We start from the raw sequence: 72,089 nt of genomic DNA, 5'->3' as shown, positions 1-72,089 counted from the left end.
CAGAAAGCCCCAAACAAGATGCACTCAAAGAGGCCCACACCAATATACATCATAATTAAAATGCAAAAGGTTAAAGAAAAAGAGTGAATTTTAAAAGGAGAAAGAGAATAGCAGTTAGTTTACCTACTGCTGATTTCTCAACATAAACCTTGCAGGCCAGAAAGGATTGTCAAGAAATATTCAAAGTGATAAAAAGCAAGGACCTATAACCAAGATTACTCTATCCAGCAATGCTATCATTTAGAATTGAAGGAAAGATAAAGAGCTTCCCAGACAAGAAAAAGCTAAAGGAGTTCATCACTACCAAACCAGTATTATATGAAATGTTAAAGGGTCTTCTTTAAGAAGAAGAAGAAAAAATAGATTAAAAGTATGAATAAAATGGCAATAAATACATATGTATCAATAGCTGAATCTAGAAAACAAAATAAATAAGCAGAACAGAAACAGACTCAAAAATACAGAGAACATTTTGATAGTTGCCAGATGGGAGAGGAGTTGGTGGGGGGGGCAGGGTGTCAGTGAAAGAAGTGAAGATTATGAAGTATAAATGGGTTGTTATAGAATAGTCATGGAGATGTAAAGTAGAACATAGGGAATATCCTTTCCCATATAATAAAAGCCTAGCCACCGAAACAGTGGAACGACCAGAAAGAACAGAGACCAGAACGACCACAGCCCTTCCCCCAACTGGCCTGGGCCCCCAGGGAGAGGTTATGGGCAATCAGGCAGGCAGGCAAGCAGTTAGGGGTGATCAGGCAGGCAGGCAGAGGAGGTTAGGGGTGATCAGGCACGCAGGTGAGTGGTTAGGGGAAATCAGGCAGGCAGGTGAGTGGTTAGGGGCAATCAGGCAGGCAAGAGAGCAGTTAGAGGCCAGTGTTCCTGGATTGCAAGAGGGATCTCCAACTGCCGGTTTAGGCCCGATCTGCCCAGCAGTCAGACATCCTCCAAAAGGTCCTAGATTGAGAGAGGGTGCAGGCCGGGCTGAGGGATGCCCCCCACCCCCCCACCCCACCCCCCCCCCCCCCCGCTCCACACCCATGCACAAAAAGTGCACCAGGCCTCTAGTAGTCAATAATATTCTAAGAACTACAAATGGTATCAGATGGGTGTGAGATTTATTGGGATGATCACTTAGTAAGTTATATAATGTCTTTTGGGATGTACACCTGAAACTAATTGCTGGGATGTACACCTGAAACTAATATAATAATGTATGTCAACTCTAATTGAAAAATAAAAAATAAAGATCATGGCATTAAGCATATAGTGTATGCCCAATGATGTAGCACATTGAACGAAATGGTTGTCTAAAGGAATTGAGTTTTAAGCCCCTTTGACCACTCAAGGAACAGATTATGAGAGAGAATGAGGAAAAGTGTTCTAGGGTTTAAACCATTTGTTCATGCATCAGAAACTCTTTATTGAAGAGCTACTATAAACCAATTGCTTTTCATAGTACTGAGAGTGTTGGAGTCTACTCAGAGGCTATTAGTGGTAAAATAATTAGATGTATTGAATTTATAGAAAAGTGGAAATGAAAAGAGATAGGAAACATAAATGGAGATAGAAAACATAAAAAAGAACCAGTCATAAATGAAGAATACATGAACTAAAATGAATAATAGAAGCCCTTGAATTCTGAAGTGAGAAGTTCAAATGTTAAGTACGTTAAGTCCTGGAGAGTCACTATAGATTTCTTAAGCCTTTAGTGACCAAGCTGTCCCTTGGCTATTCCTGTCCTATTACTGATTGTGGAAGGAGATAAAGATGCAAATGTTCTAAAGTGGCATTAATATGAGTGTGGCCTGCCATTGAAGAGTAAAATAATAGTAATGATTGTGGAAATGCAAAAGATGGCCTTTCCGATTTTTCACAGGGTTAAAAAAATAAAAATCCTACTCAGACTGACTTTGAGCAAGGCTTATGCATTCGGCTATTACACTGTGATAAGAAATAATATAAAACACCTGTGTTAGGTAATAAACGCCAACAACATCTCCTTTATATCAGGACTCAATCTATATTCATCAATATTTAGTAGGACTTCTGCCAAAGCCTGGTAAATAGATACAAATAGGTCCACCTCTTTGCAGAGCTGGAGATAAGTACTTCCACAGAATGTTACTATTATGATGCTACTTAGACCACATTTACAATCCTATAATAAAACCAGTAATAACACTTTGTACTTAGGAACTACCTCACACTGACAATCTCAAGTGTTTTATTGGCCATAAATTCTCCCAACACCCTCCATAAGATAAAGAATAATTACTCTCCCCAATTAACAGGTAAACTAGGAACTAGCTTAGCTGAATGACTTACCCAAGGCCACTGAGACAAGACAGAAGTCCACTTGTTTTGGAGACTTAAGTAGAACTGATCCTGGACCAAATGTAAGGTAGGCACTGCTTTATCCCCGAAACTTTCTACTTCTCCTTTCTTTTCTCTATCAACTTCTGGCAACTCTCGCGTTTCCCTTAAGGTGTTAAATGATACCAGTTGATAATGCTCAAGGTGTTAGCTTTCTCAGGGATATCTACCTTTTATTAGGGGGCTCTTGAAGGCTGGCTGAATTTCAAGAACCAAAGAAAGGAGCTCTTTGACTCCCTAATGGAGAGTTTGCCCCCTTCTTACAGCTCACAGGTGTACTAACTAGGGGCCATTCACCCCTGTACTTTGCGACCCTGGAGTCCATCTCCAGGGAGAAACCTCCTCTCCTACTGCATTGACCAATACATTGAGATTTCACTTTGTCTTCAGGACAGAAGTGGAGACCAAAGAGTCATTTTTGTGCCCAGAACCAGCTCACATCGGGATCTGTCTGGTTCTGTCTGAGCCATCTCTGTATTAGGCAGCAGGATCCCTAAAAATATGTTGTAACTCCATTCTTTGTACCCAGGTATTGATAGAGAGTGGCTTGCTTCTTGACATTTGCTGGGAATACATTCCAAACACTGCCACCAGGTGGGATTTCTCTCACCTAGCAGGTCAGACATTTTTATTTTTAAATATATTTTTATTGATTTCAGAGAGAGAAAGGGAGGGGAAGAGAGAGATAGAAACATCAATGATGAAACAGAATCATTGATGGGCTGCCTCCTGCACCGTCCCCCCACCCCCACTGGGGATCAAGCCCACAACCCAGGCACATGCCCTTGACCGGAATCGAACCTGGGATCCTTCAGTCCGCAGGCTGATGCTCTACCCACTTAGCCAGACCAGCTAGGGCTCACCTAGCAGGTGACACTGTTTTTATAGCATGTCCAAGATGAGCAACATTTAAGATCTCTTGCTACCTGGAGGGGGATGGAGAATAAACAACTTGAAACCACAGGAAAAATATCTGGTTGCCCTTTGTGAGAACTTATACCTGATTTCCTGAACTAATTCTGTATAGCCAGTCTATTACACATGATTCAAGAGGAGAGTGGGAACTAGGAACTTAGGGGCTGAGGTGTGCTGCACAATTCCTTGCATATCTTGATAACGTGTGTAATTTAAAAGATTTGGAGAAGACAGTCACACTTACATTCTGTACAAGTGCTGAATGCACAGAGAAAAATATTGAAAATGTTTGTTTTTAATCCAAATCTTTTCATCACTGGAAGAAAAATAGTACTACCTTTACCTGAAAAGGAAACACATTTCTGCTATCAACATGAAGTTCCTCTGCACAGCTGCATGGAGGTTCAGGTTTAAAAAAAAAAAAATTAAGCATCTCTTCTATTTCTCTGCTATCTAGGTGACATATTTAGGATATTGCTGATTCTGCCTCAGTGTTCTTTTAGCTTCCTTCTAAAGGGTTCTTATGAATACCGATTGTCGGCAAACCGAGCTCCCAGGCACTATGCATGATCCCTGTCTTACAAAGCTGCATTCTAAATAGAGGCAAATGTAACCAAATGCCCATTTTATATGGTCAGTTAACTTCTCATATGTTTATGCATCAAATAAAAATGGCCTTGAGTCATCCAGGAAGGCTTTCTGAAAAGAACAAAATCTGGAATTTGCTGATCTGGGGAGGATTAACATTTTGGTCTGGGTCCCATGTCATTAGGAGGAAACTTGCACCAAAGTGTTTTAAAGCAGGAATTGCCACAGAACAGCACCAGATTCCTTGAGGCTATGCCTTATCAATTACTTAGCGTTCAAAACTACGTAAGTGAACTAGCTACAAAGATAATCACAAATCTCTTTTAAATTATTTATACTTCCTGCAAACAAAGTATGTCCTTTAATAAAAGTGTGTTGCACACTTAGTATAGATATGGGGATTATGAAAATGAAAAAGCAGCAACTTCTGGTCTGGGGGAGATTAGGGTCTGTCAGCTTCCATTCCGTTTTAATTCCCATCCAGCCAAATTTCATGCAGCTCACCCAGCACTATCCAGACACTCCTGCTCTGTTTATAGCTCAGCAGTAGTTACTAGGATTGACAACATGGATACTTGAAATATTTACGTAGCGTTTATGCAATCGCTTTTCACTGCCCAGTTAAAAAAAAAAAATTATTTGCAGGGCCTGGCTCCTTGCCAGCATTATCTAGATCTTAATTTTATAAGGCAAGAATTTAACCCAGAGTTCAAAAATTGAAAAAGAGGGTGGAGGAGTTGTTGTTGGTGATCACTTGTGGTCAAAGAAAGCTGTTTGCTTTTCTGTGGGCAGATATCCAGGGGCAGTTTAAAATGACTTCCCTCAAGGAAGAAACAACAAGAAAGCACCTAGAAATCCTGAAGCAGAAGTAAAGAATGAAATTGGTTCCCAGTGGTGATATTTACCATTTCTCTACGCCCATCTGTCCATATTTTTGAAGCATTCATCAAATACCTAAGTAACTTTAATTGATCCTGTTAAGGTTTTACGTGGGTCATCTGAGCAGCTACACCTGGAAATTTGCAGGGTGAAAAGGCAGATGCTTGAAAACAGGCCAATGACTGAATCCCTGGGTTGCCCAGGTGACAAATGACATCACCTTCCTCCAGTGCCTTTCCGCTCCAGACACTGAAGGGTCAGTAACCTCTTCAGTCCACAATCCTATTGCCAACCATCTCCTAGACTGCATTAGGGGTAGGGTTGGTGGGCAGGAAGAGGCACAAGGTAGGATTTTAAAAATGGGAGAAGCAGAGAGTGGGTTCTGAGCCTGAGAGCAGAAGGAAGAAAGAGGGATCTACATGTATTTCAGCTTCGCTGCTAATCCTTGTTTATGGAGGCTTTGGTGGCTTGACTCCCTGGGACAATACTATGCAAATATGAATGGAAGAGCTCATGGAGTTGTGTGTGGCACAATTATTAGGGCACAACACAATTTAAGTGTTGTGCTTTTAGAAATTCAACTCAAGAAACAATTACAAAAGAGATAAGGAGCAAAAGAGAGGTGACTTCTAAGAAGGTTTTTTAAAGTAACAACTTTTCCCAAAAGATAAGAATTGGACTCAATAAACTGTCCTGTACAGAAATGGCTAGGACCCAGAGAGAGACATCTGCTGGTAAAAGGTTTTAGAAGGCCATCGGAATTGAAACACAAATTACAGAGGAAGGACACCACCTGAACTGCCTGCAGGAAGAAACTGATTAAGCTGGTGGGTAGAGTTCCACCCACAGATCCTACAGACAACACGGAAAACAATAGAAAAGCACCCAGGAGACACTCCAGTGATCAAATCACAGGTGGGCTTGCAAGCTGCTCGTGCTGTGATTCAAGCAGGACACTAAACATTCTACCCAGGAGAAAAACATCAGTTGTGAGAAGTAAAATCCTTTCATTTTTGGGTGGTGGGGTGGTGTAAGTTCTCATAGCATTATTATCAACACAAATTTACAGTAAAGTGGAATTGAATAAAACAAGGGAAAATATGACCAGGCATGTCAGTTATAAAACATTAGTGTGCATGTGGTTCTGATGTGTTAACTGTGAAGCATAATATAAAATAGCACAAAGGATCTAGTCCTCTCACAATGTAATTTCTTTATTTTTTAATTAAACAGAAAAAAAAGTCAAAATACTCTGATTATAAAGGTTTAATTAATATTTAAAAAAAATAGTCTAGGTCCTAGGCATAGGAAAAAGGAGACTTGGAAGATATATCCCAAGATGCTAATTTTAGTTTTGTTTGGGTCCTATGACTACGGGTGATGAAAAAATATGTAAAATACAGTTTCTGCCCTCAAGGAGCTGACTAATTCTTATTACTTATTATATTTTTTTAGTCATCCTTAATTTTTATATTATTCAAATTTTAAGGAATATCTTAGTTGAAATTATTTTTTAAAAAAGAAGGAACTAAGCAAAGACTAAAATAAAATTATTTTGTGCTATTGGAAGATAAACACTTTTTATTCTTTATATTTATACTAGAGGCCCAATGCATGAAATTCGTTCATGGAGTGGAGGAGTGGCGGAGGGGAGGGTGTCCCTCAGCCTAGCCTGCACCCTCTCCAATCTGGGATCCCTCTCACAATCCAGGACTGCTGGCTCCCAACTGCTCAACTCCCTACCTGCCTGATTGCCCCTAACCGCTTCTGCCTGCCACCCTGCTCACCCCCTAACCACTCCCCTGCCAGCCTGATCGATGCCTAACTGCTCCCCTGCTGGCCTGATTGCCCCTAACTGCCCTCCCTTGCCAGCCTGGTTGACCACAACTGTCCTCCTCTGCTGGCCCAGTCACCCCTAACTGCCCTCCCCTGCCAGCTTGATTGCCCCTAACTGCCCTCCTTGCAGGCCTGGTTGCACCCAACTGCCCTCCCCTGCAGGCCTGATAGCCCCCAACTGCCCTCCCTTGCAGGCCTGGTCCCTCCCAACTGCCCTCCCCTGCTGGCCATCTTGTGTTGGCCATCTTGTGTCCACATGGGGGCAGCCATCTTGTGTGTTGGAGTGGTGATCAATTTGCATATTACCCCTTTATTATATAAGATAGAAAAGAAATGTGTTTGGTGGGAGATATCTGATGTAACACCCCTTCAGCCTGTCATTATTCAATTGGATTTAGCTTGAAAATATTTGTTGAGCATGTAACCTTGTGTAAGGCAATTAGGGGAAGCCAGTGGGGGAAAAGATGAATAACTTTCTGCCTTCTAGCTCTATACATCTAAAAAGAAGTAAGATCAATGTTAACATCACTTCCTCCTCTCCCCAACCCCAACTGTATGCCTTGGATTCTTGTCTGACTTTCCTATTTAGGACAAAGAACAGCACCAAGCCTTTGGGTAAAATCCTCTTAGTGACTGATGGTTGTCAATGTAAATTCTTAAGAAAGTGGTAAATCCTCAGTCACTGGTCAGTGCTCAGCAGGCTATCCTTTCCATTTGTTTCCTATTGTCTGGTATATTTTCCTTACAGACTTTCTCTTGCTATCTTTCCCATCTCTAAGGTCTCAATTCAAATTCTGGGTCCTCAGAGAAGCCTTTCTCAACTATACATCACATCCTGGAATACTGCCCCCTCCCCCACTCAACATCCCTTCACATACAACACACTATTGTTGATCCTCTTACTTTGTTAGATGGTACTTCTGCGAAATTCCTATTTTGTGTTGTTGTTGTTTGGGTTTATTATTCATTTCTCTTAGAATATGAACTTCATGAGGGTAGGGATTTCAAAGATATTTTTTATGGCAATATTACCAACTTCTAGAATAACATATGGCTCATAATATACACTCAGTGGTTAAGAACAGCCTCTCTGGGTCTTACTGTCTTGACTCTAGATTAAAAAAAAAAAAGACAAATACTCACTTTTTTCTCAGTTGTATCTCCATGAGAATTTAAATAGTAGAAGTTCAGTAAAAAATAGTTAACAAAAATGATAACAGTACCGGAGTGAGAAAGAGAAAGCCCCAAAAGGCAGAAAATCAAAAGCAAAAATATTATGTAATTATAGAGTTGTCTGTTGATCTCTGTGTGGTTATTTCCATGAGCCTTTAGTCAAGTATTGTTTCAAAATTCCAGGCTTGCCTCAACTAGGTGACAAAAATTAGGAATGAACTGTGTTTTCGAGCCTAACCAGAATGAATGAGAAGGAGTAGTGGAATCCCTTAGTGCACTGCAGTAGTAAAAGCAGGAACCAGCCAGAGAAAGATCCAGCAGATGGCAAATCTCTGGGGAGGAAGAGTCAGACAAGAGTCCAGCCACTTCTTCCCCAGGTGGATGATTTCCCATTACTGCCAACCCCAAGGAGCTGGGTTTTATTAGAGAAGCAGCCACTTCTTTATAAAAGCAAACAAAAGCAGCATATGACAGAATCACTTAAGTGCTATGAGAAGGACTAAATGCTATGAGGATTTAGAGGATTAAGAGCTCACAAGCTGATTAGAAATCACTTCATGGAAAACATAGCACTTTTCAGATGGGTCTCGAGTAGCACAAACCAAGCAAAGGCAAATAGCAAGTGAGAGAAATAGAAAAGAACCATCTACTATGGCTACAGCAGAGGGTATATGTGGGAAAGAATAGAGATACAGTGGGAAATTCTTGGGGACAAATAATGGAAGGCTATGAATACAACACTGAGGTTTTGCTATGTTTTGTTTAAATTTAATCGGTAATGAGCAACTACTTACTGTTTTTTGAGAAAGTTTATAACATTACTGAATTAATTTTTAGGAGGACAAATCTACTGGCAGTATTTATATGATTACTATGGTAGGCAGGATTCTAAAGTGTATAATCCCCTGCATCTTCAGTGTAAGAGAGAGCTATGGATAAGATGAGATATCACTTTGGTGATTAGCTTCTGTTATATAACAAAATTGAGTTTAAAAAAGAGAGGTTATACTTGCTGGGCTTGACCTCAGGCAAGCCCCTAAAAGGGATGTGAACCCTTTCTGGAGAAAGAGATTAGAAGTACTACATTTAACATGCAAGAAGTTCTCCAATGCTACTTTGAAATGGAGGAGACCACCTGGCAGAAATATCAGGTGGCTTCTGGACGCTGATAACAAGACTTGGTAATAGCCAGAAAAGAAAGTAAGACCTCAGTACTTAAGTGTTGTGTAAGCCAACACATGAATTAGCTTAGAAGAGGATTCTTACTCAGAGTGTTCAGATAGAAACATCACCTACCAACACCTTGAGCGGAAGACCCAGATGATCCCAACTGGACTTCTGACCTACAGAACTGTGAGATAATAAATGGACACTGTTTTAAGCCTCTAAATTCATGCTAATTTTTATGCAGCAACAGAAATCAAATCAGTTGTAGTGAGTGAGAAAGAAATGGAAGCCATTTGGAAAACCATAAAACTAGTCTAGATTAGGATAAATTAGTAACTAAATGAAAGAGATTGCAATAAAAATAAAAGATGTTAAAGAGACAGACTGTACATGACTTAGAAGCACTTGATTAGATATGGTGGTCAGAGAGAGGGAGAAGGGGAATGTGAGTCTAAGACTAGGAACCTGGATGGCTGAAAGAATCATGGTGTCATTCATAGAAGAATGGGAACCAAAAATAATATAGGGGGAGATGGTCAGTTTCATTTCAGATGCACACAATTTATAATGCCAACAAGATAGCCACAAGTTTATAAAAAATGGGAATCTGAAATACTGTAGAGAAGGTTAAGTTAGGCATGTGATTTCTGGAGTTCCTGATAAATAAATAGAAGTATGTAGCTAAAGTGAGTTTGCTGAGGAAATAATTGGAAAGAAAGATTGGTATGAAATTCCAAGATCCCAGAAGAAAATGCTCTACCACCTCTGTGTTCTTGACACATCCTCTGCCTGGAATATCCTATCTGAAATAGCCCTGGAAAACCACATAGTTATGCTTCAAATCTCAGTTTAAGTCATCTCCCCCATGCAGCACTTTCTGCCTTACTTAACCACTCCAAATTATTTTAAGGTTTCTTAAGTGGCAATATTCTTATCTTCCTAGTTGACTAAGTTATCAGAGGACAGGGACCTTTTCAACTTGTAGTCTCAACACCAAATTAAGGGTCAAGAACAGAAAAGACACTGAATATTTGTTGAGTGAAATGAATTGAGGATTCATTGTCTCTTCGTGGAAGGATCCTCATATAAGACCCTATTAGTTACTTCACATTTTCTATCGCCCCTTCTTTCTTGACAACTGACCTTGGATTCTATGTGCAGTGGCAATGTTCCTGGGCCCAGACAAGATATTTGAACTCTCAGACCCCCATGCAGGTAGAGGTGACCATGTCATAAAATTTTGACCAGTGAGATATAAAAGATACTTGCCAGGGCTCTGAGAGAGCTTGTGCTTTTCCTGATGAAAAGAAGATATAGCTGGTGCCTGCCCTTTCCTCCTTCTTTCTACCTTGAGGAAAAACTTAATGGCTGGAGTTGCAGGAACCATCTGGTGACTCTGAGGCAACAAGACAGAAGGAAATGATATGTGAGTCACATAAACACCAGTAATGACATTGTCAAGCCACGGAACAAATACCAACAGCTCCTTAACTGCAGACTTCTTACAACAGGAAGACAAATAATCCCCTATATGTTTAACCTGCTATGAATCAGATACATAAAGTATATGTATGTAGTTTTTATTTGCAGCCAAGTAACTTTGCAATTAATAAGGTTTTAAATATCTTCAATCAACCTTCTTATATTTGAATCAGCTCTAAAATTCCTCTCTAGCATAAAATATACTTCCCGAGGCAGCAAATTGATTAGCTATTAAGACTTTCCAGACCATTTGGAGAGTTTAAGACCATGAGAAAGCCTTCTCTTATCAAAAACTTTCTATGATTCCCTATGTTCCCCTGATCTAGCATTCAAGATCCCCCATAAACTCACTCTACCCTATATTTCTTTTCTATTTTCCTGTGGCTTCCAAAACACATACTCTATTCAAATCAGGTTAGTCTTTTGTCTCAACAGACACTGCCTTATTAACATGGAAAGCTCATTCTTATGTCTGCAATTTATTGCTCACTGTTACTCTTTCCTAAATGACCAGTCCTTTAAGTTTGACTCATTTAAAATTCTACCCACTTTCAAGGCTACCGAAAGCCCCACCTTTTCCAATGAATTTTCCGTGGCTACTCCTTCTCTCACTGATCTCCTTTCCACTGACACAGCAAACTGTGACATAGTCTCCAAAACATGGTTGACCATCCTATTAATACTTCTCCCTTTATTTGTTAATTGTCCTGTGTGGGTTTCTTTGGTTCACCTACTAGAAGGTAAACTCCTCCAAACCTGAGGCACACTCTCCTTATATATTTTTACCACAACTGCTAATGCATACATACATATTTAATAATAATTGCTGATGGGAAGATTTTAGAAAAGAAATGCATGTAGTGCTTAAGAGAGCTAATAAAGACATGCATAACACACATCAAACATACACATGATTTTTGTAGTCAAAAGAAGCTCAACTCAACAGAATGCACTAATATCCCAAATTGATTTTATGAACCTTTTGTTTATTAACTGGCAATGACTTATACAGGGCAAATGAATAATGGGGATTTGCAGCATGAAACACCTGCTGAATAGGACACAGAAGGAGGGGGACACACTGTTAGTGGGGAAATGCAGGTGGGAGATGCTTACAGTGGCACTCGGTGCATCTGAGTGTGTGTGTGTGTGTGTGTGTGTGTGTGTGTGTGTGTGTAAATGCAGAGAAAAACATCTGGAATCAGACCCCTAGAACTACCCTCAGTAGTCACATCTGGGGAGATGGAGGGGGGAAATGTCTTCCTTTAACTCTCCTGTGTTTAGGAAAAGAAATTTTCCTCTGATTCAGTAGTTGGCTGTAACAGTAACACTCACTGTCTAGCATAAAATAAGAAATTGCTGTTATTAAAATGTAAAACAAACTTTAATTAAGCATACTAATAAGAAACCAAACACAAGGCACTTGTACTAACATCTTATTGAATTCTGAAGTTCCTTTTTCTGAATAGCTGCAAATCCTCCATACATCAAGTAGGCCAGATGTTCAGCCAGAATTATGATTCTAATAATTTATTCCTTGTGGGGGAAGGCATGTAAAGATGCCAGCATTCTGAGACAATTTAATCTATCCAGATCTGAGATTCTGTGGCCTCTGATAAAAGAAACACTGTGCAGTGGTTGGGAAGTATCCCAAGATGGTATCTCCAGGTGTTCTGATGACGGAACTATTACTTCCAATTCAATGTGCTTTCAATTCCATTCCCCAGGAGGTCACTCAGAGGGTATGGCATGGGTGCCATTTATTTGTCAGTTCTAGAAATGATGCTGCTGGCTTCATCTGTTTCAGCCCTTGCTCCATCTTCTTGGGTGTAAGTTAGTTGTAAATGAGACACTTTTTGTCCAGGATTTGCTGGCTTCTATCCACACATTCTTTTCCAGTCCTGCAATTAGAGCTGAGAGTCCCAGCTAGGGATCATGCTACCAGCTTAACATCTCCTTGTTACTCTGTTTATTCTGATTGCCATGGCATCTCACCAAAATATAAAGATGGGTATGGCTTGACCACTGCTTTAGACCAAAAACATACAAGTGTCTCTCTTAGCTTATAACTGACTCTACTTTAGCACTCGCTATGTGCTAGGCACTACACTGGTATCTTGACATGGACTATCTTTTATAACAACCCTGTGAGACAGGAACTATTTTCTACTCATGGCTCAAATAAGAAAATGGAAGTGTGAAGAAGGGGGAGTAGATATACCTAGGAAGAAATGAAAGTAGGCATTGAGGACATATGCCCACAGTCCAGTTTCTACAAATGAAGAATCATGCTGAGTACAGAGGGGCAAAGATTTGCACTAGAGCTAAAGGAAGAGAAGTCTCAGGGATGATTTCAAAGAGGAGGAAGATAAAATTTGGGCAATGCAGACTGGGGCTGGGGAAGACCCACAACTATACATTTAAAGGTCAGAGGTGACCACCAAAGCAGAATATCTTTCTTCTCCATTTGGCATCCTCCCAGGGCAGAGTATGAAGTTGTGAGGAACACGGGAGACAGGCCCAGGAAGAGGAGACGGCTCACAGAACTGACAGAGCGCAGCAAGGAGAGGGAAAGAACCAAAGATTCACAGGGGAAACACAGAGGAAGAGGTCCCCAGGGCCTATGGAACTTTGCAATTCCGTCTTCATTCTTAATCACAAAAAGCTCTTATGTTCTTTATGCCAAGCAAAGATCACACGTGACCTCATTTAACCCTCACAACCACGCTGGAAGTATGTGTTATTATCTGCAGAACCGTTCCAAGAGGGGCCGTAAAGGCAAACCAAACTGCAACGGGTTGAGAAGTGACTGAGCAGGCAGAACATAGTCTGCATTTGGGATAAATTCTGGGTAATAAGGAACTGGCCCCAACCAAAAGCTGATCAGTATGCCAGTCACTTTAGCACTGTTTTCTAATTTCATCCAAACAAAACTCTAAAAGGGATGTGGTTTTATTCACCTTCAAAGAAGAAACTGAGATTTGGACGCTCAGCGTGGTCCCGTGTCCTGTCTTCTTTTCAATAAACCCCGTTCTGCTCCCATAAAGGGACCAGGTAGCTCCAACAGACATCTACGGAGAGCTTTCGTGGGCCAGGATGGGCACTGTGAAAAGAGCACTTGCCTCACCTGTCATGTTTCTAATTAGTCACAATGTGACAATTAAGCGCCTGAGCCCAGGGTTTCGAGCTCAGCTCTGCCATCTACAAGTGTCCGTGTGTCTGTTTCCTCATCTGTAAAATGGGATTCCTTGTGAACATTATTTAAAGATAATACACATGAAACATGAACAACAAGTGCCTGGGGCATGGTAAGTGTCGGGTGAAAGGTTAGCGAGTAGCTTAATGGCCATTTTCCAGCCAAGAAAAGAGAGGAGGAGGAGGGAGCTCAGACTGGGCAGCTCTAAGAGCCTGCTCTGGATTCGGGATCTGCCAGAGCCCTTATTTCACCAGCAGACGCCATCCTGCAGAAATCCTCTTGAGGGGGCCAGGGAGTGGGGCGGGCCTTGGTGTTGGCTTGCTTGTTCACTTCTGTGTTTCTAAGTTGGGATGGACCCGCGCGCTTTTCCTCCTGGGGGGCGGTGCCAGGGGCAAGGCGCGAAGAAGGAGCTGTGATGGTCACTTCTGGGAAGATAGGAGAGGACAGAGGACGGCTACCCAGCACAGGCACAGGTGCAGGCCCGAACCCCCCACCGGCAGAGGCCGGGCAGGAGGCCAGGCTGGTGTTCACATCTTGATCTCTCATGTGGAATCCGGAGAGAGAAGCCAAGACGTTTCTTTTCCCTTTGCCCTCTTCCTGGCCAGGGCACAGCCACTGCTCTCGGAGGGCAGTGAAAAACAAACAAAGAGACAAACAAACAAAGGTCTCTCCTGCCCTCCCTTCCTAGGTCTTCTCCTTCCCCCCTCCTCTCTCCAAGCAGCACCACCCCTACTTCCTTTTCTTTCCCTCCCTCTGCCGGCTGCTGGTTACTTCCCGACCCTCCTGTCCCCGCTACAGTCGGGTCCAAGCAGCCAGGAGGGAGAGGGCGAGACTGGGTGCGGGCTGTACAGAGCAGCCAGAGAAAGAAGCCAGTCAATCTCTCTCTCTCTCTCTCTCTCTCTCTCTCTCTCTCTCTCTCTCTCTCTCTCTCTCTCACACACACACACACACACACACACACTCAAAATTCGCCTGCCGCACCGCGTCTGCTCCAATCCGTGGAACTGGCTGGCGAGAGAGCGCCCTCGGGCCGGCCGCGCGCACCCCGCTCCGTGCCCCACGCAGCGCGCTAGTCCGGGTCCCCAGCGCCGCGCTTCCGACGGGTGTGCCCGAAAATAAAGCGGGGAGTGCGGGTAGAGGCAGATCCTGAGATCACCCTGGGCCACACACGCCGCGACTTAAGCTCTCTCAGCGCCAGAGGGAAGAGGGCGCCCGCAGCGCCCAGCGCCTGGGAGAACCGCGCCGCTGCCAGGGAAGCGCCCACCTGCCGGCCCCGCGACCCGCCGGCGCACAAAGTGGGGCTCGCGGCTGTCCCGCTCCCGCGCCGTCCGGGCTCCGGGCGCTCTCGCCCCACCTCGTTTGGCATTCCAACCTTGCTCGGCCCGGCCCCTCGCGCCTCCGGGGTGTCCCCCCGCGACGCGACGCGACGCGAGGAGTGGACGCGCGGCCGGGACCTCGCTATGGCCGGGGCGCGCAGGCTGCTGTGTCTGTGGCTGGGCTGCTTCTGCGTGAGCCTGGCGCGGGGAGACAGGCTGAGGCAGCATCTGCCCGAGCTCAGCAAGACCCTGCCCAGCGACCGCTCAGCAGGTGGGGGCCCGGGCCCCGCGCTGCGGCCGCACGACAAGGTGTCGGAGCACATGCTGCGGCTCTATGACAGGTACAGCGGCGGCAGGACCCGGGCGGCGCGGACACCCGGGTCCCCGGAGCGGAGCGCGCAGCCCCTGCGCCCCCGGGCCCTGCGCGAAGGCAACACGGTCCGCAGCTTTCGAGCCGGAGCAGCAGGTGAGTGCCCCCGCTTTCTGCGGTCCCTTCCCAGGTCTCTCCCCCCGGACCCATCACAGCCCCTTCTGTGCCCCTAGAGACCTTCCCTCACCCTCCGCAACTGCCCTCCAAGCCCTCCTTCCCACCTCACCCCTCATTTCCCCAGCGAGGAAGCCCAGGTTTAGAGTCTCAGTTGGGAGGGAGAAGTGGGGAGAAGAGGGGCTGGGAGCAGCAGAGGGGGTAAGCTGCAGGAACTGCGTGGGGATAGAAAGGGGCTACCCCGTGCCCAGGGGAGCCCCCTTGCCCTAGGTGGCTGGATCACCTCTGGGGTACTTATGTTGACGTTTCTTAAGTCGGTCAGCGGAAATTCCCTTGGACTGGGCTTTAGCCATGTTTACCTAGAGGCAGAGGTCATTTTATGCCAACCGCGAGGCACCAGAGAGAAAAGTCACACTTGAACTAGATGCCTTCCTAAGTCTTTCAGACAGCCGCCTCTGCAGACCTGGCCCCCTCTTCCCTCCAGTCCTCTGTATTACTGTAGTTGACACTTCTTACTTGATAGTCCCTTGGTGGCAAACACACAAACTAAGCCAGGTGCTCGGGGGTGTTTCTATTACTTAAAACCCATCTGGGCAAATAGGGCTGTACCATCCACCCTGGGAGAAGTGGGGGTGGGAGAAGCAGCCGTGGACGTAAACACCTCTTGGAATCTGCTGATGAAAGTCTGCTCATCCCATTTTTCAGCACACAGATCGCTGTGGACTGAAATGCGTGGCTTAACAGGGTTTCGCCTGGCCCCCCGTGGTGAAGGGAATAACTTATGCTAACAGCCTGCCTCTCCCGTGCTAACAGCTTGAGGGAAAGTTTCCTGGACATTAACTCGGTGTACAGGCTTTGAGGATGCACCAGGCTTTTTTGTTCACTGCATTCGCACTCACGATAAAGGGAGACATAGCCGCAAAGCCTGTCTTCAGTGAACCTTGAAGAATAGCCAAGAATCTTCAAGTAAGGAGGCAATGCCTCATGCTGTATCAGGTCTGTCAGAATCACTAGAAAGAACTCTCCCAAAGCTTTGATATGTAGGACTCCTGGAAAAAGGGAAAACCAAAGCATCCATCAAGGGAAGCCCTCAGCTGACACTGTAAATACACTCTGGAGCTCGTAGGCATGATGACATTTACAATAAATGTGAATTATGCTTTCTAATGCAGAAGTCTTTAGCTAGAGTCTGAGCTGAACCAGATTTCACTTTCTTCTTCAAGCCATGAGCATAATCCGTGAGGAGCTGGCCTCTGCTAAGGAAACAGAAACCCGCTCTGGGTTATCCACAGTACACCCGCCACAGGACAGCTGACCACACCAGTGAAGGCTGTTTACTTTAGTGCAGGTCTGAGGGCAGAGCTCAGTGAAGGAGCTATGTGGGAGCAACAAGAATTGGAAGGGTATTAGGTGGGCAAGGCAGGTGGATTCATGAAGATACGAAGATCACTCTTACCTTGATAATCATTTTCTTTGGTAATATTCCAGTAGCTGAAGCACCCAAGAGATGAACAGCATTTTTTGTATCAAGTTTGATTTTTAGTATGAATCACAAGATTTGGAGGTGGAATGTGAGTTTGTATCATTCACACATATTGCATACTTTTTGCATGCTTGTTTCAGGCTGAGTGAACTTTGAGTGGGAGATGGATAAGGATTTGAACAACTCAGGCTCCGTATGTTTTTTGGCTTCAACTCTTTTCGTGCATTATAATTTCAAAGTGTCCCTTATCAGCCTCACTGTAGTCTTACACCATCAAATGATAAACTCTGATACGGAGGCCAGAAGTTCTCTTGAAATGATGAATTGCAGCGTGGAGCATATATACAAGGCTGTGTGCCCTGATAAGAAAAGTAATCCCTTTAGCATCCTAGAGACTGTCTTAATGACTTATTCATCAAATGTGGACACTGGTTTTTGTGGAAGCTCAAGTGTCATATTACTACATTGGAAACTCCTGGAGAGGTGGTTCATGTTGGACCCCTTCCAAGAGTGTTTAGTTACTAACACAGTAAAAGGACCTTATTATAAGGCAGTTCTGGCTCTAATAAGGCAAGACTCCAGGAAGGTGCTAAGGTTTTCATGTGTGTCCCTCTCCTTTATCCACATCAGCATTTCCATAACACCCTTCATCTTGTAACCCTTCGTCATACATTCTGATGTAAGTGAAAAATGCTGTCTGCGTTAATAAATTAGATATGTTTTCTAGTCCATGATGTTTAGATTTCACAACACATGGGCTTCTCTGTACCAACCGTGTTCCAGATTTTAATGGGAGGTCAGGTGGTATGCTGTTTATATGGAATAGCTGCTGATCCGGCAGACTTTCCAAGTGCTTATTCAGGCTGAGTTATAGCCTTAGAGCCCTATTTGCTACTTGGAACATACCTGATTACAATTATTTATTGTTCTAAACCTAGAATATCTTTGGTTGAAATTTAGCTGCTGTGGTCTCCCTCTGATTACTTTCTACTTAAACCATTACTTGATGGTGGGTGGCATTCATCCTAAATACACTTTCTGCCAACCCCTTTCTCCTGCCTCAATGCTATGCAGTTGGTGTGCCAAAACCGTTAAGTCTGACACACTCATAAGTCTTTTTGTGATGTGTAAGAGTTTACAGAAAGATAGGTTTTATCTTTCCTTTGTAAAAGGTAATTCACAAAATTATTGATGACAGAGAAGTTCAGCTTAAAAAAACACACCATCTTGAAGGAAGACAAGAGGGATCTAAAATCAGCTCTTATTTTAATCTTAGCTTAAGTTGTCCTTGGCTACTATATAATAAAAGAAGAATAGTTTACACTGGGTTTGCTCCTGGCTTGATCTTTAAAGATACATACTCCGTGACCATTAGTTTCTCATCATTCCACAGTCACTTAATCTTATTTTCTCTTCGTCATAAATTTAACCGCTTTGGGAATAGCAATTAAAGCACGAGCATTATTATTAGGAAACTGTCATTATTTTAATTTATGACATGTAAGTACAAAAAAACTTGTATTTCAGGGATATGTGTCATCTTTTTTTAAAAAAATCACACCAATTTCAATAGATAAAAGAAAATTGAGGTATTCCAGACCCAAAAATGAGTAAGGGGAGTCTTTCTTACTATGACCAAAAATATTTAAAAATAAAAAACATAATTTGATGTGTTTCTGAAGTGCCAGGCTAAAATATAAGGCTTTAGGAAAGACATAATTAAGGGCTGAACAATCACTCCAATAAGAGCCATTCCTGTAAAACACATGGGCCCATGGGAAAGCACCGTTTTTTATGGGTTTCATGGCAAGGAGACATAATAACTTTATTAAAACATAGTTACCTTGAAATTCCTGGCACCTCGAAACTAGGCTTAAAATTAAAGAGTACTTAGATTATCTGACATTTTTATTCAAAAGACAATAGTACATCTGGAGACAGGGAGGTGGATGTGCAGCTGCTTTGAATTACACATCTCTTGGAATACATGATAGCCCTTAATGAAGTTTTTACTGTAATAGGCAAGACAGCTTTACAATCTCTGACATTTAAAAATCCATAATGCCATGAATTCTTGATTATCCATGCTAATGGAAAGGAGGAGAATGGGTTACATATAAATTAATTTAAATTTAGCTTTTTAGTATAATTAGACACACTGAAAGAGACCGAGAGACCATGGGGGTCAATAAAAAAAAATCCCTAAGCAGATAATTCACTCAGGGAATATTTGTACATTAAAAATATATACATAATTAAGAATATATTAAGAGGGTTACAAACATTTTATCTAAGCAGTAAAAGTTCATAAGCACTTGATTGACCCAGTTCAGATTTTTCTAAAAATAAATTAGGGACATGAATGTCAAATATGCTCTTAAGCATTTTGAAATTATATAATTTTGTATTTGAAAGAGGCTTTGAAGAAAGCAAGTCCAACTCCTGATACGGAAGAAGAAATGGGTGTCATGATGTATTTGCCAGAGAACTTGCAAACATAACTGAGCTTGTCTCCAAACATATGATTTCTAATAATCTGATCTAATTTTCTAGGAAAAATTTTTATGAAAAGAGGATCTGTAGAAAATATTAACAGGTGATACATAAAATTAGGTTCCAGGTTCAAATAAATTTCTAAAAATATGATGTTTTCATTCATATTAGGACCTTTCTGGGCCTTTAAATGCTAAAGGGTTCCCTTAAGATTGGATCACTTTCTCTCTGAGAGAGCATTTTTGAGAATTGTGGTTCTAAAATATCTAGTTAGGAAAACACTGGGTCAGAGCCTTTCTAATTTCTCAAGAACGAACATATGCAAAATTCAAGAAAAAGCTGTCTAATTTCCCATCAGTACCTACCTCAGGATTTCCCATCAGCACCTACCTCAGGATGTGTACTTATATTGTTACTTTTGGACTTGGGTCCAACTTGCATGGTATCATCTTCCTGCTCTCATGTTTTAAACGTTGTGAATGTAATTTTTAAACGTCATTTCCCTTGCTTCTCTATAAATTCTTCTTCATTGTTCTCTATAGGATTGATATTTTATTATTTTACAACTCGTATTATTCTTTTGAAAGAAAAGCTGCTCTATTTGTGGAAAAATTTACTAGAGATCATACATGTCACTTGGTTTTATAACCATTAATTCCTTGTTTAAATACACATTTGTTAAAGACACCAATTAAATTTCTTATATAATCTCCATTGTTTGTTGTATTTATTAGGTATTATAAAATCACACCTATCCAAAAAGCCTAGTCACAATTAATGAGCAACTTTGCATATACTTTCTATTCGCTTTTCAGGATTTGGGGACTGCAACATCAGAACTTTTCTCCTCAAATTTTGATGGCTTCCCCATCTATTCAGTTTGTATATCCTAGTAATCAGTATCTTAATAACTTTATTTTGGTGCTAGTGGTGGAAAGAAGTTTGGCATCACAAAATAGTCTCAGCTTGAACTTCCCTATGCCAAGTTTCAATTCAGAGTGAATTTGTAAGATTATGTTATGAACCCATGAAAATAGAATTTTGTAATGGAAACATTGACATAATACTAATCAAGTGTCACAAGTACACCAGGATAATGTCTATTTTGGACTGTGGTAAATGATGACAATGGAGCTGAAGAGCTTTCATATGTGGAATACATTTAGAAATCCATAAAATTTCTAGGCTATGCACATGTTAGGAGTGGTTGTGTCCTAGCATACTTCCACATAAAGCAGTACTCTCGATAACAGTTTCAGTGACAATATTTTTAAAAGCGTGGATGCCTCTTTATCTAAAACATCCACACGTAGGTCATAGAATCAAGTGATCACGGTAGGTTTATTGACTCCTTCAGTGTTCTACCTCCCTTTAAGATCCATCTTTTCTTGGCAAACCACAGTAAATGCAGTGCCTTACTTTTATTTGGGCACACTCTGAAACAAAAGTGTTTGGACAAACTGATCCTACTGTATGACCAGGTTCAGGAAGTTCTTACTTTACTGAGCGAGCTTCTGTTAAGTAATTATTTTACAAAAATAATTGCACCCAATAGTTTTAGACATGCAAAGTTCTTTGTCCAGTCCTCTGATTTTATAGTTAAAACAACTGAGGGCCAACATGATCTTATTTGCTTTTCCTTCAAAGAATATTTTAATTTAATTGCATGGAATTAATCTAAAATTATTGAATTGAGTGTAATTGCTACTCTTAGGCATGGGTTAAGAAAAATGGTTTTCAATAGAGAAGAGATTCCTAGAGTTGCAATTTTTCAATTACCTTAGGCTAAGAGTTAAGAGATCTCAATGCTAATTTGGGCTGACCTGCTAATTAGTAAAGTCATCTAATATTTCTAGGGCTAAGCCATACCTACTGTGCCACTCAATTGGGATGGTGAATCTCAATTGAGAAAATGAATGTGAAAATGCACTAAAAGTTTAGAAGCCTAAGTGCGGTAGTCTTAATATTTTGAGAGATTGTTGTTTCCCACAAAACCTTAAACATGTTTAAAATATTGCTAATGTGCAATTGTTTGGAGCCCAAAAGATATACCGGAGTGGCAATGTAAATAGGAAGAGATGGCAGTACTCTTGTAATACAATTTATGCCATCCCAAACCTACATTCAAGAAGTTATTCTTTCTGCCCTGTTCTTGGTGGCTGAGTGGAGCAGGGTTGCACTTTTTTATGGTGACTTCTTGAAGTTAAGTTGCTCTAAAAGTATGGTCTCTAGATTAGCAACATCAGCATCACCTGGGAACTTGGTAGAAATTTCCCAGCCCACTCAGGACCAACTGATGAAACTTGGGAGGTGGGGCACAGAAGTCTCTGTTTGAATAAGCCATCAAAGTGATTCTGATGCATGTTTAAGATACACTGCTCTAAGCTCATGTTCCTAGAGTTTTGAGTATCCTATCATAACTAGCATCTGAACGTTAAGATTGGTGAACATGTGAGTCCTGGCCCTTTTAGTGGGTCTTCCCATGAACAAGTGGTTTATGAATTTACATGATGGTAAGCATCTTTCACTTTGGAAGGTATATTACTGTACTTATGACAGTTTGGGTCCTGGGGAGGCTTTAGAGTAAGTCAATCAACATTTCTTGCCCTGCTTTCACAGCTGTGGAGAGTTTGGAGTCTAATCCATTTGCTAGAGAGAGGGTGATGGGAACGGGGGCCTATAAAGCAAGTCTCGTTCTTGTATTCTGAGGACCTGGCATCGTTTTCTACATAACAGGTTCTCTGTAAATATTGCAGTTGAGCTGAGTTAGCTATTGAAGGGACTAGATAAGAAGAGACCGTAGAGAAGCTATCAGCCAGGCAAAGTTATTTTTTTTTAAATAAAATTTGCCATGAGAGAATTTCTCATGAGGCATTTTACCATGTATAGTTGAATGGAAATACTATTCTACTTTGTATACACAGTTCTAATAATCCTTCTTTTTTAATGAATGGAAAGGAAACTCCACTCTGTACTTATACCCAAGAAGGGCTTTTGCTGACTTTTGGAACTTGAAGCTACTTGAAAGTGTTTTCACTTTGGTGCTAAGTAGGAAACACTTTTGAACCAAGTGAGTTTACACATTTCTTCATTCAACAAGTTTAACAAATATTTTTCAGGGTATAAATGCTCCATTCTGTGCAAAAAAAAAAAAAATTAGAAGTTCAGAGATTTATAGGACATAGGTCTGCCCTCTGAGAGCTCACAGTCTAGGAATGCCCTTGGATGGAGGCTAAGAGAAGATAAACTGATTGATTAATATTTTGCCATTTTAGAAAAACATACATTATATCATCTTTGGCCATGGTTTACTTAGGACATAGAGAATGGTTGTTTTGAGGTCCCATAAAACTCAGTCATTTGACTGGGACTCTGCAGGAAAAACAGAAATCTATGACTTGGTGTTCTATTTAGAAACACTCCACCTTGCCTTTGCCCAAAAGCTGAGGGTGGCAGAAAGAAACTGTAGTCTTGACCCAGTAACCTGCAGCAAGTATTTTGCCCGTGATGGTGGTTGTATATGGCCCTGTCCTAGGTACCCCTGGCCTTTCTGGCATCTATACTTAGTTTAGAGAAAGAAGTAGGGGAAAAGTTGTTCTTCATAACATATTTTCTGAATGACTGAAATGTTTTCCCTGCTCCCTGGGGATTTAAGTAATCATCAAGATTTCATTTAGTCTATTTGTTTTAAAATCAAACTTTACATAGAAAGCTTTCCATTGTATGTCCTAATTCCTTTTGAAAACGTCCTGTGTGGGCCAGCACGAAGGTGGACTTCCACTTACCACTCCCTGGGCTCCGCCTAAGCTGCCTCCCCAACCCCACCCCACTCCCCAGAGGAGCCAAACTGTTGCAGGGTATGACTGGCTGGTCCTAAGTCAGTTTCCTCGATGAGGCCTGTGTCATTTGCTGCAGGTGTTTTGTTTTCAGATGAAAAATAAATCTTCTGTTTTTATTCAGTAATCAAACTCCTAAAAAAAATCCATATAGGTAACAGAAGACCTGGGTTCCTCTCCAAAATCCATTGCTAGCTAACTGGCTAACTTCTGTGTTCCTTTTATTTTGCCTCTCTATAATGAGAAATTGTTTATTCATGAAAGAAGCACTTACTGAGCACAGTTTAAGAGTTAAGCCCTATGCTAGGGGCTGAAGAGTCTGGTGTTAATTACTACAGGGCCTTGTCTTTAAGGAGTTTATGGTCTTGGGAAGAAGCAACACTATGATGAAAATGGTAATGAGGCAGGGTCTGAACGGAAGGCTTGGGTTGTCATGTCAAGCTTGCTTTAAGAGATTGAGCCTGCGCTTTGTCTTACAAGACAAATCTGGAATTCAAGGAGAGCAAAGGTGGATGAAGGCATGTCAGGGAGAAGCGGCAGCAGGTACAGAGTCCTAACAGGTGTGCAAAGGGGAGTAGGGCTTGTTCAGAAACTCGCCTGACTTCTAAACCCCTTTTCAATTCAAAGATATTACAACTATAGAAAATTCAAAATAAGATTGTAATGCCATGGTAAATCCTAAATAGATTGCAGTAGATGTATCCCCAACAAGGAAAATCCAAGCTTGTGTCCATGCCAGCAAACTGAGAAAACAGCACCACCTATTGGTAGTTATATTTTGGCGTCAAAAATATTTCTTTGGGAGGAACTGGAAATCAAACCTGTTGTAGTTCCTTGCAAGGGATCTGTGAGGTTCACCTCTCACACCCTCCTTACCATAAGGAGATCTTCCTGTAATAGTCCTGAATTATGACCATCTATCTCCGAGTCCCACAGAAAGGTCTCAATATCAAGCTAGACACTTAGAAAATCATGACTTGTATTGGCTTAGATTTTTCCTCCATTCAGCTATCACCATTATATCTCATTCTCATCTTTGACACTAGAAAGGGGAACCCTGATCTCTTGGCAGGAAGCCCCTCAAGTATTTGAAAACTATTCTCATGTCATTGTTAAATCTTTCTTTCCTCTAGTCCATGATTTTCTATTTTGGCAACTCAAACTTATACAGACATTTCTAGACTCTTCAGTATCTTGATAACTTGCCTAGTTAGTCTCTTCTATAATAACCTCGTTAAAATGAGAGCACCCAGAATAAAGTATGTAACTCTAGATATCATTGGATTGTGGTGGTGTACAGTTAATGTTTCCTAGTACCCAAAGACTATAAACAGCTTAAAAATGCATAAGCTATTATTTTGTAATCTGATAAAAACCACTTGTTTATAATTATTAACATGTCACTTTGTTCTTATTAATCAAAAATTATACCTCAGGTTTCAGATTCAATAATTCCAAATTGATATATATATATATATATATCAGAAGAATAGAAAAAGTGAACACTGAAGCATTTTTAATTCACTGTTTGAACATAGATATCTATGCTACAACTCATGGGGAAGAGAGGAGCCTATGGCAAAACTCTACTTACTGAGTATGGGAAGATACTCATTTGAAAAGTTAAAATGATATCATATCTAAAAAATAAAAAATAATGAGAATATTTGAATAGATATTATTGCATTTTTTTCTGGCAGGGAGGTATGATCTCACTCTTATTTATACCTCCATACTCATTTGCTCAAATCCATGCAACTCTCACAGTAATGTTTTTGTCCATTGTAAATACTAAGTATTTGTTGGGTTGTTTTGAGGGAAAGAACATTGACTTGCACAGAACTTAAGTGCTTTAAAGTTAGAGAAAGCAAAAATAAAATGTGGGTTAGAAAAAATCAAGGAATGTTTTGTGGAATGGTTGAGATTTCAAGCTTCTTGTTTTAAAAAGTGGGGAGGAGGGAATCTAGAACAGGCAGAGACAGTGAGCCCCCTATCTTGGGTGGAAATGGGGGGCGGCGAGCAAAGGCATCAAGTGCTGGGCATAGGACACCTTCTTTTAGGAGCTAAATGTTTATTGACCATTCCTTTTCTGAATGTAGGCAGCTTAGATGTCTGTTATGACTTCAAGTAACTAGGTTAATACAGAATCTATCTTATAATAGACAAATATGCAAATTGACCATACCTCCGACACACCCACAAGCCACGCCCACAAGCCACACCCACCATCCAATCAGAGTGAGCATGCAAATTAACCCAAACCAAGATGGCTACAGCCACAGAGAGCAAGGTTTCCTAGGTAACAGAGGAAGCCAAGCTTTCTGCCAGCCGTTGCAGGCCTAAGCCTCCACTCAAGCTACAAAGTTTCAATTATAGAAGGTAAACAAATTCAAACAAATGGCGGCAGAATGGAGCTTGAGAGGGCAGGCCAGGGTTGCAGCCGGCAACAGGGGAAGCAAAGCTTTCCGCACACCTTGGCCGGGCCCACCCGCTTAAGGCAACAAAGTTTCAATTATAACCCCAACACAAATGGCTTCGGGCCTCGGAGGGAGCCCCAGGCTTGGCTCTGCTCCAGGCTACAAAGTTTCAATTGTAGAAGGAAAATAAATTCCAGATACCAGGGCCTCTGCTTGGGTTGCCAGGGAGCGTGGCCGGCCTGCAAACCACCACGGGCCCCTCGCTCAGGCCGCCCCACGCCCCAAGGGAACCCCACCCTGATCAGGGACACTCTTCAGGGCAAACCAGCTGGCCCCCACCCCTGTACCAGGCCTCTATCCTATCTAATAAAAGGGTACTATGCAGATTGATCATCACTGCAACACACAATATAGCTGCCCCCATGTGGTCAAAGATCCTGCCCCCATGTGGACACAAGATGGCCACCACAGATGGCCAGCAGGAGAGGGCAGTTGGGAGGCACCCGGCCTGCAAGGGAGGGCAGTTGAGAGGGACCAAGCCTGCAAGGGAGGGCAGTTGGAAGTGATCAACCCTGCAGGAGAGGGCAGTTAGGGGTGACCAGGCCGGCAGAGGAGGGAAGTTGGTGGTAAACAGGCTGGCAGCAGAGTGGTTAGGGGGTGATCAGGCTGGCAGGCAGAAGCGGTTAGGGGCAATCAGGAAGGCAGGCAGGCAGGCAAGCAGTTGGGAGCCAGCAGTCCTGGATTGTGAGAGGGATGTCCGACTGCCCGTTTAGGCCCGATCCCAGGGATCGGGCCTAAACGGGCAGTCGGACATCCCTTGAGGGGTCCCAGATTGGAGAGGGTACAGGCTGGGCTGAGGGACAACCCCCCTCCGTGCACGAATTTCGTGCACCGGGCCTCTAGTATTTTTATAAGTTCCTATTCTAAACATGGGAAATATTGCTTATTCAAGAGCTCCCAGATATCCAGCATACTGTTAGAATGTGCTCCTCCCATTCCCCCCTGCCCCCAACACTCCCTTTTTCCTTCATTCTTAAAAGTTTGGTTAAGAATTACCTCCTCCCTGGGTATGATCATAATTCTTCTTCTCCTTAATGGGCAAAGTTCATTGCTCCCTCCTCTGTGCTGTAAGAGCATAGTTAACACCTTTGACAGCAAGTAACATCATCATGGCATAGCTACCTGCATATTGTTTATCAATTCACAATGTGGGTAGCAGCTGGCATTTGTGCAGTCCTGAGACCCAGCCCAGGTTCCAGCACCTAGTAGTACAAAATTCATATTTGTTAAGTAAAACATTTGTTTTTGCTTTGGTTCCTGTTGTTGGTTGTAGTGGATGTTTGTGTGTAATACACAGATAACACAAAGCTGGGTATATAATCTCTATGCCATGAAAGTACTATTGCTAAATGACCCATTTAACTTCATTTTAGAACAGTTTATTGGTCTTAGACTTTCGGTTGCAGATGGAACCAATTAGGTGTTACTGGAATAAAAATTAAAAAGTAATCACCAATATTATCTTTATCTAATAAGTCTTTGATAAGGAAAGTATGGTGCATTCCAAGAAGGGAATTTTTTTGTCCAATTTACTTCTTGGTTTACATATTCATGGTTAGCAAAATCCCAATTTTTCTCTATCTGTGGGGGAAAAAAATATGACCTTTTTTCCCCTTTGGACTACATGACTACTAAAACTGGTGGTTATTCTAGACAACCACTGTCCAATGGAAATTTAATTTAAGCCACAAATGCAAGCCACATATGTAATTTTAAAATTTTAGTGGCCACATTTAAAAATATGAAAAGCAACAGAAGAAATTAATTTGAATAATATATTTAAAATGTTCTGCACCCAATTCTGAAGGGGGAAGGGTTCCCCACACCAATAAGCAGGGCCTCTGAGAAATCAACTCAATTCTGATGTTGTATACCTGGAGACAGCATCAGATTCCACGGAAAGGGCTCTGTCCCACAAGACCACCCTCCACTTCAGACACTAACTGCAAGTCCAGGTTGTTACCTATATTTCTGACCAACTGGCTACATAATTGGAGGCTTTTATAACCCCTTCTCCCCAAATATTCACATGTTCACCAATCTGGAAGCTCTCCAAACCCTATTTTTTGGGAGGGTTTATGGAGACTTCATTATATAGGCATGATTAATGAAATCATCAGCCATTGGTGATAACTTAAACCTCCAGGTCCTTTCTCCTCCCCAGATAGGTCAGGGAGTAGGACTAGAAGTTCTAATCCTTTAACCAATGGGTTGGTTCCCCTGGCAACCAGACTAGAGCTTTATCTGACCTCCTAAAGTCACCTCATTCACATAACGAAAGACAACTTATGGTTCTCAACACTGAGGAAATTCTAAAGGTTTTAGGAGCTCTGTGCCAGAAAAGGGAGGAAGACCAAATATATATATATGTATATAATATATATATACTAGAGGCCCAGTGCACAAATTCATGCATGGGTGGGGGTCCGACCAGCACCCCCCACATGGGGGCTGATCGGGCCAGGCTGGTGGGGGGAGGGGAAGGTTGGCCAGCTGGCCCCACCCTCGATCAGGGTGGAGGGGCCAATTGGGGGCTAATGGGGGACAGGACTGGCTGGGAGGAGGGGCCGCAGGCAGTTGGCCAGCTGGCCCCACCCCCAATTCAGCTGGGGCCAGCCTGGGGGAGGAGCTGCCCCCTGATCGGGCCCATTGGCCGGCCACAGTGTTCGTCATAGCAACCGGTTGTCCCGGTTGTTCTGGTATTCCAGTTGCTTGGCTTTTATGTATTAACTAGGAGCCCAGCATGCGAAATCATGTAGCTCCGCCCACCCACCTGCCACACTGCCTTGACACCTGAACCTCTCCACGCAGAGCTTCAGCACGCCTGGCCCAGGCCCTGACCCCTCTGGTCTTCTCTGGCTGCTTCAAGCCCTGCCCTCAGTCCCTTGAGTCGCCTTGGGCTGGTCCCGCCTTCTCCAGGCACCTCCCCACTTCCACCCCATCTCTGGAGCAACACCACAGCTCCGCCCCGTCATGGCGCCAGAAGAGAGCATAGAAGCCTCCCGCCTGCTGGGCTGTGCTCCTTCCCCTGGCAGGTGGGCGGCGGGGCGCTTTGAGTGCGAGTGGTGGGTGGTGAAGGCCTGGTGAGGGGGTACTATGGGCTCTCATCCCCGCCCTCCCCAGCACAGGATGGTCCCGCCTCCTCTGGGCCCCTCCCTGCTTCCGCCCTGTCTCCAGGCCCCACCGTGCATGTGCAGGCAGCCTCCTGTGATCGGTTGTTACGCGTTATGGCATCCCGACCATTAACATATTAGCTCTTTATTATTATGACTAGAGGCCCGGTGCACGAAATTCGTGCACGGAGGGGGGTTGTCCCTCAGCCCAGCCTGTACCCTCTCCAATCTGGGACCCCTCAAGGGATGTCCGACTGCCCGTTTAGGCCCGATCCCTGGGATCGGGCCTAAATGGGCAGTCGGACATCCCTCTCACAATCCAGGACCGCTGGCTCCCAACTGCTTGCCTGCCTGCCTGCCTTCCTGATTGCCCCTAACCGCTTCTGCCTGCCAGCCTGATCACCCCCTAACCACTCTGCTGCCAGCCTGTTTACCACCAACTTCCCTCCTCTGCCGGCCTGGTCACCCCTAACTGCCCTCTCCTGCAGGGTTGATCACTTCCAACTGCCCTCCCTTGCAGGCTTGGTCCCTCTCAACTGCCCTCCCTTGCAGGCCGGGTGCCTCCCAACTGCCCTCTCCCGCTGGCCATCTGTGGTGGCCATCTTGTGTCCACATGGGGGCAGGATCTTTGACCACATGGGGGCAGCTATATTGTGTGTTGCAGTGATGATCAATCTGCATATTACTCTTTTATTAGATAGGATAGAGGCCTGGTACAGGGGTGGGGGCCAGCTGGTTTGCCCTGAAGAGTGTCCCTGATCAGGGTGGGGTTCCCTTGGGGCGTGGGGCGGCCTGAGCGAGGGGCCCGTGCTGGTTTGCAGGCCGGCCACGCTCCCTGGCAACCCAAGCAGAGGCCCTGGTATCTGGAATTTATTTTCCTTCTACAATTGAAACTTTGTAGCCTGGAGCAGAGCCAAGCCTGGGGCTCCCTCCGAGGCCCGAAGCCATTTGTGTTGGGGTTATAATTGAAACTTTGTTGCCTTAAGCGGGTGGGCCCGGCCAAGGTGTGCGGAAAGCTTTGCTTCCCCTGTTGCCGGCTGCAACCCTGGCCTGCCCTCTCAAGCTCCATTCTGCCGCCATTTGTTTGAATTTGTTTACCTTCTATAATTGAAACTTTGTAGCTTGAGTGGAGGCTTAGGCCTGCAACGGCTGGCAGAAAGCTTGGCTTCCTCTGTTACCTAGGAAACCTTGCTCTCTGTGGCTGTAGCCATCTTGGTTTGGGTTAATTTGCATGCTCACTCTGTTTGGATGGTGGGCGTGGCTTGTGGGCGTGGCTTGTGGTGTGTCGGAGGTATGGTCAATTTGCATATTTGTCTATTATAAGATAGATAATAATAAAAGCATAATATGCTAATTAGACTGGACGTCCTTCCAGATGAAGCTGCGATGGTGGGGGCTGAGGCAGCCATGGTGGGGGCTGAGCCCTTTGCAGGAAGTTCATGCATAGGGCCTCTAGTATAAATAATAAAAGGGTAATATGCAAATCAACCAAACGGTGGAACGACCGGTAGCTATGAAGAGCACTGACCACCAGGGGGCAGATGCGCAATTCAGGAGATGCCCCCTGGTGGTCAGTGTGCTCCCACAAGGGGAGTGCCGCTCAGCCACAAGCCGGGCTGATGGCTGGCAAGTGCAGCAGCGGTGGTGGGAGCCTCTCCCAACTCCGTGGCAGTACCAAGGATGTCTGGTGCAGCTTAGGCCCACTCCCTACAGGGAGTGGGCCTAAGCCATCAATTGGATATCCCCCAAGGGTTCCCAGACTGCTAAAGGGTGCAGGACGGGCTGAGGGACCACCCGCTTCGCCCCCACCAAGTGCATGAATGTCATGCACCGGGCCTCTAGTCTTATTATAAATGAACATAATCACAATATTGAACTCAGTACATCCAAATATCATTTCAACATCTAATCAATATGAAATAGATTCATGTGATATTTTACATTCAATTTGAACTAAGTCTTCTGAATCCAGTGTGTATTTTATACTTACAAAACCTCTCAATTTGAATTTAAGTGGCTAATCACTGATACTGGGCAGTACAGTTCTGGCTAGCTAACACTAGTTGTATTTTTTTCTACGTGCTATGTGCTATACCTGCATTCTTTCAATTTCTTCTCACAACTCTGCAGTTGATACTACTGTACTCATTTTACAGGTGAGCAAACTGAGACTTCAAGAGCTTAGGTTATTTGCCTGATGACAGATATTGGGCGAGGTGGAGTTGGGACTGTGCTATAGGGCTTTAACTTCAAAACAATGTTCTACATTAAAATGAAAACCATCAGAAGAGGCCATGTCTCAGATTTTGGAGACATTTATGGGAAAATACTGAAGATTAGACACAGGGGTGGAGGCGGGTTAACAGCCGGTCACGAGGTGTCTGGAAACATGTTTGAAAGAAGGAAACATTTTGAAGCAAAATGTGGGGGAAAAGATCACCATTAATTTACCCATGAAGACACTACCACCCATACCCCCTCAGAGTTCATTTCTTCCCTGTCCTGGTATTTGTTTGGCAACCATTCAATTGCCACATTCTTAGACTGAATTCTCTTCCTTCCACTTTAAATGTCCATCTGCTACACAAAGTTTGGATAAAACTATATGCTATGGTGACTGGTCTGAATTAAGACCAGAGTCTCTGAACAACCCCGATGCCATGGAGGTCTGTAAAATATTATCCTGGTGTCATGGCGTATGCACATGTGCACAAATGGCAGTTTCCTCCTTGTTCCTTCACACAAGGTTAAAAATGAGTAAAATCGATTTCTCATTGCACTTCCCTTGTGCTTGGGGACTCAATGAACTCATTTTAAGCTTCCACGTCTTTATAAAAATATTTTGTTTTTACTGAAATATGTTTTTGATCAAGAACATAATTTCGTGGTTGCGTGCATGTTTCTGAAACAAATATGTATATGAAACAAGTGCACAGAGGAGGGGCTCTGTGATCCATCCCAGGACTGGATTCTTGAGTCTAACCTCTAGACTGTCTTAAGAGAAGGAACCAACTTCTGTCCACACTAATCAATCTCCTATTCTGTTACATGCTCTCATTTTTGGATTTGAAGAATTGGAAATGCAATTGACCAGTTTAATTATCTCACATTCATGGAATGTCATAATCTTCAGACAAACCCTAAGCAGCATTAATTCTTTATGACACTTTTGAATGTTTAGCTTATTTTTTCAGATATATTATCTAAATATTGATATATATGGTCTTGCTTACCTGCTGTTATCCTGCAGACTAAAGTTTGTGAGGCAGGTAGAAGATATCCCCGTAACACAGTTAAACCAGCACTAATAACAACAATAATTTATATTTAAGAAACACTTATTAGACTTTTTATAAACTGCTTTACACACATCTCATTTAATTCTAATGACAGGAGAGGTAGGCATTGTCTTCATTTTATAAATGAGCACTCCAGCTTGTCTTAAGTGCCTAACCAGGACTTGAATTAAGGTGAGTCTCATTCCACCACTGCTTGTAATGAGACTGCCTCAGATAATTACAATACTGTGCTATTACAATACTGTGCCAAACTTATAGGAAGAGTTCTTGGTAGCCTCATAATTAATGGTGGTATATACACAATAGAAGATCACTTAGCAATAAAAAAGAATGATATCTTGCCATTTATAACAACATGGATGGACCTAGAGGGTATTATGCTATGAAATAAGTCAGACAGAAAAAGACAAATACCATATGATTTCGCTTATATATATGGAATCTATAAAACCAAAACAAATGAATAAACAAAACAAAACAGAAACAGACCCATAGATATAGAGAATAAGGTGGTGGTTGCCAAAGGGGAGGGCAGTGGGTGATGAGTAAAATAAAAAATAAATAATAAATAAATAATAAAAATTTTAAAGGGGAAATGATCATGGCAAATGTCTCCACTGAGGGAGGGCAGGAGCAATATCTTCCTATATAATAAAAGGTTAATATGCAAATAGACTGAGTGGTGGAACAACCAAACAACCGAACAACCGGTTGCTATGATGTGCACTAACCACCAGGGGGCACGCATGGAACATGGTGGGTGTCGGCTGTGGCGAGATGGTGAAGCAGGTGAACCGGGGGGGGCACCAGAACAAGGTAGGGTGCTGGTAGCTGTCATCATGGCAATCCTCTGGTAGTTACTAAAAATTACTTGCTCATGTGCACCGCAGTCCCACCTGGTGCTTGCACCTGCTGCCAGCACTGGAGCTGCTGCTTGCACCTGCTGCTGGCGCCAGCCCCAATTTCTCCACAACATCAGCAGGTGCAAGCGGGTCGGCACCATCAGCACGTGGGAGCAGCGGCAGCAGGAGCAGCGGCAGTGGGAGCAGTGGGAACGGGGCGGCCAGCAGACAGGGGACCAGGGGCTGTGGCAGGAGGGGCCAGGCGGGGTGCAGAGGGTGGGCTGAGACCCACGCCTGTGCCCACTGCAGCCTCGCAGCCCACAGTTCCTTTCAAGTTGCACAAATTCGTGCACTGGGCCCCTAGTTATAATAATAATGATGATGTTAAACCAAGTTGTTTAAGTATAAAAAAGATAGTTGATAAAACACAATTCAATGGCATATGATACTTTCACAAAGCTGTGCAATCACCAAGTCTATCTAATTTCCAAATGTTTCTATTATTCCAAAGCAAAACCCTACACCCATTAAGCAATTTCTCCCCATTCTTCCACACCTCCAGCCTCTAGCAAACACCAATCTGCATTCTGTCTTATGGACTTACCCATTCTGGATAAGTCCATTTCATATAAATAGAACCAGACACCACCTTTTATTTCTGGCTTCTTTCATTTAACATAATGTTTTCAATGTTCACCTACACAGTAGCATGTATCATTCCTTTATATGGCTGAATAATATTCCATTGTATGGATATATTCATCAGAAACAGTTGAGCTGTTTCTGTCCTTGCCATTCTCCTATTATAAACATGCATGTACATGTACTTGTTTTGAGTACCTGTTTTCAATTATTTTGGCTATATACCTAGAAGAGGAATCGTGGGGGTACATGATATTTGTATGATTAACTTTTTGAAGACCTGCCAAACCATTTTCCACAGCAGGTGAAGCGTTTTACATTCCAACCAGCAATGTAAACGAATTCCAGCTTCTCCACATCCTTGCTAACACTTGTTATTTTGTTTTTCATTATTATAACCAGCCTAGCATGTGTCAAATGGTTTTGATTTACATTTTCCTAATAACTACTACTGATGTTGAGCATCTTTTCATGTGCTTGTTGGCCCGCCTATAGATCTTCTAAATAGAAATGTCTATCCAATCCCTTTGTCCAATTTTATTGTTCTGTTTGAATTTTTTTAAATTTAAAACAACACAAATGTATTGTTTCACAGTTGCAGAGGTCCGAAGTCCAAAATGGGTAAGACAGGATGCATGCCTTCTGGATGGTCCAGAGGAGTGTTACTGGAAAGGGGACCTGTCCCTTAGCAGATCTTTCTAGGGTGGACCAGTATTGTGTGGGTTCTTGACTTTGAGCAGGAAAAAATTCACAAAAGGAGTCCAGGTGAATTTTAGAGGACATTTATTAAGGCTGGGGACAGTGAAACAAGGAAGGGCCTAAGGTAACAGGAGAGGGATTAGGTGGGGCTGCTTTGGCTCCCTAAGAAGTGAGAGAAAAGGGGGCTTTGGGAACAGGTTCAGAGGGTTTACCTGGGATGAACTGCCACTTCTCATTGCTTCCCTGGTCCCTTCTTGTTTGACTTTTTGTTGTTGAGTTGCAATTTATATATTCTGATACTAGATTTAATCAGTTATATGATTTGAAAACATTTTCTCCATTCTTTAGGTCGTACAGACTTTCTTGATAATGTCCTACGACACACAAAAGTTTTAAATTTAATTTTGATGAAGTCTAGTTTATCTATTTTATCAATTTATCTATTATTTTTTCCTTTTGGTTCTTGCCCTTTCGGTGTCATATCTAAGAATCCAAATCCAAGGCCATGAAGATTTTACCCCTTTGTCTTCTAAGAATTTCATGATTATAGCTCTTATATTTAGGTCATTAATTCATTTTGAGTGAATTTTTATACCTGGTGTGAGGTAAGGGTCCTGTTTGCTCCTGTTTACTCTCTTTTTTTTTTCCTTCCTAGGAAACCTTGAAAGCAAGGGACTGCATATTTTTAACCTGACTTCTCTAACCAAGTCTGAAAACATTTTATCTGCCGCACTATATTTCTATATTGGAGAGCTGATTAACATCAGCCTGAGTTGTCCAGGATCAAGAGGATGCTCACATCACGCTCAGAGGAAACATATTCAGATCGATATCACTGCATGGATCCTCAAATCCAACAGAGACCAAAGCCAACTCCTGGGTCATCTTTCAGCAGATGTGGGCGGACCTCATCGAGACCTTGTGTCTTGGCTGTCTAAAGACATCACTCAACTCTTGAGGAAGGCTAAGGAAAGTGAGGAGTTCCTCTTAGGATTTAACATAACCTCCAAAGGTCACCAGCCGCCAAAGGAGATGGTATCCTTTCCTGACCCTTATATCTTGGTGTATGCCAACGATGCTGCCATTTCTGAGCCAGAGAGTGTGGTATCAAGCTTACAAGGTCATCGAAATTTTCCCACCGGAGCTGTGCCCAAATTGGATAGCCATATTAGGGCTGCCCTTTCTATGAAACGGAGGAAGAAGCGTTCTACTGGGGTCCTGCTCCCTCTGCAGAACAATGAGCTTCCTGGGGCAGAATATCAGTATAAGGAGGATGGGGTTTGGGAGGAGAGAAAGCCATATAAGACCCTTCAGACTCAGCCCCCTGAGAAGAGTAAGAACAAGAAGAAACAGAGAAAGGGACCTCACCAGAAGAGCCAGACGCTCCAGTTTGATGAACAGACGCTGAAGAAGGCAAGAAGAAAGCAATGGATTGAACCTCGGAATTGTGCCAGGCGATACCTTAAGGTGGACTTTGCGGATATTGGCTGGAGTGAATGGATTATCTCCCCCAAGTCCTTTGATGCCTATTATTGCTCGGGAGCATGCCAATTCCCCATGCCAAAGGTAGCCATTGTTCTTTGTCCTGTTCTTCCTATTTCCATAGAATCAGCAAGACACACCGACTAAGTTGTGTGTTTTCGTTTACATATCCACCTGGTTGCTTATTTATTGCATTCTAAAGTATAATGGGTAATATGGTTATGCTTTGTTTTTCTTTAATGCTTGTTAAAGTAATAAGTCAGTATTGGTACAAAGAGGGATATGAGAAAAAATATGTGTAAAATATGTATTTTTTGTGTATGTATGTTGCTTCCAAACACAGTGCATATTCAGCTACATGGCCTATTCAGCTATGTGAATCTATACCTGATACAATTAACAAATCCCAAATGGTGGAAGGCTGATCTTGGAGGGGGTATTCGAGAATGAGTGCTTGTCATGGGAACATAGGGAAGGACTAACTGGATTGATGTCCTGATGCAGAATATTTTTTGATAAATAGTCTCTTCTGAGATGAATTGTCCCCACGGGGGTCAGGATCAGGGCTGGGCCAGGTAAACTCACCTCATGAAATCCACCAGATGGTTATCGCATTTGCTTCCCTGATACACATCAAAAAGAAAAGAAGAATAGGATACAGTGACTCTGAAATCTTCTCCCAAGACTCATTTCAACCAATCAGAGTTTAACTGTGTCTCTTTCAAAATCAATGGGGACTGTAGTTCATCATATTAGTCTTCAGTATTCTGACAAATATATTTTCAGAAGCCTCCCCAGCCCCACCCCCACCCCCATCTTGCACACAAGTTCACGTGATTGTTCTTTTTGAATTTATAGCCTGTAAAATACAGTGGTGCCCTCTGGTTTTCAGGTAAGCTTGTTGCTGCACTCCCATTCTTAGCTTATCACAGTTTGAATTTCTTTCTGTTTTACAATGGAAAGTGGTTCCAGGAATAGAATTCAGAAGAAGAATAGACATGTTGTTTTTGTTTTTTAAAACTTGAAGTGAATCAACTTTCGCTGTTGGATAAGAATGCAGAAAAAATCCTTTACCTCAAAGAATAACCAACTTCTGTTTATAGACTGTTGAAGTAGCATGTTCATATTCCAGTCCTGTGATCATTGAGATGCTAAACCTAAACACACTTAAAGCAGAAGGCCCACAGACTGAACGAAGCCATGTCATCCTCAGGGCCAGGAACTTGCTTGAAATTCCATTTTCATGGTAGAATGTGTCAGAAGGACAAGCTTACTACATCTTCTAAGACTTTCCCAAAGAAATTTTTTTTGCAGATTCCATATTTTGTAAACCCAAACACAAAGTAAATATTATATATCTTTACAATTATAAAAAAGCCTTATCTTCCCTAATATTCATAAAGGACATTTCACTGACCAAACAAAAGTTGTTGGAACTGGGGAAATACTTAAAACACACAATGAAAGTGCCAAATGTAACAGGCAGCACTGAGTATTCTACAGAGTGCTCTGCTCTGTGGTGTTGAGAGACGAAATGGATTCAAGATCTGTCTCTAAACCCAGGGTGACTGATTCTAAGTGGGCCTCTGAGTCTTCAAAATAATCGCTCTCACCCTCATAGATGTGATTTCTCGGGTAGCCTGGAGAAGGAGTTTTCTTCTGCCCTCCTGACTCCGGCTTTCAGGGCCTAGGGAGCCAGGATAATGTGGAGTCGGTTAACTTTTCAACCCCTAACTCTGGAGACCTGGCCTGGTCTCCATCCCCCCAAACCACCCCATTTCTTCTTGGCTCTGCCTGCTTTAACTGTTCAAACACTTTGCTATTGCTTCCGCAGAAGTCTACCAGGGTTCTCAGTGACCGAAAGGATAATAATTTAAACACTTAGGAGGGCTAAGTTAAGCATAGCAGGGACATGTTTAAGGAGAGAAGTATGTTAGTGCAGCAGAATGATTAAATGTACATGCTTGGTCATAGCTGGGCTTCCTAACCTTAATGTGCCTGAAGCTCACCTGGGGATCATGTGAACATGCAGGACCTGTTCCAGTGGCTCTGGGGTAGAGCCTATGATTCTGCATTTCTAACAAGCTCGTAGACATTGCTAATGCTGATGGCCCAGAAGTCATGCTCTGAGAAGTAAATTTGAGAGTCAAATCCTTGGTTCCTCCTCTTACCAGATGTGTTAGTATGTTAGTTTTCTCATTTTTTAAATGGACACATAAATAATAATAATAATAATAATAATAATAATAATAATAATAATGGTGTCTACATAATAAACACAGTGAAAAAAAAAGATGCTAGAGCACCTTGCACATAGTAGGCGCTCTATGAATATTTGCTACTGATATTATTATTAATGGCCACTGCTGAGACTGAGGGGAACAGAAAATTACATGTAGGGGCTGAAGAAAGACCCCAAAGGGAAAGGGATCAAGAGAGGAAAAGATGTTAGACAAGAGAAAGTTTTGTAAATGTTTCTAGTCCCTTTTTAAACACCACAAAGCCTAAAATAGGATCCTCTCTGTGGGTTCAACAGCCTGTGAGCTCTTCCAGTAATGTTTCTTTGGAGAATAATAGAATCAGGAGAGCATCGATTGCAGCAACTGAACCCATCATAATATTTGTCAAAACTTGGAATGGCATCAGAACTCCAGGGAGACATAACAGGGATAAGTGTGGAGTTTTCTCCTTGAGCTTGAGCCTCCCTTTGCCAAGTGGAGAGTGGAAGTTTGGCTGTTACATGGAGTTCTCAGTCTCTCATCACCTAGCGTGGATCTGCTGAACTTGTAAAGCATTCTGGTGGCTCCCTTTAAGGCTTTGTGGCTTTCAAGCGGTACAGTCACCGAAAGGATGGGAAACATAAAGCAATGTGAAGCTGCTCCATTAGGGGTAATTAATCAGCATCGCTGTTATCAGCACAGTGTCCAACACGGTCACCAGAGTGAGCTGTTTAAATAGAAATATGGTCCAAGCAACAGAGGAAAATAAGGTCTCTGACCAGATCAGTGCAAACACATGTGGAATAACTGAAGCGCCAAAAAACTTTCAGACTTTAGATATACATTTTGCCCCAGAGAAAAGTCCTCCCAGGCCAGACTCCTCTGCTGGCCCTCCTTCTTTGTGGCCTCCCGAGCGAAAGCCTGCTCTATACGGCGGGGCTCTGTGTCTGCAAAAGTCGACAACCTGTTCTGTAATTCAGAACAGCTGTGTTCTGCCTTTCCCAAATTCCAGGCTTTGCCCTTTCACTGATTCCAATTAGATAGTTTCTGGGCTATCACACCCATGTGGGCTGGACTGGAAGAGTGTGGAGCAAAACCCCATGGCCCGGGTCAGGAATGAAGGCTCGTAGCTGATGACATCCTCTCCCCTGCTAATGCATTTATAATCAAATTCAACTCCAGGACATCATACGAAGCTTGGCAGGTGCGAGCGGGCCTGACCACTGCAGATTTCATTCACAGGCATGGCAGTTTGGATTTTTCTGATTTCTAGCCCCTACAGCCAATCTGTTCTCCCAGGGAGAGACCCCTGGAATTCTGCCATGAGATGAAAAATACCCGTGTAGCTAAAGCCAAGCCGTATGCCTTTGCTTCTCTTCTCACCACCTTCCCAAAGATGGAAAACAGAGATTTCAAATGAAAATGATTGAACTGTTGTTGCTGACAGAGGTCCCAGAGAACCAACAAGGATTAGAGGAATGAAGCTATTTTTGTATGGAATGGTGCAAAAGCTAGGAATAGCAAAGTCACAGAATTAGGCAGCAAAGAATCTAAATACTTTGAACCAAACATCCTATACACTATAAAAAAAAGAAATTCACGTTTAATGAGTTCAAAATGACACACCATCAATTAATTTTCGGAGTTTTCCAATTCCAATTGCTGTTCATAATTATGAATTCTAAAAATCCTAACTTTTGATGTACTGAGTTACCTAAGCAAAAAAAAAAAAAAAGAATCACCTAAACTAATGAAGTCATATTTCATCCTCATTACATAGGGAGACTGGAGCCTGGCTGGTATGGTTCAGTTGGTTGGAGCATCATCCTGTGCACCAAAAAGTGGCAGGATCAATTCCCAGTCAGGGCACACACCCACATTGCCGGTTCGATCCTGGATGGGAGGCAACCAGTTGACGTTTCTCTCTCACATTGATGCTTCTCTCTCTCTCTCTCTCTCTCCTCTCTCTCTCTCTCTAAAATCAATTAAAAAGGGGGAGGTGAGGGAGACTGGGGAGGGAAATAACACAGATTTTCATTTGGGATTGATATATTTCCCCAACTACATAAGGAGTTATGAGAAATATGATCAGAACTCAAAAACAAACACAAATGATAGAATGGCCATATGCTTCAGATGAGCAAATTACTGCATGGATCTTTTTTGGGTGACATAATCATTCCAATGGCAGCTTGATAAGAGGATTCCACAGTGAGAAAGAAAAAAAAAAGGGTAAACTCCCAGGAAAACTGAGTGGTTCCTGATAAGCCTAGAATCATGGGTTAGTGCTGAATTCTGTGAGCCCACCAAAGACTGCTCACTGTTTCTGAATCTATCTTTTGTGAGTTAGTTTTTAAAAGGATAGGAATGTTCCTAGGGAACACCCGTGAATATTTTCCATATCTACTCCGGGTCATTTGAACCTTTTGTTTTTGTTGTTGGGAATTATTTCCATAGAAATAGATAAAATGGAGGGTATGCTATTTCTTATAAGTTTTTCATTCACTTAGTAAGTATTTATTCAGCCTGAAGCATGCCCGGTCCCAGGCACCAAGGAATAATGATGCAGAGCAGTGTTTATCGCACAAGGCCTCATCTACTTTAGTAGATCCACTTCCTATGAAATGTAAATATTATAAAGCCATTAAAACACTAATAATAACAGAATAATGTTGGGAAAACCTATCCATTAAAAAACTCTTTAGAGGCATTATCATAAGCTGTTTGGATGACGGAGGGGTGATAGAGCAATGGAGAAAAGTAAATGACTGCAAACATTTTCTTTGGGAATGACCAATACTGGTGAAATAAACAGTGGCCTATTGACCTCTATTGTACAATACCCACTGCAGTTTGTGTCAGTTACACAGGTTTTATTGATGTTGGAGAGCACATGACATGCCAAATAGAACAACATGAACTTCCTCTCTTTAAAGGGGAAATATCTTTCTTTGCAAAGCTAATTCATTGAAAGGTAGCCTTCTTTTTAACACACATTTAAAATATCTAGAAAGAGAGAGTAAGAAACAGTTGCCCATCAAGACTAATTTTTAAAAAAATGTATGCCTATTCACAATAAAGTTGAAGTCTAACATATGGGTAATTGTTTTCATTAAAATTGAAAGATGGCATGAGACCAATCAGACTTCTTTCTCTGACAAAAGAATTATTTTAGAAAATATATGGTATGCCATCTTTCTATATGATTTGTTTTTCTCTAGACTTGTATATTTCCTTAACCTTTTAACTTTTTCCAGTTTCCCATACTGGGAGTTTTAGGAGCATGAAATTGAAAAATACCAATTCTTTGGGGCAGAGGTGCCTCTGAGCCATGAGAAACATGGTTCAAAATCCTGAAATTAAGAAGCCAGAGTTTTGGCCCAAATCCTACTCCTGAACTCACACGTGATCTCTGGCAAGTTACCAAATTTCTGTTTTAAAATATGCTTAAAACCATACTGGATTCACCTGCATAAAAAAGACATTGGGGAGAACTAACGTTGAAAAGCGTGGCATTTCTCATGAAGTTCCCACCACTCTGGCAGTACTTAAACACCCAGGGCTTGGAAAAGTGACTGCCTTTCAGTACCAAGCAGAGCTGTATGGCACTCTCTAAACAAAACCACATGTTTCACATGGATGATAATGGTCTAACTTGGCATTTTCTCAGGAATAGATTTTACCCAGGCTTCGTTGGTCAAACTTCTGACATCCCTGGGAAAACCATAGGTCCCCTAAATTATTCCCCTAGGATATGACCCACTCTTAAAATATTAACCCTACCACATTGAAGTGTGAACCCATGGAGCAACAGTGACCCCCAGTGGCCAATGGTGTGGTCTTCTTAACCCCAGTTTGTGCTTCTAAGGAGAGGTGAATTACGTAGTGCGGTAATTGACATCTCATTAATCCTGGTAGCAACTATTAAATAAATCCATGTCCCCTGACATGGTTATTTTATTTTAACAACAAAGTGTAAATATCACTATAGTAGTAGCAATAATGCATCAATATTAAATAGGGTGCTTTTTGGGTTCTTTAAGATTAGCATAAGATTTAGAACAAGTGGTTTTTGTTGCAAGCCTATTATTGAAAACATCCTAGTATATATTAATCCCATTTGGGGACTAAGTTTTTTTTTTTTAATTAAAAGATTCTTGCTTAGATAACTGGATTCAAATCCTCACTCTACCACTTACTATCTACTTGACTTTAGACAAGTCAGTTAAGCTTCTTGAGTCTATTTCTTTACCTGTAAAATGTAAGAAATGTTAGTTTTGTTGTGGGAATAGAGATACTATGTATAACATTCCTGATACATAGCAGGCACTTAATAAATGATAACCACTTTGGTGATGGTGGCAGAGATTGGCTGAATGAGTAACGATGCCAGGGCTATATTAAATTGTCAAAAGAAATTCATAATGTATGCATTTTAGTGATGAGGGGTGGAGTGGAAAAAGTTTCATTTAACTTATGTGTTCTTTTCCCATTTACTTTCTAGTCTTTGAAGCCTTCAAACCATGCTACCATCCAGAGCATAGTGAGAGCTGTGGGGGTCGTTCCTGGAATACCTGAGCCTTGCTGTGTGCCAGAAAAGATGTCCTCGCTCAGTATCTTATTCTTTGATGAAAATAAGAATGTGGTACTTAAAGTATATCCTAACATGACAGTAGAGTCTTGTGCTTGCAGATAACCTGGCAAAGAACTCATTTGAATGCTTAAATTCAATCAGTTTATTTTTATGGACTTTTTTTTTTTTTTGCACTGCCAACTCATTTAATTCTACAAGATTTATTAATAGTCAAAGGAGAATGAGCAAATAGACTGACAATTTCCACCAAGGAGAACTGGACTGTATTTGTTTCTGAGAGTAACTAAAAGCAAAAATTTAGTAAATATGGACATCTATTTCTTATTTTTTAATCACATGAGAAAATTGATATTTCAAACTGTTTTTAGAAATGTTAGAGAGCATGGTGATTTATTTTTGTAACGGGCTTTGAGACTAGATTGGAAAAACAATGATAGCTTATCATGTATCTCTACTCACAGAGAATAAAATAATTTCGTATTTTGAAGTAGGCTTATCGCCTTACATTCCCGAGCAACTCAGTAAGTGCTAAATAATCCAACCAGCTTTGATGTTTATTGTAAGGATTTCTGAGATTCTTGTTTACCTGTGCTTTTCTGCACATGGCACCATGTGACGAGTTGTGTGTGTGCTGAGTGTTCGTGTATATGTATGTGTGTGTGCACACTGCCAGGTGCCTATGCCCTCTATGGGAAGGTTCGCCTAACATGGTTTTATAATTCAGTCTATACAGGATTCTTTGTGTGTTTTTTTAAAATGTTCTGGCAAGCACCATTCAATTATGAGAACTTTACCAAAAAAGGATAGAGTGATCCAAGAGCATATGCAGAGAGTTACCACTTGGCCCAGCCATTTAATTGGAAATACAGTTGTTTTCATTTCATTGCCTCCCAGAAAAGGAAAGCAGCAACCCAATTTTCCAAAACCCAGATGTAATTCCTCTTCTATACCCCTTTTTCACAAGTGCTTTCATTTGTTCTTTTAAATTGAATTCAAAAATCCTTCCTGAAGTCATTAAATTTTTTAGTTCTCTTGCTATGCTTTTACTTCCTATAAAGTAATCAATAGATACTGAGGCTCAAAAACTTATGGGATATTGGAGATTTCTTTAAGTGAACAACTTAATTGCAATCACACATTCATTATCATTCTTTGGCCCCATTCAGGTCCAGGCACTTTTTCACATGGGCCAGGGCTTTTGACTCAGAAGTGGAAGTTATTCTTTAGCAAAAGTCACTAAAAGTTATCCATCAAGAAAGGGAGTCAAATATATAAACACTTTTTTTCCCCGTTTCCATTTGTCAAAAACATTCTCCTTTATACTTTTGCCCTTGTTTATTGTCTCAAAAATCTTTCACTGGCTACATTTACAAATGTGAAAACATTTAGAAATGGTTACACACCATGGATTGTTGTTGATGTTATATCTGTGGATAAATTAATGCTCATCGTAGTTCAATCTCACCTGATGAGAGACAACTAAGCTATTTCAGAGGCTGTGAAGTATTAGAAGACAAGGAGTTTTGTTCTGTCTCTGACTATAGCTGTCTATGGTGATTCATCATTTAATAACTGTTTATTAAGCATCTACTCTGTAAAAGACACTGTATTAGCCATGTGTCTTTAGTGTCTAAAATGAAGAGGCTGTCTAGCTGAGCTGCAAAGCCCTTCTGGTACTGAAAAGTCAGGTTTATAATATTAGCTATTTCATTTAATGGGTGACCATGAGATCTTAAAACAATGCAAATATCTCTGTTCATAAACCAGACGCAAAGCATTCTCTGCCTCACTGCTGGGAGTGTGGAATTCCCTGCATAAGTGGAGCTTCTATCTTATTGGAAACCTATTTAAAGAATAGTACCATGAAAAGCAGCTCTCTGATACTTTGGGAATTCACAGAGGTTGGTGCCCATGAGTGTTAACTCCGTGAAGGAGACACGCCAGTTCTAAATAATAAATTAAGTTCTGGTGCTTGAGTTACTGTTTCTTACAGTTCATTTGTTTGTTCTGGTAGCATAATGTTTAAAGATTCAAAATGAGCTAGGTGATGAAATTATTTAAAAAATTTTATCAAAAAATTGAAAGCAAAATTATATATAGAAGCAAGCCAGCATGTGGCCACCATATCCCTGTCACACCATTTTTCAATAAAGAAAACTTCTGTTTCATTGGTAGAGTTGATGAAGTTTTTAATTAGTTTTTTTCTAGATGTAGTTCAACCAAACCTCTAGTAACTCCCAGTATTATGTCTCGGTCTTCTTCTATCCAGATGTTTCTTTATTGCCTTTCTTAATTGGAATTAGTGCCTACTTACTACTAATGAAGCCCTAAAATGGCCAATTTATATGACAAATCACAGCATAGTGAAAGAGTTTGTGTAGTCTCTTGGCAATCAAAATAGTTTTCGACTAGTAGTTATTTTTGGGTGGCCACGTAACCATCATTTTACTACTACATTGAGGACATATTATGGTATCAATAGGAAACCTTTTAATCCCAAAGAATAAAGGAAGATTACTTTCCAGTAGTGGGGGTTGAAATAAATGAGTTAATATTTTAATTAATAAAAATTTACTTGAAATAGTTTGAAAATTAACTGACTATTTCACAATTGGTTAGGTACTAGTGTCTGTGTAACTACTACATAGACTTTATATAAATCTCCAGATATAAAAGCGGGAGTGGTGAAAAGAGAAATTACAGCTATAATGCCATTTCCTAAGTCATGCATCTGTCTGTCTCTCCCTCTACCCCTCCTCTCACTCCTGATCTCTGTTTGTCTCTGTCTGGTCCCTGTCTGTCTGTCTGTCTCTCTCTCCCAACTCCCAACCACCCCCACTTCTAGATGTGAGACACGCAGGCACAAACAGTCACTTAAAAATGACTTTTTTTTTTCAAAAATCACTCTCTTGAATTCAAATTCAGGGGCTGCCAGTGTCAATATAGTATTTTCAAGGTATTTTTTAATCATAACCTGTGTAAATAATATACAATTACAGGATTTGGGGGTAATAGAATTGAAACTGGAAGACTGGGTTCCCCAGATCACAGAACTATAATATTCCAGATGCATTTTTACATTTACCTAGCTACATATTAACTGGTGATCATTTATCCAATAAGATAAAATTTTTACCTTAATATTTCTGAAAAAGCTCTTCTTGCCCATTTAATATTTTCATAGACAATCATATGTGTATAATACCATTATCAGCCTGACAAAAATTTTATATAATCACATTATTCAGTTTAGTCTTTCTGCTTTCACTGTTCTCTGTGCTAACAAGTAACTAATGTCTGGATGTTGACTTCTTGTTGGGTTAAAGAACAGCTATGCACACCTGATATGTAAGATTAAATATGAGATTAAATAAGAAATCTTGGGTAGGTCTGACTTCTCTGTGTAGCCTTTTTTCCCCTTGAGAATTGTATTTTAATGTAGTTTATAGGTAACTAAATGGTCTCCCTTTTCTAAAAACTAAGCCTTCCTCTCAGCTTTCCACTTAGTTTCTGTAAATGTTTTAGTTGAGAATTTAATGCTTGTACAGTGAGTGGCAATTTAAAAATATATATATTATATATGTATATGGAAAAACTTTAAAGATGCTTTTAATTTATTTAATGATTGTTGCCTTCCTATAATGGTAATAATTTTCATCCTTAGATGGTGAGAACAAGCTCTTTTACTCTGGTTATTACATGCAAAATAAAATTTGTTTTTGTGGGTTTTTTTTACCAAATCCACTAAAGGGGCGCATTGCAGTGAAACTGTGAAGGACGCTTCACTACTGATGTATAAGCTTTGCTGATCTGTATCCTTTCCTCCAGTAATGGAGAGTTTTTTATTATACAGTATGAAAATAAAGACTGCTTAACTGAACATTTCCCCAGAGTTGAACATTTTTAAATTCAAATGATATCATGAATGGAGTATCATGAATGGGTCATCATAATCTACTCTCAACATAACATGATTAACACTGTGGAATAACATTGAAATACACACATACGGGGAAATCATTATGTCTTCCAAACTTCAGAAATCCAACTTTAATCAATCCTCTCTCTCTCTCTCTCCTCTCTCTCTCTCTCAATCTCTCTCTCTCTCTCTCTCGGTATTTCTTGTTGAACCACAAACTCCACATTTCCTACTTGGAGATATTTTGTGTTTTGTTTTGTTTTCTGGATGCCTGACTCACTATTTTAAATATAACATTATTTAATCAGTCATTGTTACTATTTTTTAAATGATAAGCATTTAAATTTAATAAATATGATAATTGAGATGTCTTTGGCCTTTTTTTTTTTTGCCTATGGCTTTCACTTTCAAAAAGTGACCTGAGGTTAAGAAATAAAATATGCTTTTATATTATTTTCATTCATTTAATCTGTCCCTTTTAGATTTATTTATATTGTGATGCTTAATTAAAAACCATCGAATTAAGGAACTACAAGGCACTTAAGAGATCATTTTGAGCATATTCCTTAACCTCTCCATGCCCCATTTATCTTGCCTGTAAATTGGGGCAATCAACTTCCTGCTTTATAGGCTGGTTACAAGGTTTAATAAAATAATCCATGTAAATTACTTTGCCAATTTCCTGAAACAGAGTAACAACTTCATTACCATCAATTATTATTAGTGTCTAATCTAGTCTTTCTATTTTCCAAGTAAGGACATTTAGACTGCTGTGGTTTATTCCTATTTAGATGTCTACATATCAAATCCTCCTCTAAAAACTGGCTCCAACAGGGATGGGTTCCTTCACATAGAACAGTGATGAGCATCTGACAGAGGTGGCAAAGCTGGGAGGTTACTCAGCAGCAAAGCTGGGGGAGGGCTGTAACTACTTTCTACCAGGCATATGAAAAAAAGTTTTAAAACCCAGAGTTCAGAGAGAGAAGAATGAATCAGACACCATAGAGCATTGGGCCTTACAGAGTAAGAAGAACTGCCCTCATTCCTGATGGTATTTCAGTTTCTGTTCCTGACTTTTGGAAGAGAATAAAGAGCCATCAATAGAAGGTGAAACAGGATGTGTCTTCTACTACTCTTCCCTCTAGCAAGCTGGGCAGAAGTTGAGCCCATTTATGGAAAAGTAAGGAATGGGGTAAAAGTGACTCCCCTAACATAAATTGTGATATGAATTGTCTTTTATCACTTAAAAAAATTTGTGTGTGTGTGTTATGTTTTTTTTTAGAGAGAGAAAAGACGGAAGAGGGAGAGAGAGAGAAACCTCTGATGAGAGAGAAACATCAATGAGCTGTCTCCTGAACACCCCCTACTGGTAACCAAGCAGCAACCCTGGCATGTGCCCTGACAGGGAATCAAACTGTGACCTCCTGGTTCATGGGTCATCGTTCAACCACTGAACATAACACCGGCCAGATCTCCTATCACTTTTTAAACTATAATGAACATTTATTATGAATCTAAAAGAAGCAAACACAATATACAGCAATCATTTCATGTAGCGGTTGGAATTTGTTTTTGTAAGAATTTCCCTGCCCTGCTTACTATGCCCATTTTTTCCAGGCTCATCAGAGGATGTGGAAAGAAAATTCACCTTTGGTTTCTCTTAAGTCCATTGCCACTGTTATCTGGGTATCTAAGCTGCAGTCTGTATGGAGTGAGGAGTCTATTCTGTGAAACAATCGGACTGATAATTAACAAGGTTAGAATATGAAGCACACCCCTCCCCCACTCTTAATGTTGTCAGTTTTAGTTTTGGACAACTTGTTTTTTTTTCATTTTGTCCTCATTTCCTTCTGGGGCATTGAAATACTGCTCGGAGGGCAATAAGAAATCCAGTTCTAGAAAAAGTTAAATCACGGAGTAGCAGGAGCAGGTATTTTCTTATACATTTCCTTCCAGCACCATACACAATCTCTCTCTCTCTCTCTCTCTCTCTCTCTCTCTCTCTCTCTCTCTCTCTCTCTCTCTCTTTTCATACACACACACACACACACACACACACACACACAGATGCTGCCACCCCTGCCATGTCCCTGGAGCAGGGGGAGAGGTATGGTTATATTCCAACCCATTGACTCAAAATATGAGCCAACTGCATTTGCCGACTAAAAAACATGGGCAAATTGCCATCAGGTTACAGTAAAAACCAGTCCCCACCTCATGAGGGCTCAGGCCAGATGTGAATGCAGCAGTCCAGAGGTAATTATGTGTAAGAACCATGTGACAGAGCTTTTCCCAAAATGGACTTATTTAAGAGAAACATTTTGGTGTTTATAGGACTTCAGCCCAGCTTTCTGGATATTTTCCATCACTATAAACACTGATATACATACACATGAACATAAGTGGACTTTTAATATTGGGTCCAGCATATGTAATTTCATTAAGTCATCTTATTTGTTAGAAATGGGAGAAATTAATGATTCAATATCAAAATGTTGGCAGTTAAAATATTCACATAGACAAATGCTGTATGGAAGCTGGAGTCCATACTCTGGCATCAATAACATGAATTAGGAAACTCTGAACTATTAGTAATGTTTGCGTGATTTAATAACACAGAGGTAGATGGCTGGCCTGGCTAGAGGGCGTGCATCCACATCAAGAAATACCTGAGTTTGGAACTGTGCTTTCTACTTCCTTTGATCTGAAGCTCACTTTGTAACACTTCCAAAGGATAACAACATATTACAAAGAAAAGTTTCAGGTTTGATGGGTTGGGCTGAGAACCTCTTAAAATTACAGTTGCCTCTTATGTCATCATTTCCTCTAGCAGGGTGTTATAGGAGTTGTTTTAAAATTTTACCCACTCCAACTAATTACAGAATTGAGATTTAGAATTCACTATAAAGATGAGACATTTCTGTCTTAGAGCAGGCAGACTCCTTTTCTGCATTCTGCTTTGAACTACCTATTAGAGACGAGAAAATGACCCCATGCTTTGAGAACAAGGGAGAAATCACCTGGACAAGAGTATATTAATTCAAATTAAAATTTCATATTTTATTTATATTTAAAAATCTTAAAGAATCTGGGACCTTGTTACTATATTTTCTCGGTTCTCTTGCAGCTCCCTGGAATAAAATCTGAATTTGTAAGAAGGCTTAGTGGCCTTGAGAGTGGTTATCAGGTACATATAGATGATGGTCTACAAACCCGAAGTAGGATACAAAGGAAAAATAAGTGCAGAGTAGAACAATTAAATCTACACTTTGAGCACTTACTTATTAAAATGACTTTTTAAAAGTTTATTTAATTTCTGGGAAAATGACAAAGCCAAGTCCTAGACACTTATAACTGATGAAAAATAATTAACTTGATTATAAAAACTCTTACTCAAAAAGTAAAAAGAGAGAGAAAGGAAAAAAAAAATGTTTTGAACCACTGGAAATTTGAAGTGTTATTATGACCACCATTAGAGATAAGAGGTCCCGAATAGTAATTTATTTATTAATCAACATAAACAGTAGAGGACAAAAGTGGAGGGACCCTAAGTAAGAGGTTCTTCAGTAGTTTGAGTGACAGGAGCATGGGTTTTAGTACTGGCTTACACTTTAGAGATCTGGTACCTGATAATCCTAAAACATTCAGAAAAATACCCTCAGAGGAGAAAGTTAAGAGCTTGAATCCAAGGCTGCACAAATGCCATAGCCACTAGCTATATGTGGCTATTCAACTTTAAATTAAAACGGAATAAGATGAAAAATCCTGTTCCTCAGTCCATGAGACCATATTTCAAGTGCTCAGTAGCCACATGTGGCTAGTGGCTACCTTGCTGAACAACACAGATACAGAACATTTCCATCGTCGCAGATAGATATATTGGACAAAGCTGACATAGGGGATAAATAGGAAGTAGTTTCACTTTGACTCTGCAGAAAAAGCTTGTCTGTCTTATGTCCCTCACCTGAACTGTGCACTATCAACGGAGAGATCTCTGGCCAACATGCAGGCTCTGGAAAATGGTAAAAGATGCAGTACCCTCATGGCAGACTAAAATTGAAAAACTATTACATATGTCATTTATAACCCATATTATTTAAGATTAGAGACCTGGTGCATGAAATTTGTCTCCAATCTGGGAGTCCTGGGGGGATGTCCAACTGGCAGTTGGGCATCCCTCTCCCAATCCTGGACCTCTGGCTCCTAACCGCTCACCTGCCTGCCTGCCCTAACCACTCTGCCTGCCTGCCTGCCTGATCCCCCTAACTGCCCTCCCCTGCCAGCCTGATCCCCCTAGCTGCCCTTCCCTGCCAGCCTGGTCACCCCTATTAACTTTTTTTTTTTTAAATCCTATCCCATTCACACACAATTGTATTTGACTTCCTTATTGGCTTCTCCCTCTCACACAATTTTTCTCCCTCCTTTATGTAACACTTTTTCCTACTGACTCATCATTTATAAACTTTTCTTTCCTCTTTATTTCCTACTTCTATTCCATCATCCTTCTTCCCATCTTTCTCCTACCCTCCCTCCCTCCCCACATTCCTTCTTTCCTTTATCTCTAATCCCCCCCACTCCCTCCCCTTTTCCTTCCTTCCCACCTTAATTTTTTTCTTCACTTCCTCCCTCGGACCTGCTTTGCTCCCTCCCCCATTTCTTCCTTCTTCCCATTCTCCTTTTAAGCTCTACCGGCTCCCCTTTAAAACTTTTCTTTTCTCCCTCTTTCTCTCACATCCTACCTTTCCCATACATTCTTCTCTACTTACTTCCACTGTTTTAATATCTATCTACCTGCCTAATTATTCACTATCATTTATCTTTTTCTTTTCGGACTCCTACTTTTAAAATCTGTCCCCAGTACACAACTATACTTGATTTTCATTACAGCTCCTACAGTTCACTCATACATCCTCTTTCCATCTTTAACTCGGCTCTCTACTGACTCCTTTATAAAGTTCTTCCCTCCCTCCCTCCTTCCTTTTTTTTTTTTTTTTCTGAGCAATTCTATTGGTTTAAAATGAGCTGCATATGGGGTAATAAAGCCATCTGGAGGGGGAGGAGCGGGAGGCCCAGGGACATGGCCAGGTCATCTGTCCAGAAGTTGTGTCCCCATTTTTGGCATCTCTGGTAGGTAGGGCAAGGCTGGCGTTTCCACAGATCCCAGAGCAGATAAGGGGTGAGGGAGAGAGAAGGGGTGAAACCAAAGAGAGAGAGAGAGAGAGAGAGAGAGAGAGAGAGAGAGAGAGAGAGAGAGAAACAGAATAGCCGTATATGTGTCTGAGAGAGAGAATGTATATGTGTCTATAGAAAAACAATAGTTGTATATGTATCTATGAGAGAGAGAAACCGAATAGTTGTGTATGTGTCTATGAGAGAGAGAAACAGAATAGTTGTGTATGTATCTATGAGAGAGAGAAACCGAATAGTTGTGTATGTGTCTATGAGAGAGAGAAACAGAATAGTTGTGTATGTATCTATGAGAGAGAGAAACCGAATAGTTGTGTATGTGTCTATGAGAGAGAGAGGATTTGAAAGATAGGGTTCTGAGTGTGTTTCTGTATAAGAAATGGGGAGAGAAAAAGAAGGAAAAAAGGGGAGATAGACCCTACCTTCGCCTTAGGGGACCCCCTTCCCCTTGTCATGTAGTCAGCAACCCCAGCACTGAGTCAGCTGGGGTAGGGCGACCCCATTTGCCCTTCTCCATCTTGTGCTTCTCCTGTGTCTGGGGCTTGTCCTCTGGATGCCTTTGTCCTCTCGTCAAGAGTCACCTCGTGAGCCCCCACCCTGAGGCCTGAGGGGTGAGGTCAGTTGGAAGTGTCAGAATGAATGCTCCCTGGTCCTTCTGTTGGGGACGTCACTGAGGATGGGGTCACAGCCTCCTGCCAGCCGCCGTTTGCCCTCATTTCCCGAGGGCTGCACATCTGGCCTCCCCCAAGGTTATCTCCGTCGCCCCCTGAGCCCATCGAGTGCCGGAGTGATTCCACCTGGGAAGCAGGGTAGGAATCTCCGTTGAGCCCGGGCATCCCCAGAAACATGTCTCTGGATCCTGAAAGACTGAAAGAGCGGCCAGAGCCTGCGGAGGAAGGGGGTGTCGGGGAGCTGGTGCGGCTGTGGCCCCCCTGGGTGACAGACACGGTGGTTTTGATGGCATAGATGTTTGCCTCCTCTTGAAACTTTCCGATATTTTTCTTATAGCGAATCTGCTTGTTGCCAAACCAGTTGGAGACCTGAGAGACGGTGATGCCACACTTCTTGGAGAGATCCTCCTCAGCCTCCTCACTGGGAGACGGGTTACTCAGGTGGGAATAGAAATACTCATTTAGGTGGCCTGTTTGCTGAAGTTCCAGCGTTTCTGTCTGGCATCCAGGAACCGGGAGCACAGGCTCATGACGGCCTCGCAGGTGCTCTGCTTGAGCTGCCTCTGGATGGCGCTGGACTTACGGTGGATGACGCTCACCATCCGCTCCAGCTCCTTGGGTGCCACGGGCCTGGTGCGGCTCTGCTCCCTCAGCAGGTTCATGACGTGGGTCGTGAACTCGTTACACGCCTGCTCATACTTCTCCAGCTCCGAGTGCTGGATATGGCGGATCTGGGCAAGCGTCCTGCGATAGTCCGAGTGCTCGATGGAGTTGTCAGGGGACACGCCGCCCCCGGAAGCTGCTGTGGCTGCAGCTGCTTCTGCTGAGCCCCGCCCCCCCCCCCCCCCCCCCTTTCTCAGGCCCAGCCACACCTTCTGCCAGAAGCAAGTTGTCCAAGCGCACAAGCTGGGGGTCCTCTGGCTCCTCCTCCTGGGAGCTTCGGACACTGAGGCTGGTCTCCTTGATCTCACACAGGACGCTAAAGAGAGCAGGCTTCATTCGGTGGCGTTTTGGGCGTGTTTCTTGGCCTGGGCCTCGTCCAGGCTCTGGTCCATGATGGTCATTATCTGCTGCAGAATGTCCCGATGCCTTGCTTCCCTTGGCCTCCCAGGACTGCCCCCCCTTCCACCCCCACCGGGAGGCTCCCCACCCACCAGCCCCAGGCCCCCCAGCCCCTGCCTGGAGGGGGCGGCCCCAGCAGCCGCTTGTCCATAGTGGGAGGGGGCCTCCTACTGAGGTCCTAAATGAGTATTTCTATTCTGCCCCTCCCCACCTGGTTACTTCCCCCCAAATTCGCCGGGGCCACTGCTCCCTCCACCCCCACCCCCGCCTGTCTCTCCATCTCCTGGCTCCCCCGGGGGTTCACCCTGGTTCTGAAGGGAGACCTGGGGTACCAGCTGGGCCCCCCACAGGAGACCCCGGCCCCAGGTGGTGGAGAAAATGGAGCCGGAGAGAGAGGAGGCCCAGGCAGGGGTGTGTGTGAGCAAGAGGAAGGAGCCCTCCTTCCCTCCTTAAAGCTTCTGTTGGGGGGTGGTGTTAACCCCCAGCCCAGGGCTCAGCCCTGGCCAGGTGTTTGCTGGCCCCCCTTCCCCGGCCTCCCCACCGCTGTCCTGCTCCCATTCCCTGCCCGGGACGCCCGGCCCAGCGAGGGTGGCCAAAGCCAGCACAGCCCGGGCGCTGCTGCTGCAAAGCAGGAGCACCTCCGCCTGAAAGGCCTCAGACCGTCCACCTCCTTCTGGGGACCCGCCAACGGCCTCCCTGGGCGTCTGGGCAGAGCTCCCCGCTCCACGCCGCCTGTGTCCTGCCCTTTGCCTGATTGTTCCCTTTCTGGATTTCTGTTTCTCCTCTAGGCCTGTCTGCATGCAGGCCTGCCTTCCTCTCCCTCTCCTTTCTTATCCCCTCCTATTGCATCCTATCCTACCCTGGGCCTTGAGCTGCCTGAGCAGAGGGCGGGGATTCAGCCTGCTGATCCAGTAGTGATGTTACGGGAGTAATGGATAATAAGCATATTCCTCTCTTATTATATAGGATTATGTTAATCACTCTCTAACCTAAAAGCTGCCTCAGGTCATTTCTCCTGGCACTGGGTCCAGGTTTTACTCACCTGCTACTTATAGTACAGGTGTTAATTACCAAACCCAGCTGTGTTACTCTTTCCAGCACTACTTTACATGGCGCAGAAAGCCCCCAACACCTTTCCTTTCAGCCTAAACAACTGTGTGTGATAACATTAAATTGTCCACAGTTATTCCTAATTCATTCAGTCCATTTTTGCAAGAAAAGGGTCTTTTGGCCTTTCTGAACATTTGGAATATGAGTAGATGACAGATAGGTAGATAGATAGATAGGTAGATAGATAGGTAGAGTTAAATACTGATAAACCATTTTATCCTGTTTCTCATCAACAGTCACTTCAATTCCTATTTGACAATAATTGTTCATTATTTTTTCTACAAGTGGATGGTTTGACAAATGCATTAGTTACAATCATGTAAGTGTTATGCAGATATCACAATATTATTACAATTACATATTTATACCTTACAAAAAGATACAATGTTTTTCCAAACTTCTCATCAGTCCTTCTTTTGAGATAGAGTGCTATCAAAATAAGTCATAAATGCTTAAGAGATAATTATGTCAGAAAGGTAGCTGTTTTCAAGGGTAAAATAGAAAGTTGTGGGTATAAACTAGACACAAGCTGCAAACTGCAGACCTTCCAATTGCTTCCCTGTGTGATGTGGAGCGTTTGCCCAGAGAAGCCACAGTTTCAGGGCGGGAATCTTCAGTCTATAATCCAGAGAATGTACTTACTTGCTTTCTGAAAGACTTCTGTCCCTCTAAAACCCTTAACATTTTTTTTAACTTTCTAGGATACAAAAGTCTGTGTCAGCTGACTGGACGTGTTCATGCCTCTGGAAGAATGGGATTCCCTCTAAGAATGGGATTATGAGTGTGAAATATAGCTTACTCGTGTTTTCAAAATGTGTATGTAGCTCTAGAATTTTTTCTCAGTATCCCATCTACAGAGATGAATGGATACATGAAAATGAGCCCTGAATTATTTATTCGTGCTTAAAGACCAGTTCTGAGTAAACACTGAATAATCGGAGTGAGATTTTTGAAATAGAAACTGTGAGCTAAGAAAAGTAATCAAGATCATAATACAGTAGCATGTGGACATATGAAGCGTTATGGTTGAGAAGGGTTCATAAATTCTGATTGAGAATGAGTGGACCTATTTACTTAGTAGGCTTAGCAAATAAGAGACTTCTAAAGACTGGAGAGAAAACAGTTCGAATCACCTGCTTTGAAATTCTTCCATGGCTCAGAATAAATGGTCAAGCTTCACTTTGTCAGTTTCTCTCTCACTGAATTCAGGAAGCGCTTTCCTCATGCCATTACCTTTCTCATGTTTGGTATATAGACAGAGATGCCTGTGTACACACGTGCGCACGCGCACACACACACACACACAGAGATTTATAGCAAGTGTTTCTCCAAATATTCTCCCCCACCCAACAAATCTACATTAAACTCCCTCCAGTCTCTCTGATGCACCTGCATTCTGATTTTCTGGCTAGGAAAGAGAGTGGAAACTTTTGGAAGCTATCAAACTCCTCTTAAATCAGCCAGGTAAATGAGTTACACATGGCTTTGCGTGTTCATGGGAACTCCCAAGTAATATGGTGAGGAATAAATGCAATCCACAGCAATGCATGGAAACCTACCAACAGCCCATAGTTTATTCCAGCATTGTGAATCTTGTGGTTGTAGAAGTACTTTGTGCACCATAAAGCATTACACAACCTTTAGTTATTATTGGTTTCTATGCACAGTATCTATCAATTCATTCTCAATTCCCAATAATCAAAACCTAATAAATTTTCCTAGTTTTCTAATGGAGAATACGAATGTTAGTAGTACTCTTATCTTACAGGTTTTTGCAGATAATAGGAACAAAATCATAAAATTCTAAGACCTCAAAGTAATGAGAAGTGAATAATAATATCTTTTATTCATTAAACAATAGACAATACCAACTTATTTTCATAACTGCTAGCTTAATCTTCATAGCAGACTTATAGAAGCTAAGTAGATGTTCAATATCTAACAGTTAATAAAAGGTAGATAGACTCCATTTGAACTCTGATTCACCTGTATCCAAAGTCAATAGCATATCCACTATGACTGACAGACTTACTCTACTAATAGTGCTCACAACTTTAATATGATGATTGGCATACATGATGCTGCACTGTGAGGCATTATTATTCCCATCCTATAGATAGTGAAAATGAGGCCCAAAGATGATAAGTGAATTTTCTAAAGTCATATGGCAAGTTACAATACTCTTCCCATTTATTTTGATTCTTTTAAAATATTTTATTACCATTTTTATTTATTCAGTCCACAAATACTGAATGAGCTCTGTGCTGGGCACAGTTCTGTAAGAGCTGGGAATACAAGCATAGATAAGATAATGTTGGTTGGTGCTTTCTCTCAAAGAGCTCAGGGTCTGGCGGACAACACGTGATCTGGCAGCAAAGAAGAGTGATACAACAGGATGCCCAGAAGGCCAAGTAGTATCCCACCCACCTCAGAAATTCCCAGTACACCCTATGGGGAACAGCAGTCAGCAACCTCTATTCTTTACCCAACAGGCAGTAGAGATGATTGTTGCTGCCTTGGGCTGACCATCCGAGTGCAATTATCCAACTCCTCGAAAGCTGGGCTCACTGCCAGGAACCACCCTGAAAGTGCAGGAGCCATTTCCTGGCATCTGAGACTAATAGCTCCAGGGCATCTGCTCATAAATTCAATAAACATTTATAGAGCATGTACAATATGCTAGGCACCAGGGATGTAAAGTCACATAACACACATGGGAACACTGACATGCAAGTAAATAATAGTAATGCCACATCCGTACACGACGGATGTGTATTCAGAGAATGGTCAGATTCTCCCAACCCATGTTCCATTAGAAAGTCATCCAGATTCAGTGCTGATAGAAAAGGATCAACCATTGTGAACCTTGTACAGTGCAAGAGGATCAAATTAAGAACCTGAAAACCAGAACAATCATCCATCTCAATTTGCCCAGGTCAGTTCCCAGATTATATCTTGCATCTGCATATATAAAGGTCCTCCCCACCCTCTCACCCCCGGACCCCTGCCTTCACTCTCAAAAGCGATCTCATTTGCTTGGTAAATAATATGGTCAACCAACTTAATGTTCAATGGAGGATAATACCTGCTTTGCTTTAATATATAGGGAATGGCTTAATTTTCATTTCTGGAATGCCATGTGCCAAGCAAAGTGCTAGGTGCTCTGCTTATGCCACCTCACTCTTCATGAGAATAGTATAATCCCTGCTCTGCAGATGAGGAAATCAAAATTTTAGAGAATTCAGTTCCTTGTCCAACCATAACATAGATATTAAGTGGTAATGCTAGGCTTCAAACACGTGTTTCTGGTTCCTTGAAGGCAGCAGTTGAAGTACGTTTGACAGCAATATTAAGGACTAAAGAAGACTATCCCCAGAGAAAGCTGCAGACAGTGCACTAATTGCTCTATAGGAGATAATCAGGACCTGGACCATAAGTGTAGAGACAGAGGTTTGTGGTCATCACTTAGTCCATGAAAGGCCTATATCTTCTCAGCCTGCTCACCCTCTCCTTCCCTGTCTGCGCTTAGCCACAGTGACCATTTCTTTAGCTCTGACACCCTATTCTGACCACAGCAAATGCACCAGCATGTGGGGGTTGGGTTGAAGGGGGAGTAATACAAGCAAAAAAGGATGCATTGGCCTACCTCCTTCAGAGACTGTGCCTTTGCAAGGCTCCTTTTTACCTGCTTCCATATGGAGCCTTAATATGGTGCCTAAGGGATAGGAGAAGAGAGAATTTTTCACCAGTGAAATGGAACTTTTACGGTTTGTAAAAAGATACATCTCTTTTGTTAGTCCCTTTATTTACCTCTGCAGTACTATAAACTGAAGCAGGAAATTATACTTTCAGATTAGGAAACACTGTGGAAGGGGTGGTTCAAGATTTTCATGGAAATTTACCCCAGTTGCTCAGGCTTTATTTCCATCATCAATAAAAATTGCTTCGTTGATTTATTGGAAAATACAAACAACAGAGAAAGGTATAAAAACCAAGTGCAAATTGTCTGTAATTTCATCACCAAGAGACAACCATTAGTAATGTTTTAATTTATATCTTTCTGAATATTTTTTCCATGGTAATTCATGTACACACAATTTATTATTTTAATAAAATTGTGGCATACTCTATATATGCTTTTGCAAGCTATTTTCACCTTAACATAAATATTTTTATGGGAGAAATGTGGGTCTATACAATTTTTCATTAGAGTATAATAGTCTCTTACATGGCTATACTCCAATTATTTCACCACTCCCAAATAGCAAAACATTTAGAGTTGGTGGTTTGTTGTCTTTTGCTGTTTCTTTTGCTATTACATAAAATACTACAATGATGATTATTACAAATAGGTTGCTGTGTACTTGTCCATCCAGTTGTTTCTTTTAGATATACCCATTAAAACGGAATCTTTTCCATTTTAGTTCATATTGCCAAGGTTTATTCAGATAGGGTAGCAATATACACTCCCCTTATCAGTGTATAAAAGCCCATTTTCTGTATGGCCCATTCATACTGGTGATTATCAACCTTTTTAAACTTGGCTGCTCTACCGAGAAAATTTTAATTTATTGTACTTAACAATTCACTTTAGTTGATTGAATAGTAATGAAATAGTAATTAGAACTAATTACTTAATCAAGGACCTGGGGGTCTCTGTGTTTTGTTGTTGTCAATTTGTTTAGTCATCTGCAGACTTTCTAACAGCAGCAGTCAAATTTCAAGAAGAGTACTGGTCTACTCGCTTTGGTTTAAAGCTTCTATGTAAGAGGCCAGACCCCAGTTTGTTATTCTGACCACTAGGTGGAGTCCAGTTACTAGCCTGAAGAGACAGGGCGGCAGCTTTAAGTGAATCCTAGCTTCCACATGTACCCAGTGACCTCCGGTTAACCCTGTTTCCAATAGAGATGATACTAGATAAGGCTGGAGATCCAAGGGTCTGTCTTTCTCTCTTTTGTAAACTCGTTATCTATTATGAGGCTCTTCAGTGGAACTTTAAAATTGCATCTAGGTGTTCCTCGGCTCCCCCTCCCTCTGCCATACCCCACCCCTCTCTCTTTTATCATGATTGTTTTTAAAGACAAAGGGTATTCTGGGCACCCCTGTCCTTAGTCCAAAAAGAATTCTGATCTGCCAAAACCGGTTTGGCTCAGTGGATAGAGCGTCGGCCTGCGGACTGGAAGGTCCCAGGTTCGATTCCGGTCAAGGGCATGTACATTGGTTGCGGGCACATCCCCCAGTGGGGGGTGTGCAGGAGGCAGCTGGTCGATGTCTCTCTCTCATCGATGTTTCAAGCTCTCTATCCCTCTCCCTTCCTCTCTGTGAAAAATCAATAAAATATATTTAAAAAAAAAAAAAAAAAAGAATTCTGAGCAGTTAGATTCCGGTGAGAAAATGTTGCTACACTGAAAAAGGGGGGAAAATCAAGAAATATTTTCACCTTAAACTAATCTAAAGGATTGAATGCCAAATGACTCTAGAATGAAATTCTTCTTGATCTCATGTTCAATTACATTGTTTTCAGAAAATAATACTCAGGAGTGCCTGTTGCGACAGTTTCAAAGGAGACATGACAAACTTTGTAGTTGCCATCCTTTTCTATGCTTTGAATATTTCTTAAATTTGCAGTTTTCAGCGGTCACCTGCATTTTCCTGACCCATCAAATATAAACACAATTGAGGAAGACAAATGGAATAAGAAATGTCAATTATAACCCTGAGCACTCCCACTTTTAAAATTTAAGATTATTTGCTTCATTTGTACAAAAATGAATTAAGCTTTCTCCAGCATTCCTTCATAAATTTGAAAATTCTTGGGCAAAAATGTATTAGGACAGATTGGGTCTTACAGTTATTAAGAAGGTCAGAATGTTCAATAATGTTGATGGTCTCATCAAAATTTAAAGTTTGCATTCCCTAAATTTGTCTATAGTAAGGATCTAAAGTTTTTGTTTTTTTTTATTAAGTAATGCTTTAATCAATAAAATAATTTCTTATAACTCCTTTGGATTTATTTTTTTTCCACCTTCTTGAAGTGAACTGCAGTTCTCAGCAATCACCTGTGTTTCCCTTACCCATCCTATATAATAAAAGGCTAATATGCAAATAGACAGAACAGCAAAACAACCAAACAACCATTTGCTATGACATGCGCTGACCATCAGGGGGCATGCGCGAAACATGGTGGGCATCAGCCACAGCGGGTGGTAGAGCAGGTGAGTGGGGGTGCCAGACCAAGGTGGGGCACCAGTCACTGTCATCGGGGCAAGCCTCTGGTGATTACTGAAAATTCTTTCCTCCCGCACACCGCAGTCCCACCTGGTGCTCACACCTACTGTCGGTGCTGGCCCTGCTTGTACCTGCTGCTGGCAACAGAGCCACCGTTCACACCCACTGCCAGCCTTGATCACTAGGCGCAGTCAGAGGGTACGAGCCGAGGCTACTGGCCCTGATCACCCCTCAGGGCTTCTCCACGGCCCCCTGCTCCTGAGGGGAGATCAGGGCAGCAGCTGCCACTCGCACTGCTGATGGTGCCGGCCCCCACTCGCACCCACCGCTGGAGCCAGCCCCAATTGCTCTGCACTGTCAGCTGGTACGAGCAGGGCGGCGCCATCAGCGCGTGGGAGCAGCAGTGGGAGCAGGGCTGCCGGCAGACAGGAGACTTGGGGCTGTGGTGGGAGGGACCAGATGGTGGTGCGGAGGATGGGCTGAGACCCTCCCCTGTGCCCACTGCAGCCTCGCAGCCCACATTTCCTTTCAAGGTGCATGAATTCGTGCACTGGGCCCCTAGTCAAATATAGACACAATTGAGGGCTTCAAACACATGTTTCTGGCTCCTTGTAGTATATTCGAAATGGATTTCTACCATGACCTTTTGAAATGGATTTCTACCATAACCCTTTTATTTTAAAGTCATCTTTAAAACTCAGAGTCAATTTGAAAAAAAAAATCTAATTTCATACTCAACAGTTGTTTGGGAGTTATCCTATTATTGGTCTAGTTTTATTGCATTGTGTGTATAGTGGTTTTTTCCCAATCTACTTTTGAACACAAAAAAAGTACCTCTGTGATGAATCTAAAGACCCTTTCTCCAAAATTTAATTTATTATAAAACTTAATTTTAATTTGGTTGAAATATTTTTAAGCAAAATGAATTTAGACAAACTGCTTTCCTATCCTTAAATGTGTGTTTTGGAAAAAACACTCCAATAAAAATACAAATGGTGACTGACAGAAATTTGGGCTGGAGGCAAAGAGGACAATTCTAAGAGTTCAAATAATCCAAGCAAGAGATGGTGTTAGGCTGAACAGAGATGGGAGATGCAGAAGGAGGAGTTAAGTTTTGAACTGAGCTCATGGTAAGTAGAAAACTGAGTTGCACACTTCCAGAGGCATATTGGCCTAGAGCTCAGCAGGAAGGTCTGGTCTGTAGGTAGGGACTTGGAGTTACAGTTAGTTACACGAGTGATATTAAACATAAAGTAGGCAGTGGAGTCATTTGTAAGGAGTGATGGACCGAGGTAATTGAAGAAACTGGTGAAGGTTTGATTTAAAACACAAGAGTTATAAAGAACGAAAAGAAAGAGAAGGCTAGAGTCCTGAATAAAGTATTAAATAAAAAGTGTTGAATTTATAGTTGTATCTTTATATAGGCTAGTTGTCCATAGAAGTGGAATTTGACAGCTCTTTGGCCTTCTCCATAGAGAAGTGGGAAGAGCAGCAGGACTTGGGGGATGAAAGATGAGGAACTGTGTTTTAGACATGTTTAGCAACAAGTACAAAAGCTTCCAACACAGTGGAAGTTGAAAATATAAATGCCTAGAGTTTGATGAAAGGTTATTTGTAGCAGTGAACTTTAATTCATGTATTTAAAAAAAAAAGATGAATAAAATCTGGTAAGTGGTAGAAGAAGAAGGTATGAGTAGGGTTACATAATCCCATATTTAGCAAGCATAGTAGGACTTACTCTTCTAATGTCCTCATGCCTACAGTAATCTCCTGGGAAGCTATACACTTACTCCACAATTTTGACATCTCCCCAGTTTACCAAAAAATTATACTTTTCTCTTGATAGCAGCACATTATTTTGAACCAAAATAATTGCTTATTATTCCTACTAGTCTATATTTTCTGACTTGGCTTGTACGGACTTATTATTTATTTCCATATAATGTTAGGTTGCCCTTTTCATCTAGAGAGAAGTTGGAGCAAAGAATAAATTGTTTCATTACATGATTCTGTAGGTGACTTCCCTGAGTAGCCAACAATCTTTTGAATATATACTTATTACCCTTATTACATTAAAAATAATCTTGTTCATTTATTTTCATTCTTGTACTCCATGAATGCAAGCCATGGAAAGCAAAAAAGTCAGTAAGTCCTATGTCAAAATTAGAAGATTCTTTTGATGGCCCAAACCTGCTGGGGTTAACAAGAATTGAGGTTGAGTTTGGGAAAAAATAAGTGCAAAAAGGCTAACCAAGGAGGGTTATGAAAACTACATTGAAGTCTGTGGATTGAGCCTATTCCATGGAAGAGTGCTGTAGACTCCCATGTGTAGATAATGTAATTAGCAACTGAAGACTAGTGTTAAAGTAGTTGCATAAAAAAGCTGGTATCCCCAATCCTGCTTTGTTCCAATGAAAACTAAAAAGGTAGCAGAAGTTGAACTTAACATGGAGAGAATAAACGTTAAGTTTAAAATATTCCCACCCTTGTCACACTCCATCATCTGAAACAAGCGTCCTCAAACTACGGCCCGCGGGCCACATGCGGGTGTTTTTGCCGTTTTGTTTTTTTACTTCAAAATAAGGTATGTGCAGTGTGCATAGGAATTTGTTCATAGTTTTTGTTTTTTTTTTTAAACTATAGTCCGGCCCTCCAACGGTCTGAGGGACAGTGAACTGGCCCCCTGTTTAAAAAGTCTGAGGACCCCTGATCTAAAACCATTTTAATATTACATGTAGACAAATATGTATTTTGACTGACACCCTGGTACAGTGTCTGCTTGAGAAAATGCTTGATCACAGCCTTTTTGTCTGGTTTAAGTTAGTCCATGAAATGCAAGTTCTTTCATTTGAACTAGTTTTACATCCAGAAAATATACCACATCACAAGGAAGATTTCAAACTCTTGTTTTACCCCCAGTAAAGAGTCTTGATACTGGTAATAATGTTACCTACTTGGACCATCGACTATGAATATAATGCATTTAGTAGGTCCTTTAAAAATGTTGGTTGAATAAATATTTGAAATGTGTTACTTATTTTTCCTTTCAGGGTCAAGTGTCCTCATCTATTAAATAATAGATACAAGAACTTCATAAGCTAAGGCATAAATTTCAAGTGGGATAACATTTGTAAAGTACTTAGCACACTGCCTGTCACTTAGCATGTAAGTACTTAAAATGTTGGTCCCTTTCCTATTTTTTTTTTTACCTTGTGCATTGTAATCACCACTATCTGGCAATACTCCCTGAAAAATAACTCAGATCACAGTTATTAGAGGAAGAAAATATATTTTTAAATTAAATATGTACACACATACATATGCATATATACCCACACATACACCTGTATACATATATTTGCTCCCCTAGAAGGTTGAAAACCCCAAGAACCATCCTTGCTTGCTTCCTCTCTTTGTCTCACTCCTGTTACCTCTTCAAAACACAGTCCCAATTTACTCATCACTCCTAGACCCATTTGACATTCTAGTCTGAGTCAACTCCCATTAGCTTTCCCCTGAAATAAATAATGCAACTGCTTTCTTTCTTTTTAAAAATGTTATCATTATTGTTGAAAGTATTACAGATGTCCCCCTTTATCCCCCCATTGACTCCTTCCATCCTGCATATTCATCCCCCTTCCTTGCTGGCCTTCACCACATTCTTTTCTGTGTTCAGGGTTATGCAAATATTCATATACATTCTTTGGTTAATCTCTTCCCACCTCCACCACCCCCCCCCCCCCCCCCCACCTTCCCTCTGAGATTCATCAGTCTACTTACTTTCTTTATTCCGTGGTTTATGCTCCATTACAGATAGCACAGGCACCAGAGTGATCTTTTGAAAATATAAATCAGATCAAATCACTTCCCAGCTCGAAAAGCAAAACAAAACAAAAAAATCAAATGGCTTCATATTTCATTTGGGATAAAAATCAAACTCTTTACCATGGTTTCTGAGGTTCTTGTCATCTGGCCCCACTTTCTCTCTGAGCTCTCACATTTTTTTGGAAATCTACAAGACTTCTTTTTCTCAAACACGCCAAATTCATTAATATCCTATAGCTTTTGCATTTGATTTCTCTGCCTGGAACACTTTTTCATAGACTGTCTCAAGGCTGTTTCCATCTCAACATTCAGGTCTCAGCTCAAATGTCACAAGGGGCAGGGAAGCACTTCTTGCCATTTATTCAAAGCCAGTCTCACTTCTCCTCAGCCCCATTCCAAAACGTTATCCTGTTAAATTGCATGAAAAGTGTCACTGTGATGAAAACTTCTTGTTTATTTATTTATGCAAATGGAAAGTAATCCTTTTACATTACTAATATGATCTGATTTTTTTGCCTTCCTGAGAAAAAATCTTGGTTCTTTTCTAGAATCATCCACCTGCTGATTAGGATTAGTTCCAGTAGGGTTGTACTGAGAAAGTCTTAGGTAACATTAAGATTTTGAAATTCAAAAGCCAAGCTTTTGTCCAGAGAAAGGTTTATCTAAATTCTTCTGTCTCCTTTAACTTATAAAGGAACAGGCTTTGTGGAAGAGAGCAGAGAACTTAAGGTGTGTAAGGGGAGTCCAGATAGAAGAGAAAAAGGAGGAAGCCAGATCTTTCTTCTACCTTCAGGAAACCGTGGGAGGAGAGGGAAGTGGTAAAGGCCCTGCTTCCCATGTTTGGGATTCATCACAAGCTGCCCTAGAGCAAAGCAGCACAGTAACCACGGAGCACAGCACAGCCCCCAGTAGAGGCCCTGAGCTATCCTAATCCTGAGTCCCTGGCTTCCTCATTGTAAAAACAGGAAGCAGGGTGGGAAGAGATTAACCAAAGAACTTATATGCATATGTGCATAACCCATGGACACGTGGGCACAGACAATAGTGCCAGACCATAGTGCATAGGCAGTGGGGATAGGTTGGAGAAGGGATTGGAAGGGGTCAATGGGGGTAGGAAAAGACAACTGCAATACTTTCAACAATAAAGATAAATTAAACAACAACAAAAGGATCTATAACTCCCTAAAGGTCTGGCTAGGGAGCTTATGAGAGGGGATTCCCTTAGTAGGGAACAGGTGACTTTGTAGTAAGTTCTGCAAAGCAGGTCTCAGCTAGAGCTGAAAGGGACCATAGTCAGACCATGAAAGTCTATATATACCGTAGTAATCATCCAGGGGAAGCAGAGTAATCCAGGGTGGCCCTGAGTCTGTCTCAGCCCACAGAGGACTGATGACAAGCTTCTCTGGTCATAAACTTCTGCCATAAACATTAGTCAAACAAACAGCAAACAAGTACCAGGTAAATACCTGGCTTTGGAGACTTGACTCATCCTCCATCTTGTTCCGGGGTGTAATTAGAAGAGAGGCGAAATGAAAATCAGAGCAGGTTTATCTAAGGGAGACTAAATGTTTTATACAGCAATGGTTCTCACACTTGCGGTTTATCAGAACCTCCTGGGGAGCTAATAAAGCCCACAGCAGCCCACGCTCCTCAAAATGGGATGAGGAGATGGGTATCAAACTTTGAGAGCACCAAAATTTGAGAACACCTGCCTTAGGCTGTTTAACTCATTTGATTGGATTAAGCTTAAATTGGATGAGACTTAATCCTCTGCCTCACTATCCACTAAGTAAAAGCTCAAAGGAGACAAGATAAGCTACAGATAGTTATTTTTTAACTTATATTTTTTCTATGCATATCCCTATTTTATTTTTTAAATTTATTTTTATTTATTTCAGAGAGGAATGGAGAGGGAGAGATAGAAACATCAATGATGAGAGAGAAAAATTGATTGGCTGCCTCCTGCATGGGGATCAATCCTGCAACCCTGGCATGTGCCCTTGACCAGAACCTGGGACTCTTCAGTCTGCAGGCCAATGCTCTATCCACTGAGCCAAACCAGCTAGAGCCACATTTTATTTTGTGTTTTGTTTTTTTTATTATGCTCTTCATTTAACTACTATAGTCATCGTCTTGCAATTACAGTTGACCTTTGAACAATGTTAGGTTAGGGGTACTGACTCCTGTACAGTTTAAAAATCCGCAAATAACTTTTGACTCCCTCACAACTTAACTACCTTTGCTATTGGCAGGGACTTGGTTCCAGGATCCCCATTAATAACAAAATTTGATCAATGCATACAGTTGGACTTCCACATCCTTGGACTCCCAATGGCAAATCAAAAATTAAAATTATTTATTTATTTTAAAAATTTGAGAATAAGTGGATTCACTTAGTTCAAATCCACATTACTCAAGGGTCAACTGTATACTATATGCTTCATGATTGGGATCTTGTCTTTGTTGTTCGTTGCTGAACAACAATGCCTGGCACAAGGAGTTGCACAGATATTTATTGAGAGAATCATTCAAACAGTTAATTAATCAATTATGCATATTCATGTAGCAGAGATAATTTGGTGTCTGGAGATACTCTGCATTGTGCCTGGGGTGAAGGAGAAGGTGGGGGGGAAAAGGGAGAAAGTTAAGGAAGTCTGGCAGAAGCTGAACTAAACGTTTCTCAGAAACAGCTAAAAATACCTAAAGAAGTAAATTGCCTGTTGCTATCAAGTAGAAGCCTTCCTTTGATCTGTGAAAATACATCAGAGTTGAGAGGGAAGGAACAAAGAGAGTCTCTTAAAGTTTGACTCAAGGAGTTAAGTCCATTGGCTTAATGTTGGAGAAGCCTGAGAGTTGTCAGTCTGCTGCCTATAAAGTGATTTGATAGAATGAAATTTGCAGTTGATGTTCAACAGTCCTTTTATTAATGATCTTTCTGGCATATAGCTTATCTCTTTGATTCAGATTTATTTCTTAAAGTAAATTTTGTTCTTTATTATGAAATATAAATTCAATGTCTAAAACTTAGAAAATGTAGACAAACCATAGTACCATGATCACACACCATGGAGATCATCACTGTTAACCTGGTTGCCTAATAAACATGGGTATATTTAGGACTCTGATCTCTGTTTCTTTGCTGGATCCTCAGCACATACTATAGTGCCAGGAACAGTGCTCAATAAATAATTATTGAATGAATCAATTAAGACGTGTATTAAATATTTTTCTTCACATTCACTATTCTCTAGAATAAGAGTATTCTCCTCCCTTTGATCCTTATGGAGCCTTAAAAATAAAAATATGTATTTTAAAATTTTTATTATACTTTCTTTACTTTCTTGACTGATGGTCTGAATTGGTAAGTATTTCTTGGATATACTTTAATTATTGACTATCCTTCCTAAATGCGAAACTGAACACAGACTTTATAAAGGGCTGACCAAGCAGAATATAGAAGAGGGCAACTTTCCAGATCATACTTCTTACATTTAGCAATCTGAGCATCTTCCTGAATTTCAAATTAGCAGGACTGGGTAGCTGTTGTTTCTCTTTTCTCACATCATTTTTTTTTTTTTGCCTTTTTTGTTGTTGTTCTCGGTGTATGTCTATTTGTTTTTTCCTCACTGAGAAGTTTATACTTATCAAAACAAATTGCATGTTACTTTCCATTATACCATTTCTAATTTAGTAACCAACAATTAAACAGAAGTACCTTGGTTTTATATCTTCCAAAATTGAAAATACTTCAGCTCTAATTCAATTTAGAGCCGGCCTATAAATCACCTGAGACAGATTGTTATGCTGCTTTCAACTGAGTCACATAGCTTGTGCTCTGTGTACACATTGATAAGTTTTGGGTAGAAAGAAAAGAAGCAAATCTCATTACTTAAAAATCAAAACTAAATAAATTACATAAGAATAATTATATGTTTTAGTAATTTTGAAATTGAGTGACTTTGTACTGTGCCAACTTAGCTAAGCCAGAAATAAGTCTTCCAGAATTCCCTTCTCTGTATGGTTCTGAGTACAGCTTTGCTACACAGAAGTTTGCATTAAGACGTGAAATGCAGAAGTGAGCAGCAGCCATAATTATACTCTGGAGGTCAAGTGAAAGACCAAGCACTATTACAGCTCATGCATGTGGTTGCTGATCTGCTGGCTCATCTTGTTGGTGAAGGGCAGCAGCTGGGTCTGTGGTTCCTCCAGCTCCAGCCAGATTGCTCTTTCAGCATCTACAAATCCCAAGCTAGAAATATGTGAAAGGTGCGAACTTATTCTGCAAGCTGCCCATCTGACCAAGGTCGGAAACCAAGATAGGCAGACCTAGGTTCCAGTTTGTCCTCATGGGTTCTGGTTTGCCATAACAAATCCGATTTTCCTCAAGAATTCCAGTTTGTCCTCTTGTGTCCATTTGACCCTTGCTTCCCCCACTTCATGTCTGCCTTTCCTTCCCAACTGGGTAACAACAAAGATTTATTATCTCACAGTTTCTGTGAGTCAGGAACCTGGGAGTTGTTTATCTGGCTCCTCTGGCTCATGGCCTCTCACAAGGAGTTGGCCAGGGCTCCAGTTTTATCTGGAGGCCCACCTGGTGGAGGATTGAAGCTCCCTCCTGTGGTTGTTGGCAGGATCCAGCTCATCATGTGTTATGGGACAGAGGGCCTCAGTTCCACACTGGCTGTCAGCCAGAGGTTCCCTCAGATATTTGCCACATGGGCCTCTCCATAGAAAAGTCACATGATGGCAACTGGCTTCCATCAGAGCAAGCAAATGAGAGACCAAGAGAGGGTAAGTAGGACAGAAGCAGTAGGACAGAACCTAGTTTCATCAGTGATATCCGATCACTTTTATGTTCCACTAGAGGCCTGGTGCACAAAATTCGTGCATGGGGGGTGGTCACTCAGCCTGGCCTGCACCCTCTCACAGTCCGGGACTGCTGGCTCCTAACTGCTTGCCTGCCTGCCTGACCGCCCCTAACAACTCTGCCTGCCTGCCTGATCGCCCCTAACCACTCGTCTGCCTGCCTGATTGCCCCTAACGACTTTGCCTGCCTGCCTGATCGCCCCTAACTGCTCGTCTGCCTGCCTGATTGCCCCTAACCACCTCTGCCTCAGCCCCCGCCACCACAGCTTCATCCAGAAGGACATCTGGAATGATGTCCAGAAGGTCATTTGGCTGTCCACTCTAATTAGCATATTATGCTTTTATTATAATAGGTTTCTTAGAGGGTAGTCATTAGGGTCAGTCAACACTCAAGGAGAGGAGATTATAAAAGGGCATGAATACCATAAGCAGGGATCCTGGAAGCCTACCACATCCTTTCAGACAGGCAGAGCCCTTCTTGAGTATCTTAAGCATGTACTATGCATACCCTTTAAAAAAAAAAATTAAGGCAACTAAGAATTGTTTTTCCCACAGCATCTTCACAGAAAAGATTTTTGAGTGTAGTTTTTTACTAATGAAGTGAATCATGAATCCATACACAGGAAACTCACAAAGTTTTCAAAGGAAATGTATCAGCTTGGAATTAAGGGGCAGAATTAGAAAAGGCATCTCTACCACCAAATATTTATAAGCAGAAAACAGGCTAAGAGGTCTATTCAATTATAAATACCAACCATATCTTATTTTTTTAAAAAGTAACAATTATCCAGAGGGCAGAACCAGGATTCTACAAGGTGGAGTTCAGAGCTATGGAGAATAACTCACAGGGCATAGGATTGAGCCCTAAGCGAGAAATGGTAACATGTATCAGACCAAATTTTAGAATTCTATGGACCAATGACCACTTTGTGCCTCTCATCTTCCCCTTCACAAATGCAAGGATTTGTTGTGGTTATCCTTTGATTGCCTCTCCATTCAATGTTGTGTGAAGTTAGATGACTTTACTTAGTTCACAGCCTTTCAGATCTAAAAGAATGTACACAGGGAATTATACCTTTGAAGCCTCATCCACACCTGAATGGATTTATATGACAAGTTCCCGGACCCTGATGTATAATGAGATATTTTTAAGGAGGCTCTATGGAGGGAATGAATTTATTTTGCATATGGCAGTAATACAAATAATTGGTGGCCAGAAAGTGGGACTTGCTTGCTAATTCTTTGAAACTCTCCTCATTAACAAAAGGAGTCTCTGTTCCCTTCCCTCAAATCTGGGTGGGCTTGTGTTTCCACAACAGAATATGACAGATGTGATGTTAGGCGACTCCAAGGCTGGGTCATAAAGGATAATACAGCTTCTCCCTTTTATGGTTTGAATACTTGCTCTTGGAGCTCTAAGCTACCACAAAAGGAGTCTAATTTAAGGACAGCATGCTGTGAGGAATCTTAGCCATGGAGAGAACATATAATAGGCAACCTGGTCAGCTGTTCCAGGCTTTGACTAGTCCCAGCCTGGGTCCCAGATTTAGAGGTAAACAAGCCTTCAGATGATTCTAGCTCCCAGCCATCGAGTTACTCATCTTTGAGTCTTTCTACCCGATGCCACAATTACTCTGGCACAGAGTAATCCTTGCCATGTGCTGTCCAAATTTCTGACCCAGAGAATCTAGGTGATTATTGTTCTAGGTGACTAAGTTGTGGGGTAATTTGCTACACAGCCATAGTAACTGGAATGGAGCCATGTAAAAGCATCACAGCTAAAGTGTGAATGAAATGCATATTTGAGGTCTATTTTTAGCTTTGAGAGTAGTCAACAGTCAGTGTGTTTATAATTATTTAAGAATCTTATGCAAATGACATAATAGATAATATTCTTAGTACAATGCCTGGCAATAAAATGTATGGATTTATTATTATGCCAAAAAAATTAAATATATTTATTTCTAAATGGTTATTTTTAATGACCTATAAGTACGTAGATGCTGGCCAATGTTTCAAAGCTTTCCATGTACATCTCCAAGTTACAGATGAATAAAGATGTGGTTTGCTTTTCAAAGTCACACAAATCTGAACAAAGCTAGAATTCAAACTCAGATTTTTCTGATACCAGATCTCTTACTTTTCACCACTAAATTCTCCTCCCTCTAGACATTTTAAATTTAGATAAAATTATGAAAAGCTGACCCTACAGAGGAGAAGCTTAAGAATAAAAAATTGACTTTGCACCTAGAAAAGAGAGATTAAGAGTGATTTAACCATTAGGAATATAATGAGTTGTATATAGAAGGATCATTTTCTGTACGTCCTAAGGAAAAAAAAAAGAAATATATATCCTTAATTCATAAACAAATAAAATTTAAATATTTAGCGAGCTCTTAATCAAGCACTTCATTTGAGTAAGGGTTAACTCTTCATGTTATGCACTAGAGTTTGATCAGCCATCTTTACTTCATGCTTTGAAAGAAAAAGGAAAGGTTGATATTGGATTTAATTGATATAATTGTGTACAAAGATAACTATGATATCTAAGGTTCAGGGCTAAATGATTAAGACCCTTTTAATTCTATTAGAGATAGTAAATAGTATCAGTGTCTCCCATATACGTAGCA

At 41.5% G+C, this 72,089-nt stretch overlaps 1 protein-coding gene and 1 pseudogene across 1 annotated transcript; one reads left to right on the top strand and one right to left on the bottom strand.

Moving 5' to 3' along the window:
* The first annotated feature begins 14,785 nt into the window (after positions 1-14,785).
* BMP3 (bone morphogenetic protein 3) lies at positions 14,786-46,471 on the top strand. Its single transcript, XM_008143631.3, has 3 exons — positions 14,786-15,394; positions 34,952-35,862; positions 42,502-46,471. The coding sequence occupies exons 1-3, from the start codon at positions 15,073-15,075 to the stop codon at positions 42,691-42,693; spliced, it is 1,425 nt and encodes a 474-aa protein (XP_008141853.2). The 5' UTR covers positions 14,786-15,072; the 3' UTR covers positions 42,694-46,471.
* Positions 46,472-52,314: 5,843 nt separating this feature from the next.
* Positions 52,315-53,581, bottom strand: LOC103287902 (pre-B-cell leukemia transcription factor 2-like; annotated as a pseudogene).
* Positions 53,582-72,089: the final 18,508 nt, after the last annotated feature.

This window comes from Eptesicus fuscus, chromosome 2, assembly GCF_027574615.1.
Source record: "Eptesicus fuscus isolate TK198812 chromosome 2, DD_ASM_mEF_20220401, whole genome shotgun sequence".
Lineage (NCBI taxonomy): Eukaryota > Metazoa > Chordata > Mammalia > Chiroptera > Vespertilionidae > Eptesicus > Eptesicus fuscus.
Note: the sequence above shows the minus strand (reverse complement) of the source record. Positions and strands in the feature narration are given on the sequence as shown.

Coding starts and splice junctions, on each gene's coding strand:
- BMP3 (XM_008143631.3), top strand. CDS start 15,073: ATGGCCGGGGCGCGCAGGCTGCTGTGTCTGTGGCTGGGCTGCTTCTGC. Junction 15,395..34,951: donor CTTTCGAGCCGGAGCAGCAG/GTGAGTGCCCCC, acceptor TTTCCTTCCTAG/GAAACCTTGAAAGCAAGGGA. Junction 35,863..42,501: donor GCCAATTCCCCATGCCAAAG/GTAGCCATTGTT, acceptor TTTACTTTCTAG/TCTTTGAAGCCTTCAAACCA.